Raw genomic sequence first — 72,089 nt, forward strand, 5'->3', positions numbered from 1 at the left:
ACAGTACAACAGAATTAGCAGACATGTTCCCTGCCCATAACAAGCTTAGAGTCTGGAAGGAGGAGACAGACATTTATATGGATAAATAATTTATAATATATAATTTAAAAATATATACATATGTGGTGTGGGTTTGGGGGGGGGGGGGGTGAATGACAAATGACCAATGGTCACAGATCCAAGTGCATGGATGACACGGAAGGTAGAGCGAGCCAGGGAAAAGAGGGTTTAATCGGGGAAGGCCTCTTGGAGGAGTTGAGACCTTAATGATGCTTTGAAGGTGGAGAGAGTGGCGGTCTGGTGTACATGGATGGGGAGAGAGTTCCAGGCTAGGGGGAAGATGTGGGAAAGTGGTTGGTAGCAAGATAGATGAGATCAGGGCACAGTAAGTAATCTGGCACTAGAGGAGTGGAGTTTGCAGGCTGGACCGTAGTAGGAATCAGTGAAATGAGATAGTATGGGGCAAGCAGATTGGATAACAGTGATAATAATGATGATATTTGTTAAGCACTTACTATATGTGAAGCCCAAACCCCTGTAGTTAGTGACAGAGAGGAGGCTCCTGTTGTAAAATTGCAAACCGTGACCTATGAAGCTGAAACGGTGTCAGTTTAGAAGCTTTGAGTCTTTCATCATAATTTAAAACATCGTAAGCTAAGGACTTCTTAGAGTAACCTTCAGCACTTTCATAGAGAAGAGATCAAACATCTACTTGAGTAAATCTACTTCTATTTCTATTAGCCAAAAACAGAATTAGCAAATCTAATATCAATTTTGTAAGAGGTAAAGTAAAATAAAGTTAGAATGGCCTAGACAGGAAATTAATTTGTGTTCTCAGTCCACTGAAGAATAGTATAAAAGCAGATTCTAGGAATTTAAAATTACTCCTACAAAAAAAAACCAAAACTATACATCTTCCAGATGATTTTGAGGTCCTTAGCCATTTTAGTAACTTAATTCTCACTGGCATTAATAGGAAAAGGGAGTTCATATTCAAATGAAGTCCTTTGATCAGACACTGGCAACTAGAAATGTTGCCTTGGAGAGAAGATGGAAACCAAAGGAATAACAACCAGACTGGAATTGGACATGGAAAAGGAATAAAGTATGGGCCAGGCATTCCAAAGAAGCCTTTGGTCTCTTGCAGACGCCTTCACTACTTTTGAGACCCAGACTTATTCTGGATCTTATTCAGTGCCTCGCTACTCAAGTGGCTAGAGGTAATAATGATTATTATTATGGCATTTCTTTATGCAATTCCTATGTTCAAAGCATTCATTAATTCAATCAATCATATTTATTGAGCACTTACTGTGTGCAAAGCACTGTACTAAGTGCTTACTGGGGTAGATGCAAGATTATCAGATTGGTCGCTGTCCCAGTCCCATATATTGCTCACAATGATTTTACCCCCATTTTGCAGGTGAGAAAACTGAGGCCTAGTAAAGTCAAGTGACTTTCCCAAGATCACCCAGCAGACCAGTGGCAGAGCGAGGTCTTTGACACAGGTCTCTTGGCTCCTAATCCTTTACTTTTTTTCAATAGTCAACACTACCTCCCGAAGAAAAGCCAAAGGGAGAACTAGTGCATAGCTATCAAGAGCAACTTGGAAGTCCAGAAGTGTCAAGTGACCACAAGTAATGATTATGGTATTTGTTAAAGCACTGAATACGTGCCATGTGCTGTCCTAAGCACTGGAATAGGTACATGCTAATTAGGTTTAACACAGTCCTTGTCCCACATGGACTCAGAATCTAAATAGGATGGAGTAAGATTTAATCCCCATTTTACAGATGAAAAAACTGAGGCACAGTGAAGTTGTGTCTTGTCCAAGGTCATATAGCAGGCAGGCAAATGGCAGAGCCAGGACTAGAACATGGGTCCTCTGTCTTTCAGGCCAGTGTTCTTTCCATTAGGTCATCCTGCTTCTGCTATGCACATGACTACAAACACCACATGGTAGTTGGCTGATACCAAATAGATAATCCATTCTTCCAGTTTTACTCCAGACAGACCATTTTTCAGCAGGTCTGCCCCCCTGTCTGGTACTGATATGACATCCAACGCTTCTATAGCTGCTATTTTTATTTTGAAACACCCTTCAACTAAATAGGTTCAGTGTACTTCCACCAAGAACCTTTTCATTAATATTAATAATGATAATAATGACATTTATTAAGTGCTTACTATGTGCAAAGCACTGTTCTAAGCGCTGGGGAGGTTACAAGGTGATCAGGTTGTCCCACGTGGGGCTCACAGTCTTCATCCCCATTTTACAGATGAGGGAACTGAGGCCCAGAGAAGTGACTGGCCCAAAGTCACACAGCTGACAATTGGTGGAGCTGGGGTTTGAACCCATGACTTCTGACTCCAAAGCCCATGCTCTTTCCACTGAGCCACGCTGCTTCTCTTTGTGTATCCGTATGATGAACTTACTTACTCAGTGCTTAGAATATCATCATTAACAGTGTTCCAGTGCTTAGAACGGTGCTCCAGTGCTTACAACAGTACTTTGCACATAGTAAATGCTTAACAAATGTCATTATTATTATAATTATTACATGCCCTTGCTCCTCTGGTGCAGGTTCAGTGCTCCACCTTGCTGCTAACATTCATTCTGAATCTGCCAACTCTGTTGCACTCTCCCAAGCACTTACTACAGTGCTCCGCACTTGGTAAGAGCTCAATAAATGCCACTGATGATGATGAAGCTGGTGCACTGTGTTTCCAGCGGTTCCCTGGTCAGAGTTCCTCTCAACTCACCCCAAAGTGAAATCCTGGGAGGAGGTGTGATCCACAGCCTCACCTCCATCCAGTCCGCCCAGGCAACATGGCAGATCCGTCGGGAACAGGATGGGGATTGATGTGCTCTGGAGCTCCAGTGGTAGGTGGCAGGGCTGGATTAAACTCCTCTCTCCCCCGGCGAGAGAGAGGCTATTCCATTTTGCATCCCCTCCACCTTAACACTCTGTAGGACTCCCGCTCCACGAAGAATCAGGATGGGGACATTCTTCAGCCAAATCCCACCTGACAGCCAGATCAAATCTGCCCTCTCTGTTCACCAGAGAGACCCTCTTCCCGACCACAGATCTTCCAATTCAATCAGTGGTATTTATTATTATTATTATCATTAACAATAATAATTGTGGTATTTGTTAAGCACTTACTATGTTCCAGGCACTATACTAAGCACTGGGCTGGAGCCAAGCAAATCAGGTTGGACACAGTCCCTGTCTCACGTGGGGCTCATAGTCTCAATTATTGAGTTCTTACGTGCTTACACTGTACTAAGCGCTTGAGAGAGTACAATATGGCAGACTTAGCAGATACGGTCCCTGCCCATAATGAGCTTACAGTCTTGTGGGGGAGGATGGAGAGCTTCAGCCTCTACCACGATGTGGCAGGGGGAGGGGAGTCCAATAGGGAGCAGAAGCCACAGTGAAGGTAAATGGGAATGCTCTGGCTGTCCCTGGGGGTCCTGTCTTCCTCCAGTGGTGGCCCTGAGTTGACACCATCATCATTCGTTCTTGATGAGACACTCCGTCAGCAGCAGCATCAATGCAGTTTAAAAAGCGCAGTTTGTAGTTACTCCTGATTCTCCACTTTGAAGAACTGTGTCATCTATAACTTTGAAAGTCTCACTGCACACTCTATCAAATAATGACTGACACTGCTCATTAGATCAGTATTTTGGAGGAAGAGCCTATCAGTAAGCCAAAATATCTTTCTGGAATCATGGCTAAAAGCTCATTGTTTAATCATTATCAAAGAAATTACTGACATGAATGTTCACAAGACTATGAGTAGTCTACGTAGCACTGGTAAAAAGGAACTTTCTGAACCTCTGAAATTCAAGACAAGTGAGGTTTTAAGGCTTGTTTTGTTTTTTTGTTTTTTTTTTTTTACCACAAACAAGGAATAATTTCCACTGTGTAAGGAGAAAAATCTGCCCAAAGTAAGCGCTCAATAAATACGATTGAATGAATGAATGAAAAACAGCTACACTCTTCAAAGCAGTAACAGGAATACGTGGGGTATTGGAAATGCATTCCTTTGTGACACCTAGTGGATCAAGAAGAGCTACGTCTTTGGAATCAAAATGATACTATTAACAGATTTTCAGCTTGTTTCTTGCCAAATAGCAGGCCAATTTTTCTTCTGGAACTCCAAATCCTTTGGAAAGTAACTACACTTGCCCCTTTAATTTGAATGATGAAGGAAGTTGAGCCCAGGATCATCCATAGAAAGAATTCTAGAAACCACTAACATTCTGGTCACTGTGTATATGTGCAGCTCCCTATGCGTAGGAAATGTTTCTGTTATATTGTGCTCTCAATCTTTTTGAAGGCTGAGTCAATTTGAGTTTTCAGGCAAAAGGTGAGTCTAAAAGTTTCCCAAATGTTGCTCATTTTAAAGACTCTAACAGGGTTTTCAATCCTAACAAGTGACAGACACGTTCTGCTTAAATGTCTTCTCCACTCTCAAAAATCATTGCTCAGTAATGTCATATAATAACAAAATAAGACCACACTTAGTCCCCATTTATGGTTTGACTAGTGAGCGATTGTGAAAGTTTTTTATTAATTTGGGAGCATTGTCTAATATAGATCCTTATACTCAAGAAAAAGTCAACAAAAGATGGAAAAATTAACAGCTGCGAAGAAAGAAACTATGACTATATTTGGAGAGGGAAGTATGCAAGTGGAGTAAGTTGGGATAAGATTGGGATTATATAATGTAGTTTAATGTGCCTCACCATGCCGAAATGAGGATTTCCAATCCAATTAGGTGGCTAAATGAAAGTTTATGGTTCTAACAATAAATAATGCTATTTTGAAATTGCAGAACTTCTATACAATTATTATTGCAATTCATTACTCTAAGTAATCTACATTTAAACTTAAAATATTGTCATCCTACTTACTCAAATATTTGTTCAGTATTCCATATTCTTAAATACCACTTGTCTGGTTCTCATTATTCTCAAAACAACCTGACAAGCTTGTATTGGAATTCCAAAAAGATTCCATTAGTTTTTTTACATTCTTAAATTTTGTTTTTCACTTCCGATACTTTTCCATTTCTTTCTTTCTTATTTTTAGCATTTATTCTTGCTCATTTTTTCTATTTTTATTTATTATTTTCCCAATATTCATCTATCAAATTTACTCTTTTCTTTTCCTCCCATATTCAGCTTATCTTATGCTTTGCTGCTAAAATCTGAAAACTCATTCTGAACACATCATTCCACCACAAAACCTCCAGTAGCTACCCATTTCCTTCCACATCACCAATCCACGACCACTGGCTTTAAAGCTTTCTACCAGTCCATTCTTTTTTACCTGTATCTGCTCTCCTCTCCCACCTCGCCCCAGCTCCCACTCTTTGGTCCTACCAAGCTATCATCATTATTCCTCACTCTCAACTCGGTTGCCTCTGATCCTGTCTATACTTTTCCCCCTATTTGGAACTTCCTCTTCCTTTAAATCTCCTAGGCCAAGGTCCTTCCCATATTCAAAAGCCTCCTGAAAATTCACCGCCTCTAGGAGTTTTTCCTTAACTAATTTCCACCTCCCCAGGTCAAGTCAGCCTACCAGCCATTCTTAGTACCTTCCACTTTTAGTACTTACATTTGTAGTGATTTACTTACTCCATTATTTATTCTTTTTTCCCCACTCTTGCTATTATAGTGGTATCTACATTTTCCCTGTTCCCCTATACACACACACACACACACGCACACACAGAGAGACAGACATTAGATTACAAGTCTCTTGAAGGTAAGGACCATGTCTTTTACATTTATTGCACCTTACCACATACCTAGTACAGTTCTCTGCACATATCAGTACAGTGCTCTGCACATAGTAAGCGCTCAATAAATACGACTGATGATATCACTGCTCAATAATAATAATAATGATAACATTTATTAAGTGTTTACTATGTGCAAAGCACTGTTCTAAGCGCTGGGGAGGTTACAAGGTGATGAGGTTGTCCCACGGGGGGCTCACAGTCTTAATCCCCATTTTACAGATGAGGGAACTGAGACCCGGAGAAGTGAAGTGACTTGCCCAAAGTCACACATCTGACAAGTGGCGGAGCCTGGATTTGAACCCATGACCTCTGACTTCAAAGCCCATGCTCTTTCCACTGAGCCACGCTGCTTCTCAATAAATACTACTAACTGATTCTTCCCCTAAGGATGTGCCATGCTATGATTCTAATTCTAGGGAAGTGAGGGCTCTGCAAGCTAGCAAAAGTGTTTAACAGTTGAAGGAATTACAGAAGCAATTGCAGAGGAATTACAGGGTTTTGAAAAGTATTCTGTTCATATCACATGAACAAAAGAAAATGACTCAAGATGGTGTGTTCTACTTGGCTTCTCTTTCCAGTCAATTGTGTGTTTCAAACAGAAACTCTTTACCAGTACCTTTAACGCACTGACCTTTTCTACCTAACCTAGATAATCCTTCCCAACAATCCAGTCCACATCCTTCGATCCTCTAACGCCAACCCACTTAATCAACCTTGATCTCATCTCCCTCATCACCAACTCCTTGCCTATAATAATAATAATAATAATAATAATAATGTTGGCATTTATTAAGCGCTTACTATGTGCCAAGCACTGTTCTAAGTGCTGGGGTAGATACAAGGTAATCAGGTTGTCCCACGTGGGGCTCACAGTCTTCATCCCCATTTTACAGAGGAGGGAACTGAGGCCCAGAGAAGTGAAGCGACTTGCCCAAAGTTGCACAGCTGACAAGTGGCTGAGCCAGGATTTGAACCCATGACCTCTGACTCCAAAGCCCGGGCTCTTTCCACTGAGCCACGCTGCTTCCCCAGTGACTTCCCTCTGGCCTGGAAGGCCCTCCCCCTCTAATGCCAACCTACTCAGGGTACCTCAGTCTCATCTGTTTTACTGCCAACATCTTGACAATGTCCTACCTCTGGCCTGGAATGCCTTCCCCTTCAAATACAGTTCTTCCCGCCTTCAAAATCTTATTAAAATCACAATTCCTCCAAGTAGCCTTCCCCAACTAAGCCTTCATTCCCCCATCTCATCTCCCTTCCGCATTACCCGTGCACTTGGATTTGCACCTTTTAAGCCCTTGATATCCACCCCACCCTCTCAGCCCCACAGCATTTATGTACATATCTGTAATTTATTTTAATACCTGTCATTCCTTCTTTATCATCATCATCAATCATATTTATTGAGCACTTACTGTGTGCAGAGCACTGTACTAAGCACTTGGAAAGTACAAATTGGCAACATATAGAGACAGTCTCTACTCAACAGTGGGCTCACAGTCTAAAAGGGGGAGACAAAACCAAACATACTAACAAAATAAAATAAATAGAATAGATATGTACAAGTAAAATAAATTAATAAATAAAATAGAGTTCTTTACCATAAGCTCTCTGTGGGCAGGCACCATAACTACTAACTGTGTTATATTGTATTCTTCTAAGTGCTTAGCTCAGTGTTCTGTGTCCAGTAAGCACTCAACAAATTCAATTAACTGATTGATTGAAAGCTGATTTTGGACCAGGAATGCCACCACTAATTCTGTTGTATTGTAATAATAATAATAATAATATTGATGGCATTTATTAAGCACTTACTATGTGCAAAGCCCGGTTCTAAGCACTGGGGAGGTTACAAGGTGATCAGGTTGTCCCAGGGGGGGCCTCACAGTCTTAATCCCCATTTTACAGATGAGGTAACTGAGCCACAGAGAAGTTAAGTGACTTGCCCAAAGTCACACAGCTGACAATCTCCCCCTTCTAGACTGTGAGCCCGTTGTTGGGTAGGGACTGTCTCTAGATGTTGCTGACTTGTATTTCCCAAGCGCTTTGTACAGTGCTCTGCACACAGTAAGCGCTCAGTAAATATGAATGAATGAAAGAATGAATTGCTGGAGCCGGGATTTGAACCCATTACCTCTGACTCCAAAGTCCGTGCTCTTTCCATTGAGCCATGCTGCTTCTCATTGTACCTCCCAAACATTTAGTATGGTGCTCTGCACACAACAAACACTCAGTAAATACCATTGATTGATTAATTGATATCCAACAGGCCACGACTCTCCCTATCTTCAGAGCCCTACTAAATTTATATCTCCTCCAAGAAGCCTTTTCTGAGTAACCTCTCATTTACCCACCTTGTTCACCTTCCCATCTGTGTTGCCTATACATTTGGGTCTGTGTCCTTTAAATATGTGGATATTTATCCCTCCCTTAGCCCCACAGCCCTAAATACATATATTTGAAATCCACTGCTCTCCCTTTTCTGTAATTTATTGTAATGCCTGACTCTCCTTTCTACTTAACCTCGATAATCCTCCACAACAAACCAGCCAGCACAGTTTGCTCTTCTAATGCCAACCTACTTATCCTGCCTTGTTCTCATCTCATCTCCCTTGACAGCAGAGATGCTGTCTACCAACTCTACTGTATCGTTCTCTACCAAGCACTTAGTGCTTAGTACAGTGCTCTGCACACTGTAAGCAGGCATATAATACCATGGATTGATTTATCGACTGATGGGCTGTAAAGTCATAATGGCAAACTACAGTAAAATTTTAAAATGATATCGGGGTCAAATAACTCTATGGAACTGTCCTCCGTTGCCCACAGTTTAGAAGAAAAGCATTGTCGTGTTACTGTGTTAGTCGATCATACCACCTAAAACCATTGTTAGGATTTCGGTCTGTTCCTAAACCAGTAAATCAATGAAGGATCTAAAATTTAGGACAAAGGAACATCATTCACACCAATAAAATATTTATTGCTCTCAGGTAAAATGATTAGCCATCTTGGTAGGTTTGATCACTTGTAGCACTTGGTGCAGCCTGAAAGCAAAATAGAAAGTAAATATTATTACGCACTATTATCAGAAGTTTGTGAAAGTGTCACAGACCAGAGGAAACAAAGTTATTGTTTGAATATCCTTCGATGTACTATGCACAGTATCCACCCCAGTTTAGTGAAGCACTGCTTCAGCTTGGGTAGCTCTCAACCCACAAGGTCCAGCATCATGGTAGCAACAGTCCCCGGCCTTCCAGAGAAAACGATAAGTAAAAGGCTCATTCTGCTCATTCAAATCCTATAAAACTATACCTCATTATTCATTTGATAATTCTATCTCACGTCGCACTTTTGCTGCGGAATCCAATTACTGAGCCTCTTTGCCAAGCATTAAAGCAAAATTAATAGTTATAAAAATTCTAAAAATTATGCTACCAGGAAACTATCTATCTTGAATTATAAATCACCAAAATCAATCATTTAAGAGTGAAAATGCATTGGCTACAAAATGTAATAACAATGTTTAAAGTAATTTTCTAAGTATCCTTTTAAAAATTCTCCACTTACATCAGACATCACCGACTCATCAAGTTCTTCAACCCGACTCAAGTTGGGTGCTCCGTATTTATCACTGATTTCAGCTAATGTCTTGACCAGCTCATTCTGTGAATACTAGAAGTACAAATGACTTTTCAACAACTTTCAACCAATTCTGGATTCCGTGAGAAAACAGCATAGTACTGATTTCATTTGTTCATTCTATTCTGTGAATTTTTCAGTTTGCCAAACAGTCCCGGGATTATAGTACAGAAAATGAAAACATTGTAAGCAATTGTGGAGATTAAAATAATCAAATTTAAAATAAGTAACAGCTGCTATCTCTCTATAATATCCCAACTGGGTATTATTTATCTCCACCTTCCTATTTTCACTCTAAAGTATAAAGAAAATATATCAGTTAAGCGCATCCTCTAGACGGGCAGGGAGTGTGTCTATAATATTGTTATATTTTATCTCCCAAGTGCTTAGTACAGTGTTCTGCACACAGTAAGCACTCAATAAATATGATTGATGGGGCATGACAAGGAAAATGGTCTCAGTGACAGTGATCTGAGTGGGAGCGATTAGAATTTGTTGTCTTTTCCGTTCCTGTTGCTGCCATTCTACTTTTTGTTACGCTCGCAGTGGAGGTGAGAACCCCAGGGAATCCAGCAAGAAGCAGAACCCAAGGAGAAGTTAAGAATGGAGATCTGAATTGCTGCACTCCTATGAAGGATCACCTCCCTCTTTGATCTGAAGCAGCCATACTTCAGATATCTGGCAAGGATGAATGAAAAGAGGACTGCCCGAGGTGATTTTTGGATTTGTTCATTCATTCAATCATATTTATCATCATCAATCGTATTTATTGAGCGCTTACTATGTGCAGAGCACTGTACTAAGCGCTTGGGAAGTACAAATTGGCAACATATAGAGACAGTCCCTACCCAACAGTATTGAGTGCTTACTGTGTGCAGATCACTGTACTAAGAGCTTGGGAGAGTTCAATACAATAAACAATAAACTGTGAGCCCACTGTTGGGTAGGGACCGTCTCTACATGTTGCCAACTTGTACTTCCCAAGCACTTAGTCCAGTGCTCTGCACACAGTAAGCGCTCAATAAATGCGATTGAATGAATAAACTGACACATTCCCTGCCCACAGTGAGTTTACATGGTGTAGTGGATAGAACATTGGCCTGGGAGTTAGAAGGTCATGGGTTCTAATCCTGACTCTGCCTCTTGTCTGCTGTGTGACCTTGGGCAAGTCACTTCTCTGGGCCTTAGTTACCTCATCTGGAAAAAGGGGATTGAGACTGTGAGCCCCATGTGGGGCAGGGACAGTGTCCAACCCGATTTAATTCTGTCCACCCCAGCGCTTAGTACAGTGCCTGGCACATAGTAAGTGCTTAACAAATACCATAATAATTGTTAGTATTATTATTATTATTATTAGAGGATGAAAAAAAGAGCATCGGGGCAACCTTCATAAGTGGCCGAAAGAACAGCTACAAGAAAATTTCTGAAGGCCATCTTCAAAATAAGCCCCACTGACCCTAATGCTTGGGAACCTGTGGCGCAGACAGGATTCCTGGCGTCGGATCTGCCATTTGGGCTACCCAGTCTTCTGTGGGTAAATACAGTGCCACAACAAAGTAGAAACATGCTCGGTACATGATGACTTTAAGCATTGCACAACTTGAGTCAGTCAGTCTGGCAATCGTATTAATTGAGCCCTTACTGTGTGCGGAGCGCTGTACTAACTGCTTGGGGGTGTACAATATAACAATACAACAGACACAGTCCTTGCCCACAGTGAGTTTACAAATTAGAGGTTGTAGCATCTAGAGAAAGAATATCATGATATCCTTCATGTGCATAATTTGTGATGAGCAGTATGCCTCACACCTTAACCACATTATCATTATCTTCACTATCATCATCGTCGTCGGTGGTATTTATTGAGCGTTTACTACGTGCAGAACACCATACTAAGCACTTGGGAGGGCCTTCCCTTCAAGTCTCACAAAATATGGCAGTAATGGGTTTGAAACTCGCCCGCCATTTGGATGCGTGACCCTATTGCTATCACTTCTCACCGAGGATGTTGGCATCTATATGAAGGATTGCTCTTAAGCCCTTCTTCCTAACATAGACAATGCTGCTAGGAAAGTGATGAACCTACTAAGTGCCTAACAATTATACATTTAAATGTTTTAAGCTGCCCACTGTGTTATCCCACTAGGAAAACTACATAAATACTCAAAGAAGGTAAATAAAACTCAAAAATCCTTAACCCTATAAATCCCATCATCGATTCATCCATTCAATCGTATTTATTGAGCGCTTACTGTGTGCAGAGCACTGTACTAAGTGCTTGGGAAGTACATGTTGGCAACATATAGAGACGGTCTAACCATGATCCAGAGGTTGGGGCTCAGTTCTCTGTCAAAATCAGTGACAACTGAGGTTAAGATGGAAGTGACTCCCAAACCATCTTTATAGCCAAGAGAAAGAACCCAGAAAATTTAGAGATAATTTAACCTCTCAGACTGTCACCTTAACCCAACCCTTAGAAAATTCTTCCTTCTGAGAGTAGGGAACTTGTGTTGTGCTTAGTATAGTGCTTCCTATCAGGAGGGGCTCAATAAATACCAGTGATTGATTCTGCTGAAGAGAGAGATTAGGTCTCCAGTATTTTTAACCAAGACTACTAGCCAAAGCCTATAAAAACAAAGTCTGGCTGGGGAGGAGATAAAAATACAGACACAGGAATTGGTGGAAAAGGAAAGTTTTCTTAAGTTTACCCATTCTCAATACTTAAATGTGTGTGTGTGTGTGTGTGTGTGTGTGTGTGTGTGTAATTTTACGTATATTAAATTATTTTGTAAATGCTTTCCTAACAGCTTTCCCCCATGAGCATGAAAGCATTTTGTGGACTGGGTCCATGCAACCCTTTTTGTTTTGTTCTTCCCAAGTGCTTAGTAGTAGCATAGCCTGGTGGAAAGAGTTCGGGACTGGGAGTCAGAGTACCTGGGTTCTAATCCTGCCTCTGTCACCTGTCTGCTGTGTGACCTTTGGCAAGTCACTTCACTTCTCTGTGCCTCAGTTATCTCATCTGTAAAATGGGGATTAAGATTGTCTGTGGGCACTATGTGAGATTAGAGACTGTCCATCCTGATGATCTTGTATCTATCCCAGCACGTAGTACAGTGTCTGGCACACAGTAAGCACTTAACAAATACCACAAACAGGCACCTCGTGCTAACATAAGCAATCGGTTTTTGCCTATGCTGAGTAGATCCTATTAAGATCTAAGCACTAATGCTAAATTGAAAGAAGCATGAATCACACTATGTGAGTCTGTCGAAATACTTCAGAGCTTGAAGAGAGGGAGGGAGATGTTTAAACCAAAGTATGCTTTACAACATTATTTCGAAGTGAGAGAGTGCTGTAAGAAATGTCAAACTTAAAATAACGAAACAAGGCTAGCATGAAGTAGTGTTGCCTATTGGAAAGAGCAGGAACCTGGGAGTCAGAGGACCTGATTTCTAATCCCAGCTCTGTCACTTGTCTGCTGGGTGGCCAAGGGCAAATTGCTTAATTTATCTGTGCCTCTGTTATCTGTGAAATGGGAATTAAGACTGTGAGCCCAGTGTGGGACAGGCACTATGTCCAACATGATTATCTTGTATCTAACCCATCCTTAATCCAGTGCCTGGCACACAGTAAATTCTGAACAAATGACAGGAAAAAAAAAAGATGGAAGAAAAATGTTATGAGGGGAAATTTGTGGGATTGGTCACTAAACATACTCACTATAATTACTACAACTCACCACATACCAGTACATTTGTTTCTTAGATTTCTAAAACCATATACTTTGAGATAAAATTACCTCAAACTTGGAGCAGTATTCAGTAGCACATATTAAAAATCAATGAAATACCTATTTGAAAGTATGAATAATATGTGATGCCCACTTAAATTATTATTGTTGAGTTTATAGACATCATCTCCTTTAGAAAATTCAGGATATATACTTAACCCTTACATATTCATAGTCATATATAATCCATTCTTAAACAAAAGAAATACATAGACTGGGATTTTAAAAAGTTGAATGAAGCTGGATAAAAACTGAAGTTGGTTGTTTTTTTTTAACTTGTAAACTTGAATGGACTTTAGCTGACCTCAAGCACCCCTTCTGCAGCTTTTTGTTTCTCTTTTTCTTCCTCCGCCTCAAAAAACTGTTTCTGAGCAGGCTATCATTGCATGAAACAAAATATTTAAGTCAGTTTGTGAGAAAACAGACAATTCATTCGTGTCTACATGCACAATAAAAACAGTAAAGCTTAATCTGAGCATTTAAATGTTAATTAGTTAAAACCAACATACCTTCAATTCTGAAAAAAAAATGAGAGGAAATATCCTTCATGAATGAACTCTAAATATGAAGGAGCTGTAGAAAACTATTCAGTATCCCTTATCCTACATGTCAATCAGTCAATCAATCAATGGTATTTATTGAGCACTTAGTGAGTGCAGAGAACTATATTGAGTGTAAAGCATTGTACTAAGCGCTTAATGGCTTATATAACACCTGAATGGGAAATGAAAGAGAGAGAGAGAGAAAGAAAATAAGAGAGCTTTGCTCCTGGGACCAAAGTTTCATAGTCTAGCAAACCTAGATAACTGTCATGATCAACTGGGGAACACAGCTTGGTTTTCTTGGTTTTCTATTTGGTTTCCACCATTTGGTGAGCAGCTGGGATATCTTGTACCTTCCCTAATCGATTATAAGCTCCTTGCAGGCAGAGATCATGTGTTTTACATCCAATATTCTTTCCCAAGTGTGTAAAACTGTGCTCTCCAAAACAGCACTCAGTACTGTTGATTGATTGACTGACTTGATTGATTGACTTAGTCTTCCAGAGTAATACCAAGCAGTGCTGTTGCTTCTTCAGTGACCAGAAAACCAATATGTGGACCACTACTTGCATAGACTTTCTGTTTCCAGTAGAGTAGGGGTCATCCTGCTGTCAGTAGGTAGGACTGCATTTTCAGCTATTTTTAATAATGGTGATGATTTACACTGAGCACATTACACTCTTGTACTTGTTCCTTAGAGGAGTAGCATGGCTCAGTGGAAAGAGCCCAGGCTTTGGAATCAGAGGTCACGGGTTCAAATTCTAGCTCCACCAATTGTCAGCTGTGTGACTTTGGGCAAGTCACTTCACTTCTCTGTGCCTGTTACCTCATCTGTAAAATGGGGATTAAGACTGTGAGCCCCACGTGGGACAACCTGATCACCCTGTAACCTCCCTAGTGCTTAGAACAGTGCTTTGCACATAGTAAGTGCTTAATAAATGCCATCATCATCATCATTATTATTATTATTACCAACACCACCCATTTGGGGTTAGAGTGAGGTCTGTGGCTAAGGAACAGACTATTTCCGTTTACCTTCCTCAGCAACAAGCCCTGCTGTGCCCCACCTGGTTTATACACCACTATTGAGGTACTCCCATCAGCTGAACAAGATACTGAGAGAAAAAGGGATACAGTGTAATAAATCCATGGTTTTCGTTATGTGCCATTCTTACCAAATTGCTCTCACCTTACTTACCACATTTTTGCCCTCACAACACCCCTATGAGCTAGATAGAAAGGCAAGTATTATTATCCCCATTTTGCAGATGAGGAAACTGAGGTACAGATAAATAAAGTAACTTGCCCAATGTCACACAGCAAGCTGATGGGAGATCTTTTAGATTGTAACCGCCCAAGCCCGAAGAACCGGGACTGTGTCTCATTCCCAAATGTGCTTTATTTCCTTGCCCTTAGTACAGTAGTCTGCGCCCAATAGCACTGGATAAAAGGCATTACTACTATTCAGACTTAAACCTGCATTCTTCAGATTCCCTACTGGAACTCTTCCTCTATACCCTACTAGTGAAGGGGTGGAGAAAAATTAAAAACTTAGAGCCCCCTGTACAGTAATGCCAACAAAAAGACAAACCTGGTGTGAACTTTTAAATTTAGCATATTATTATATGTTGAGAAACATTCATTTATTCATGCAATCGTATTTATTGAGTGCTTACTGTATGCAGAGCATAGTACTAAGCACTTGGAAAGCACAATTCAGCAACAAAGAGAGACTATCCCTGCTCATAATGGGCTAATGGTCTAGAACGGAGAGACAGACATCAAAACAAGCAAACAGGCATCAATAGCATCAGTAGAAATAAATACAATTATAGATATGTACACATCAAAACAAGTGAACGGGCATTAATTATAAATAAATCGAATTATAGATATGTACATATATACATAAGTGCTGCGGGGCAGGGGTAGAGCAAAGGGAGCGAGTTGGGGCAATGGGGAGGGGAGGAGGAGCTGAGGAAAAAATGGGGGGGAAGGAAAAAAGGGGAAATGCACTAAGGAAAAGAATGTGAGAATAGATATTAATAAACATAAGTGGATACATCAGTAATAAATGGACGAAACTATAAGGGTGAGAAATGACTGGGAGGTGAATAGATTAATCAGAAAATGCTGGGGGGGAGGCTTTTTAGAAGGACTTTGAAGGGGGAGGGAGAGCAGCCCATTTGAGCTACATGAACAGAGTACATTCCTACTTAGACTGTGAGCCCCATTTGGGACAGGGACTACGTTCAACCCGATCTTATATCTACCCCACACTTACTACAGTGCTAAGCGCATAGAAAGCATTTAATAAATACCATAATTATTATTATAAATACTATCACCATAAATGCAAAATGCCACTCTGTCTCATCTATTCCCTACCTGCTGCGCTGCCGCTTCTTCAGCTTTCATCTTTTCCAGTAATTCTTCTTCCAACTTAGCTAAGGCTTGTTCACGCTTCAGCTGAGCCTTTTCTATCTGCCTCTGGTATTTTATAAAAAAAAAAAAAAGAATGAGAAAAATACACTCTGAACCCCGTAATTCTTTTCATTTTCTGAAGCAGAGTGATGCTCACCATTTGTTCTTCAAGCATGTTGCTCTTATATTTGTAGATCCAGAACGCCAAATATTCTATTGGGTCACTGGGCCGATATTTTGCCACCTCTGCAAGTCCTTGAGCTAGGCATTGTCCTAGATGTTTTCGAAGATAGTTTGACTCCATTTTTTTCTCTCCTGCCTTCCTCTGCAATAAGGAAAATGAGGAACATTACTAGGAGCACTTGCTGTGGTGTAGTGCGAATGGCAAAGGACCCGTCCAACTGGGGTGCTATTACTATTAATAATAAGTGTAGTATTTGCTAAACACTTACTATATACTAAACTCTGGAGTCGATATGAGATAATCAGGTCAGACACAGTTCCAAGTCCCACAGCAGTGGAAGGAGAACAGATACTCAATGCCGAATTATACTTTCCAAGCTCTGCATACAGTAAGCACTAAATAAATGTGTGGTTCAGTGGAAACTTGTACTTCCCAAGCGCTTAGTACAGTGCTCTGCACACAGTAAGCGCTCAATAAATACGATTGATTGATTGATTGATTGGAAAGAGCACAGGCTTGGAAGTCAGAGGACGTGGGTTCTGATCCCGGTTCTACCACTTGCCTGCTGGGTGGCCAAGAGCAAGTCGCTTAACTTCCCTGTGCCTCAGTTACCTCATCTGTAAAATAGGGATAAGGACTGTGCACCCCTCGTGGGACAACCTGATTACCATGTATCTACCCCAGTGCTTAGAACAGTGTTTGGCACTTGGTGAGCATTTAAGAAATGCCGTAATTATTATTATAAATACGATTGAATGAATTTTGCAGAGGAAGAAACGGAGATACAGAGAAGTTAGGGGTGAACCCCATGGAGGACAGGGACTGTGTCCAACCTGATAATTGTGTATCTACCCCAGAGCTCAGTACAGTGCTTAGCACAGAGTAAACAATAAATATTGTTATATTGTTATTAATCATATTTAGTAAGTGCTTATTGTGCCCCAAGCACTGTACTAAGCACTTGGGAGAGTACAATATAACATCGAACCCAGTCCCTGCCTACAGTGAGCTCACATCGCAATTATGCACGCTCCTAAGCACTTAGTACAGCGCTCTGCACAGAGTAAGCATTCAATAAATACCATTGATTATTGTTATTATTACTACTGTTACAATTATTCTGTGAGCCCGTTGTTGGATAGGGACCGTCTCTATATGTTGCCGACTTGTACTTCCCAAGCTCTTAGTACAGTGCTCTGCACACAGTAAGCGCTCAATCAATACGATTGAATGAATGAATGATTAGCCGCCACCTGTCAGCTCTGTGACGTCGGGCAAGTCACTTAACTTCTTTGGTCCTCAGTTCCCTCATCTGTAAAATGGGGGTGAAGACTGTGAGCACCCTGTGGGACAACCTGATCACCTTGTAACCTCCCAAGCGTTCAGAACATTGCTTTGCACATAGTAAGCGCTTAATAAATGTCATTATATATAATGTATTTATTATGTATATATAATAATACATGCATTATACATATTACATTATGCATTATATAATATATAATGATGTCATATATTAATATGATGATTGTTATATATAATATATACATATATAGTCAAGTGACTTGCCCAGGGTCACACTGAAGGCGAGTGGCAGATCCGGGATTAGCACTCAAGCCCCCTGACTGTGGTTGCCATGATGGTAAAGGCCAGAAAATCCGGGTGGGAGGGAAAACCAGGACTCCTGGGTCTCCCCGCCTGGGGACCGAGCTGGCCGCCCAAACACACTGGGCAGAGGCCCTGACTACCAAATCCGTGCTCCATACTGGCCTCCCCCCAAGCGCTTAGGCCAGTGCTCTGCACCATAAGTGCTCAGGAAATGCCCCTGATTGATTGAACCAACCAATCAATCAATCAGTGAATCAGGGACAGAGAAGCAGCGTGGCTCAGTGGAAAGAGCCCGGGCTTTGGAGTCAGAGGTCATGGGTTCGAATCCCGACTCCGCCAATTGTCAGCTGTGTGACTTTGGGCAAGTCACTTCACTTCTCCGAGCCTCAGTTCCCTCATCGGGAAAATGGGGATTAAGACTGTGAGCCCCCAGGGGGACAACCCGATCACCTTGTAACCTCCCCAGCGCTTAGAACAGTGCTTGGCACATAGTAAGCGCTTAATAAATGCCATTATTATTAGTATTGAGCCCACTGTTGGGTAGGGACTGTCTCTATATGTTGCCAATTTGTACTTCCCAAGAGCTTAGTACAGTGCTCTGCACACGGTAAGCACTCAATAAATACGATTGATTGATTGATTGATATTATTATTATAAAGAGGGCTTTGCCTGTCTTCCCCTTCTAGACTGTGAGCCCACTGTTGGGTAGGGACCGTCTCTATATGTCGCCAACTTGTACTTCCCAAACGCTTAGTACAGTGCTCTGCACACAGTAAGCGCTCAATAAATACGATTGATTGATTGATAGTATTATTATAGAGAAGGCTTTGTCTGTCTCCCCCTTCTAGACTGTGAGCCCATTGTTGGGTAGGGACCGTCTCTGTATGTCAATCAATCAATCAATCAATCGCATTTATTGAGCGCTTACTGTGTGCAGAGCACTGTACTAAGCGCTTGGGAAGTACAAGTCGGCAACACATAGAGACAGTCCCTACCCAACAGCGGGCTCACAGTCTAGACGGGGGAGACAGAGAACAAAACGAAACATACTACCAAAATAAAATGAATAGAATAGATATGTACAAGTAAGATAAATAGAGTAATAAATAGGTACAAACATATATACAGGTGCTGTGGGGAAGGGAAGGAGGTAAGATGGGGGGGAAGGGGGAGAGGAAGGAAGGGGCGCTTAGTCCAGTGGTCTGCACACAGTAAGCGCTCAATAAATACGATTGAATGAATGAATGAATTCCGGCCCACGCCATCCCCCGGGCCTGGAATGCCCCCAATCCCTCTGCCTATCCGCCAGGCTAGCTCTCTTCCTCCCTTCAAGGCCCTGCTGAGAGCTCACCTCCTCCAGGAGGCCTTCCCAGACTGAGCCCCTTCTTTCCTCTCCCCCTCGTCCCCTTCTCCATCCCCCCGTCTTACCTCCTTCCCTTCCCCACAGCACCTGTATATATGTATATATGGTTGTACATATTTATTACTCTATTTATTTATTTATTTATTTATTTTACTTGTACATTTCTATCCTACTTATTTTATTTTGTTGGTATGTTTGGTTCTGTTCTCTGTCTCCCCCTTTTAGACTGTGAGCCCACTGTTGGGTAGGGACTGTCTCTATGTGATGCCAATTTGTACTTCCCAAGCGCTTAGTACAGTGCTCTGCACATAGTAAGCGCTCAATAAATACGATTGATTGATTGATTGATTGATTGAATGAATGAGAGGAGGGCACCTGGTTCGGGCACCGCCCACGGGGGGTGGAGGTTTGACGCGCATCCTCCCCCTCCCTCCGGTTGCTAAGCAACGGCATCAACGCACCCGGAGAGGAGGTAAGATGGGGGGGATGGGGAGAGGAAGGAAGGGGCGCTTAGTCCAGTGCTCTGCACACAGTAAGCGCTCAATGAATACGATTGAGTGAATGAATGAGAGGAGGGTACCTGGTTCGGGCACCAACCACGGGGGCGGGGACGAGGGTGGGTGCGGAGGATGGGGGTTTGACGCGCATCCTCCCCCTCCCTCCGGTTGCTAAGCAACGGCATCAACGCGCCCGGAGACTGGGACCCCTCCGCGAGGCCTAGTGCAGGTTCGGGGGCTCGGGGGCTCGGCACCAATCAATCAATCAATCAATCGTATTTATTGAGCGCTTACTGTGTGCAGAGCACTGGACTAAGCGCTTGGGAAGCACAAGTTGGCAACATATAGAGACAGACCCTTGGCACCAGCCAAGGAAGGCCTCGGGGCAGGGGACATGTGGCACCTGAAACCTCTGCCCCCCTCCTGCTGTATTTGGGGTCCCCGGGGACTCCAGCTGGAGCAATTGGCACTTTTAATCAGTCAATCAATCAATCAATCGTATTTATTGAGCGCTTACTGTGTGCAGAGCACTGGACTAAGCGCTTGGGAAGTACAATATACTTCGTATATTTACTTTCAGGGAATTCTAGAGAAGCGCCGCGGCTCGGTGGAAAGAGCCCGGTCTTGGGGGGCAGAGCTCGTGGGTTCTAATCCCAGCTCCGCCCCGTGGCTGCTGTGTGACCTTGGACAAGTCATTCTCTCAGGCTCAGTTCCCTCAGCTGTAAAATGGGGATTAAGACCGTGAGCCCCACGTGGGACAACCTGATCCCCTTGTGGCCTCCCTAGCGCTTAGAACAGTGCTTGGCACAGAGTCAGCGCTTAATAAATGCCGTCATTATTATTATTCATTCATTCAATCGTATTTATTGAGCCCTTACTGTGTGCAGAGCACTGTACTAAGCGCTTGGGAAGTACGAGTTGGCAACATATAGAGACGGTCAATCAATCAATCAATCGTATTTATTGAGCGCTTACTGTGTGCAGAGCACTGGACTAAGCGCTTGGGAAGTACAAGTTGGCAACATATAGAGACGGTCAATCAATCAATCGTATTTATTGAGCACTTACTGTGTGCAGAGCACTGTACTAAGCACTTTGGAAGTACAAGTTGGCAACATATAGAGACGGTCAATCAATCAATCAAATGTATTGAGCGCTTACTGTGTGCAGAGCACTGTACTAAGCGCTTGGGAAGTACAAGTTGGCAACATATAGAGACAGTCAATCAATCAATCGTATTTATTGAGCGCTTACTGTGTGCAGAGCACTGTACTAAGCACTTTGGAAGTACAAGTTGTCAACATATAGAGACGGTCAATCAATCAATCAAACGTATTGAGCGCTTACTGTGTGCAGAGCACTGTACTAAGCGCTTGGGAAGTACAAGTTGGCAACATATAGAGACAGTCAATCAATCAATCGTATTTATTGAGCGCTTACTGTGTGCAGAGCACTGTACTAAGCACTTTGGAAGTACAAGTTGTCAACATATAGAGACGGTCAATCAATCAATCAAACGTATTGAGCGCTTACTGTGTGCAGAGCACTGTACTAAGCGCTTGCGAAGTACAAGTTGGCAACATATAGAGACGGTCAATCAATCAATCGTATTTATTGAGCGCTTACTGTGTACAGAGCACTGTACTAAGCGCTTGCGAAGTACAAGTTGGCAACATATAGAGACGGTCAATCAATCAATCGTATTTATTGAGCGCTTACTGTGTGCCGAGCACTGTACTAAGCGCTTGGGAAGTACAAGTTGGCAACATATAGAGACGGTCAATCAATCAATCAAACGTATTGAGCGCTTACTGTGTGCAGAGCACTGTACTAAGCACTTGGGAAGTACAAGTTGGCAACATATAGAGACGGTCAGTCAATCAATCAGTCATATTTATTGAGCTCTTACTGTGTGCACAGCACTGTACTAAGCACTTGGGAAGTACAAGTTGGCAACATCTAGAGACGGTCCCTACCCAACAGTGGGCTTACAGTCTAGAAGGGGGAGAAAGAGAACAAAACGAAACATATTAACACAATAAAATATTATTACTTTTCAGGGACCGAATCACAAGCAGCGAAAGGAACCCTCTCACAATGGGGAAGCTGGGTTGGTCAAGGCCAGAAGCAGCCCCGTTTGAGGATGTCCCTTTCACCCAAAAAAGATCTGTGGGTCACAGGTGGCAGGCAGGGGTAAAGATCTGCCCCAAGGAGCAGGCCTCTACCTGCTCCTTGAGAAACAGTGTGGCTCAGAGGAAAGAGCCCGGGCTTGGGAGTCAGAGGTCACGGGTTCTAATAATAATAATAATAATAATAACAATAGTAATAATAATGACATTTATTAAGTGCTTACTATGTGCAAGGCACTGTTCTAAGCACTGGGGAGGTTACAAGGTGATCACGTTGTTCCACGGGGGGCCTCCCAGTCTTCATCCCCATTTTACAGATGAGGGAACGGAGGCCCAGAGAAGTGAAGTGACTTGCCCAAAGTCACACAGCTGGCAATTGGCAGAGCTGGGATATGAACCCATGATCTCGGACTCCAAAGCCCGGGCTCCTTCCACTGAGCCACGCTGCTTCTCTATGCGCCCAGCACTGTTCTAAACACTGGGGGAGGTACAAGTTAAGCCGGTTGGACCCAGTTCCTGCCCCACGTGGGGCTCACAGGCTTCATCCCCATTTTACAGATGAGGTAACTGAGACACAGAGAAGTGAAGTGACTTGCCCAAAGTCACACAGCTGACAAGTGGTGGAGCTGGGATTTGAACCCATGACCTCTGACTCCAAAGCCCGCACTCTTTCCACCGAGCCATGCTGCTTCTAATCCTACCTCCAGTGCTTGTCAGCTGTGTGACTTTGGGCAAGTCACTTCACTTCTCTGGGCCTCAGTTCCCTCATCTGGAAAATGGGGATGAAGACTGTGAGCTCCATGTGGGACAACCTGATTACCTTGTATTATTATAATAATAATGGCATTTGGTAAGTGCTTACTATGTGCAAAGCACTGTTCTAAAAGCACTGTTCTAAGCTCTGGGGAGGATGCAAGGTGATCAGGTTTTTCCACATGGGGCTCACAGTCTTCATCCCCATTTTACAGATGAGCTAACTGAGAAGTTGTGAGCTGCCCAAGGTCACACAGCTGACAATTGGCGGAACCGGGATTTGAACGCATGATCTCTGATTCACAAGCCCGCGCTCTTTCCATTGAGCCATGCTGCTTCTTGTATCCCAGCTAGCGCTTAGAAGAGTGCTTGGCACATAGTAAGCGCTTAAAAAATGCCATTATTATTATCATTAAGGAGCTCCCACTCCTTGAACAAGCTGTGGACTTTGCCCTGCTGATCTTGCCGGCTTTGCCCATCAGGATTCAGGAAGCTGGATGAAACGGAGAATCCTTGCTTGCGTTTATTTCAGGCCGCCGCTATTTAGCACCCTTTAGGAATGTTTGCCTTGCAGGAGTCCACTGGGCAGACCACGAAGTAAGCTTGAGAAACCGGAGGGTCCAGTGGCTAGGGAATGGGCCTGGGAGACAGAAGGACCTGGGTTCTAATCCCGACTCTGCCGCTTGTCTGCTCTGTCATCTTGGGCAAGTTACTTCGCTTGTCTGTATCTCAGTGACCTCAATCTGTAAAATGAGGATTCATACCGTGAATCCCATCTGGTATATGGACTGTGTCCAACCCGATTAACTTATATCTATCCCAATGCTTAGCCCAGTGAGGCATATAGGCGGCACTTAACATATACCATAAAAAAGAGCTTGATAGTTTGGTTATGAATGTCTCAAACGTGATTCAATGCACTTCCTACTTTTTTTTTTCTTTTGTAGTCGATAGGAATGGATTCTGAGTACCTCAAGAAATGTCTCGGGAAATGCCTGGCTCGGGGACTAGCAGAGGTGGCAGAACGGCGACCACCAGACCCGATAGAGTACCTGGCCCACTGGCTGTATCATTACAAACAAAATTTAAATGAAGACGAAAGAGTGAGTATGTGTGGGTGGAAATACTGACTTCTGTATCTCCTCCAGTACTTAGCACAGTGCTTGGCACCTAGTATGTATTGTATCACAGTTATTATTATTATTGGCCCACAGTAAGTCCTCATAGTAATACCGCAATACTTACCATACTTACCATAATACTTACCATAATAATACCATAGTTATTATTACTGTTCCGCTTTCACACTAATTGATCTTCCCCGTATTTTTTTTTACTTCTCTCAATATCAGAAGATGCTGAAGAGGACGAATTTGGAATGGGAACGCTCACAGGACCTGGAGGACTTGGAGATCGTAGAAAAGCTGAAGGCAGAGGAAATTAAATCACAGCACATGCATAGGGAGCATCAACAGGTGGGAAGGCTCTTCTGCTTACTGGATGAATCCATCCGTAGTATTTTTTGTAGTGAGAAACTCTGATCTCTTGCTCAAATTCAAGCACCGAAACTACCTGTGGAAATCAGGATTGATAGCTCCCTGCTTCTTTGGCTTTTCTAAAGGTACAAACACAGATGTTTAAACATCTGCAGTGATGTTTAACTGAAATCTAAAAGGGTAACACTATTTGTCAGCAATGAACAATGCAAGATAATTAAACTGTTAGATGGTAAGTGCTCAGAAAATACTATTGATTGATTGTGTGTAGTGCCAAATCTGTGTTGCTAAATCTCTGGTGAAAAAGAGCCAGTAATGCTTATTGAAGACTGTTAGCCAAACCTCTTGGAACATTTTGCCGTTGTTATTTGCCAGGAAAATTGGGGGGTTTCTAGAGGAGTTCATAAATGTACTCCATGTGCCTTTGGTTTTTAAAGCACATTCAAGTGGCTGAGGCCTCCACAGAAGGCCAAATGCAGCACCTTCTCTAATACTAAAAGTAAATTCTTACCAGTCTATTATAGACAAACTGAGAAGCGCAGTGACTTAGTGGCTAGAGCTCAGGCCCGGGAGTCAGAAGGACCTGGGTTCTAATCCTATCCCCGCCACTTGTCTGCTGTACGACCTTGGGCAAGTCACTTACCTTTGTGCCTCAGTTACCTCATTTGCAAAATGAGGATTAAGATTGTGATCCCCATCTGGGACAGGGACTGTGTCCAGCCCAATTTGCCTGTATCCATCCCAGCACTTAGTACAGTGCTTGGCACATAGTAAGTGCTTAACGGATACCACAATTATTAATAATCTTTTTGATTTGAAAGGGGTGAGAGTTCCAAGGAGGGTATGAGCAAGAAGTCAGGGGCAGGAGAGAGGAGACTGAGGTCCAGTGAGTAGGTAAATGTGAGAGAAATGAAAATGGCAAGTTGGAGTGTAGTGGGAAAAGAGCTTGGATGAATAGAAGGGTGAAGACTGATTGAAAGCTTTAAAACTAGCGGTGAGAAACTTCCACTTGATGTGGAGAGAAATGGACAACCATTAGTAGGTATCGAAGATCGGGGAAACAAGTGCAGAACATTTTAGAAAAGTGATCCAGGCAGCAAAATGAAATATGGACTGGAGAGGCGAGAGACTGAAAGCAGGGAGGTCGATGAGGAGGCTGATGCATAGTCAAGGTGGGAAGTGGCTGAACCAGCATGGTGGTCACTAGGATAGAGGAGGGGTGGAAAGAATCTCTGAGATTTAGAGAGAGGCTGAATTTGGAGGAGAAGAGAGGGAGGAGTCGGGCATGATACCCAGGAGTTAAGGTATCCTCACTCCTTAACTCCTCACCCTGGGCTTCAAGGCTGTCCATCACCTCGCCCCCTCCTACCTCACCTCCCTTCTCTCCTTCTCCAGCCCAGTCCGCACCCTCCGCCCCTCCACCGCTGATCTCCTCACCGTACCTCGCTCTCGCCTGTCCCGCCATCGACCCCCGGCCCACGTCATCCCCCGGGCCTGGAATGCCTTCCCTCTGCCCATCCGCCAAGCTAGCTCTCTTCCTCCCTTCAAGGCCCTGCTGAGAGCTCACCTCCTCCAGGAGGCCTTCCCAGACTGAGCCCCTTCCTTCCTCTCCCCCTCGTCCCCCTCTCCATCCCCCGCATCTTACCTCCTTCCCTTCCCCACAGCACCTGTACATATGTATATATGTTTGTACATATTTTTTACTCTATTTATTTATTTATTTTATTTGTACATATCTATTCTATTTATTTTATTTTGATAGTATGTTTGGTTCTGTTCTCTGTCTCCCCCTTTTAGACTGTGAGCCCACTGTTGGGTAGGGACTGTCTCTATATGTTGCCAATTTGTACTTCCCAAGCGCTTAGTACAGTGCTCTGCACATAGTAAGCGCTCAATAAATACGATTGATTGATTGATTGATTGATTAAGGATAGTGCCGAGGTTAAGGACTTGAGAAAATAGGAGGATAGTGGCATTGTTAACATGATGGGAGCCTTCAGTGCTGGAGAGAACTTGGAAGAGAACTCGGGGCATTGTATTTTGAACTTGCAGAGGTGTCCCGAAAGCCACAAGCCCCAGGCCTGTTCTGCGGAAGAGCTGCCCTCCTGGGATTGCAGGAGGCTTTGTTGTCCCAGCCTTGGCTGTGGGAGCACTTTGCCAGCATTTTGTGAGCAAAGCTACCCCCGGTCTGCCTGCTGGGGCCTCATCCCTCCTGCCCCACTATGGGCTATGGCAGCAGAAGATGCTGAACCCGGACTCATGTGCCGGGCAGAACTATGGAGCTGGGGACTTCAAATCCCCTCTCTCCCTGCCCCCTCTGCTTCAGCCCCACCCCCTGTTCACAATCAATCAGAGCCCGTTGTTGGGGAGGGATTGTCTCTGTTGCCAAATTGTACTTTTCAAGCGCTTAGTACAGTGCTCCGCACACAGTAAGCACTCAATAAATATGATTGAATGAATGACTATCGAATGCTTACTGTAGACAGAGCACTTGGGAGAGTACAGTACAACAGAGTTGGTGGACATATTCCCTGTCCACACTGTGTTTGCAGTCTAAAGGGAGAGACAGACAATAACATAAATAAATAATTTCGAGTATGTACACTATGCATTTCTAGACTGTGAGCCCACTGTTGGGTAGGGACCGTCTCTATGTGTTGCCAACTTGTACTTCCCAAGCGCTTAGTACAGTACTCTGGGGAAGCAGCGTGGCTCAGTGGAAAGAGCCCGGGCTTTGGAGTCAGAGGCCGTGGGTTCAAATCCCGGCTCCGCCACTTGTCAGCTGTGTGACTTTGGGCAAGTCACTTCACTTCTCTGGGCCTCAGTTCCCTCATCTGGAAAATGGGGATGAAGACTGTGAGCCCCTCGTGGGACAACCTGATTACCTCGTATCTACCCCAGCACTTAGAACAGTGCTTTGCACACAGTAAGCGCTTAACAAATACCAACGTTATTATGACTCTGCACACTGGAAGCGCTCAGTAAATACGATTGAATGAATGAATCTATCGGTAGCATCTATTGAGCACCCACTGTGTGCACAGCATTGTACGAAGCTCTTGGGAGAGTACAATACAACAGAATTAGCAGACAGGTTCCCTGTCCGCAACGAGCTTGCAGTCTAGAGGGAATTTACACAAGACATTTCTCGTGTTCTCCCCCAGAGCAGCGCAGAGGCACTAGGGGAAGGAAAGGACTGTTCTACCCGATCAAACATTCCCGCAGGCTAGACCAGAGGGTGATGGGCCTGGGTGTCAGAAGGTTATGGGTTCTAATCCCGGCTCCGCCACTTGTCTGCCGTGTGACCTTGGGCAAGTCACTCTTCTTCTCTGAGCCTCAGTTACCTCATCTGCAAAATGGGACATGAGACTGTGAGCCTCATGTGGGACAGGGACTGTGTCCAACCCACTTGGCTTGTATCAACCCCAGTGCTTAGTACAGTGCCTGGTACAGTGCCTTCCTCTCCCCCTCGTCCCCCTCTCCACCCCCCCATCTTACCTCCTTCCCTTCCCCACAGCACCTGTATATATGTATATATGTTTGTACATATTTATTACTCCATTTATTTATTTATGTATTTTACTTGTACATATCTATCCTATTTATTTTATTTTGTTAGTATGTTTGGTTTTGTTCTCTGTCTCCCCCTTTTAGACTGTGAGCCCACTGTTGGGTAGGGACTGTCTCTAGATGTTGCAAATTTGTACTTCCCAAGCGCTTAGTACAGTGCTCTGCACATGGTAAGCGCTCAATAAATACGATTGATGATGATGATGGTACATAGTAAGTGCTTAACAAATACCATCATCATTGTTTTTTTTTTTTAATTTGCCTAGGGCACCTAATGCCTCAGACCAGTCCTGTGCTCCCATCTCCCACGACACTGTTCCTCAATTCCAACTCATAGCCCCACCTCCCTTTCCCAGCCGGGGCAAGGTCGGGGTGGCGGCCGATGTGGATATGGATGCCCGTGCCGATCTATCGAGCCTCTCCTCCTGCCCTCTTCCCCTTTTCCTTCCTGGCCCAGGCTCAAATTAGGAGGCAGAGAGGGGTGGGAGTGATGCTACAGACCTAGCCGCGCTGGCACGAGCTGCCAAGCACAGCCTGATAAAAACGATGTCCTCACATGGTGCCAAGTGCCACGTGACCTCATTTAGTTCAGGCCTTCTCTGCAAAAGAATCGCCTATACCTGTTCTAAATGATCCTGAGGGCCGAGGGACATCTATGGTTTACCAGTGAGTAATTTATCTGAGAACAGGAGCTGGGGTTTTATCTTGGAAGATTTTCAAGATACTCAGCCATCACTTAGTGTAACTTGATTTTTGATTCTAGAGAACGATTTGGGAAGTCTATCCAGGGAAGACAGTAGCAGAGAAGTATGGAGCACCTGAATTGTCTACAGTTGAGGAGCTTGATGAGACTATTAAATAGTATTGTAAGTACTTAAAAAATGATGTCCTCCACCAATGCTCCAACCTAGCTCTTCTGGTCCAGGAGATCACAGAGAAACATTTTTCTAGGTCTTTGCCTAGTAGGTTTTCACCTAATTTTAGAGAGAGTAGATGACAGTATAACTCTACTGCAATCAGTCATGTTTGTGGAGCAACTGGTGTGTGCGGAGCACTATACTAGGTGCCCAACGAGTATAGTAGAGTTAGTCACTAGACATTAGACAGTGTGACCTAGTGAAAGAACTTGGGACTACCAAAACATTTGCCCTCTTCCTTCTTCCCTCCCTGATCACAATCTTCTCAAATGCTTACTTTCCAGTCTTTCCTTCCCCACTGCTTTTAAACATGTGCACACATCCCCCATCCTAAAAAAAAAACTCTCTTGGCACCACAACGCCTTCCATTTATTGCCCCATCTCCCTCCTACTGTTCCTTTCCAACACTCCTTGAGCGAGTTGTTTGCAACCACTGCCTCCCCTTCCTCTTTTCCAATTCTCTCCTTGACCCCCTACAATCTGGTTTCCTCCCCTTTCTCTCCACGGAAATGACCCTCTCTAAGGTCCCCTGTGACCTCTTTCTTGCCACACCCAATGACCTCTACTCCATCCTAATCCTCCTCAGCCTCTCAGCCGCCTTGAACACTGTGGAACATTCTCTTCTACTGGAAACATTACCCAACCTTGGCTTCACCGACACGGTCCTCTTCTTGTTCTCCTCTTTTCTCTTTGGCCTCCCTGTTTCAATTTCTTTCACAGTCTCACTTGCTAACTGTGGGAGGTCCCTCAAGGCCCACTGCTGGTTCCCCTTCTATTCTTCATCTACACCCACTCCCTTAGAGAAGTCATTCACTACCATGGCTTCAACTACCATCTCTGTGCAGATGATTCCCAAATCTACCTCTTCCAACCCCGTCCTCTCTACTTCTCACATTTCCTCCTGCCTTCAGGGCATCTCTTCTTGAATGTCCTACCAACACCTTAAATTTAACATCTCTCCACCACCAGCTCAGGTCTGTGTATCAAGAAGTCTTGCATCAGTTGTAAAGAAAGCAGATGGGTTTATCAAAATGATTGAAGAATACCCTGATGAAGAGAGAAGTTTGGAGTGCCAAGATGTTCAGTAGGAGTTGGCCCGCTACAAGATGTTTTGTGAAGACAGGAAGAAGGCTGTTGCTCATTCATTCATGCAATCATATTTAGTGAGCACTTACTGTGTGCAGGGCCCTGTACTAAGAGCTTGGAAGAGTACAATACAACAGTAAATAGACATATTCCCTGCCCACAAAGAGCTTACAGTCTAGAGGGAGGAGAGATAGACATTAATATAAATAAATAAATTACCGGTATATACATAAGTGCTGTGGGGCTGGGAGGAGGGAAGAGTGAAGGGAGCAAGTCAGGGTGATGCAGAAGGGAGTGGGAGAATCAAGTTGGACAAATTCTTCACTAAAGTTGACAAACTAGTCCCACTGTCAGCAGAGCTACCTTCTACTTTTTACAGCTTCCTGCAGAGCTTCAAAATCCTGCTACGATCCCTCATTGAATGTGGTGATTTTCTGCTTTGAATTACTTTCCCAGAGATTAAACAATAGATTAGGGCTGCTTCATCTAACAGAACATAGCATACAAAGGAATTACCGATTATTTTGCCGGAGGCTTTGGAATGAAATCCCTTAATAAGATGTAGGTCTACAGGAAAATGTACAACATGATGCATTCCCATTCCCATTGTGACAGGGTCATGTGGCATGTTTGTGTTCCGAAGTGAGAATAAATTAGTTGGAATAGAAGGCCTGAGGTATTTAAAGTATGTAGCCTGGGGAGAAGACAAATTAATCAGGAAGGCACAGACTGTGAGCCCCTGATGGGTCAGAAAGGGTATTTTTATGATTGTCGTCATCATTATTTTTGGAGATGTGATTTCCGAAAGGCTTTTAAGATGTGGTCTGGCAAATTTGAAATGGGAGGGAACTCCAGGCATGGAGAAAGGACACGAGCAACACATGGAAGGCTGGAGAGATGAGAACAAGGAATAGTGAGTAGGTTGGCTTAAAGAGTACAAAGAGTGCAGGCTCTGCTGTCGTGGAAGAAGAGTGCGGGTAAACTGGAGGGCGAGAGCTGATTGAGGGCTTTGAAGCTGATGGCTGGAGTTTCTCCTTAATGCAGGGAAGAGTGGGTAACCATTGCAGATTCTGAAGAGAAGGTCAGTCAGTAAATTAGTCGTGTTTTTTGAGCACTTACTGTATACAGAGCACTGTACTGAGCACTTGGGGGAGTACAGTATAACAATAGACACATTCCCTGCCCACAATGACCTTACAGTCTAGAGGGGGAGAAGGGAAATGGATGCAGAGTAACATTTTAGAAAAAATGATCTGGGAAGCAGAGTGAGATATGGACTGGAGAGCGGAGAGATTGAAGGGAGGGAGTCCAATGAGGAGACCGATACAGTAGTGAACCGGATTATGATAGGAGAAGCAGCATGGCGGAGTGGATAGAGCACAGGCCTGGGACTCCGAAGGTCATGTGTTCTAATCCCGGCACCGCCACTTGTCTGATGTGTGACCTTGGGCAAGTCGCTTCACTTCTCTGGGCCTCAGTTGCCTCATTTGGAAAATGGGGATTAAGACTGTGAGCCCCAAGTGGGACAACCTGACTACCTTGTATCTATCCCAGTGCTTAGAACAGTGCGTGGCATGTAGTAAGTGCTTAACAAATACCATAATTATTAATAGTAGTAGTAGTATTATAAGTGGCTAGGTCGGCAGGTTGGACTTCGGGATGGAGAGGAAAGGGTGGATCCTGAAAGTGTTGTGATGGAAAAACCAACAGGATTTTGTGACACTGAATGTGGGGTTTGTAAGAGAGGAAGGAGTCAAGGAAAATACCAAGATTATGGGCTTGAGTGTTGGGGAGGGTTGTGGTGGTATCAACTTTGACAGGAAAGATAGGCAGAGGAACATCTTTGGAAAGGAACATGAGGAGTTCATTCTATTTTGGACATTCTGAACCTGAGGTGTCAAAAGCTGCCTCTGGAACCAAGAGGAAAACTGAAATTGCAGAGGAGAGACCTATGAACTCTCCCACTTTATTTTAATTGATTATTTCAAGTATTATTTTTAATTGGTGTGATAAAACATTTTATTTTGTTTCTCTTCTCTTTTTCGAAGAAAATGACTTGGCTATTTATAGAATTTCTGCAGATACTTTTTTTTCAAGTACTTTTTTACATAGTTTTAGAGGCAGTGGATAAAGCACTAAGCTGCTCTCTGACTCTCTGTAGTAAAGACCTAATGTTTTGGAAGAGATAAACCAGAGAAATCCCTTGAATTGACATGTATCCCAGTGGGGCCAAGCTTTCATTTTTAGGGTTGGGCAAAGCGGGGCGGATCCCCTCTCAGGATCACAGCTGGCGAGTTTCCAGTACTCCACCTGCCTCGGCTTCCTAGCTTGGGCAGTGGCTAGCGAGTGGAAGGCAATCTGCTGCAAGGCAAAACTCCCCTGTGCTGGGCAGCAGCAGCAGCATGGGAGAGAGTGGAGGGTGGAGACTCAAGTTTACTGCGCGGAAGAAGACAATGGTAAACCACTTCCATATTTTTACCAAGAAAAACTCTATGGATCCACTACTAGAACAATCGCAGATGGAGGTGGGACATCCTGGGAGAGGTGTGTCCACCGTGGGTTGGAGATGATTCAACAGCATAAGACAAGACAAAAGTGGGGCGGAACATTGAGTGGCCATTTGCCAGCTGTGTGACCCTAGGCAAGCTCCTTAACTCTCTGTGCCTTGACTTCCTCATCTATAAAATGGGGATGAAATATAATTTTTCCTTCCCCATTAGACTGGGAGCCCTGTGCGAGCCAGTGACTCTGTCCAATCCGATTATCCTACATTTACCCTAATGCTTGGCACATAGTAGGGGCTGAACAAATGTCACAATTATTAACAGGGTGAAGGGAAGGAAGGGGAAGAAGATAAAGGAGTGAAAAGAAGGGAAAAGGGAAGACAGACTGGAAAAGCAGGGGGAAGGAGGGAGAAAAAGGAGAGAAAAGGAATGGAAGGGACGGAGGGGAAGGGAAGAAAACACTTGCCTTCTGCTGCCGTGCCATCTTCTCCGCTGCAACTGCCATCGTGGCAAGAACAACCGCTTTGGGACCAGCCCAGGACAGGCTAGCTGAGCCAGAGCTGCTGCTGCTCAGATGGCAATCAATCAATCAATCGTATTTATTGAGCGCTTACTGTGTGCAGAGCACTGTACTAAGCGCTTGGGAAGTACAAGGTGGCAACATATAGAGACAGTCCCTACCCAACAGTGGGCTCACAGTCTAAAAGGGGGAGACAGAGAACAAAACCAAACATACTAACAAAATAAAATAAATAGAATAGATATGTATAAGTAAAATAAATAAATAAATGAGTAATAAATATGTACAAACATATATACATATAAATGTCAAATGTAAATATAAATGTAAAATCAAATGTCAGCTGTGTGACTTTGGGCAAGTCACTCAACTTCTCTGGGCCTCAGTTACCTCATCTGCAAAACGGGGATTGACTGTGGTAGCAGAGGAGGAGTAACATGATGACTTTTGCTCACCGGCCCGTAAAGTTTCCACAACCACAGTAGCTCTGGAGTCCTGATGCCCACCCTGTCAAGAGCATCCCCAGGCTGTGCAGGGAACTGGGGAGGTGAAGCAGGCATTTGTGTCCCCCTCACTGGACTCTCGGGCAAGAGACTTCTAGACTGTGAGCCCACTGTTGGGTAGGGACTGTCTCTATATGTTGCCAACTTGTACTTCCCAAGCGCTTAGTCCAGTGCTCTGCACACAGTAAGCGCTCAATAAATACGATTGATTGATTGATTGATTGAGGCAAGAGGAGCCATGGTCCCATCCCTGGAGCCTGGTAGGGCCAAAGCCAGGTCAGGTGATGCATCTTGAAGGCAGGAGGCAGAAAGTGGAGTCGATGTCTTCACTCCACATAATAATAATAATGATAATTATGGTATTTGTTAAGCACTTACTATATGCCAAGCGCTGTCCTAAGCGCTGGATACAGAGTAATCAGATTGTCCCACCTGGGGCTCACACTTTTAATCCCCATTTTACAGATGAGGTAACGGAGACACAGAGAAGTTAAGTGACTTGCCCAAGGTCACACAGCAAACAAGTGGCAGAGTGGGGATTAGAAGCCATGTCTGACTCCCAAACCAGTGCTCTTTCCACTAAGCCATGCTGCTTCACTAAGCCGCACTGCTTCACTAAGCCACACAGTCAAAGGTATTTATTGTGCACTTACTGTGGGCACAGTACTGTACTAAATGCTTGAGAGAGCGCAATACAACAGAGTTGGTAGACACAGTCCCTACCCACGAGGCGCTTACAGTCTAGATGGGATGACAGATATTAAAATAAATTACAGATAGAGGAAATCGTAGACTATAAGGATATACACATAAATGCTATGGCGCTGGGGTGAGGAGCTGGCATCCCTGATTTAGCCTGGATCCGAGATTGTCTTTCTTCACCACTAAGTACAGAAATAGTGTGGAATATAAATAAATCATCATTAGTCAGTATGTCAAACACCATCATCTCATCATTCAGTGTGTTGAATGGGTGTATGAGCACTTGATCTTGTATAAAATTAAAAGGGCCCTGTAGAAATGTAATTCTAAAGGAGTCAGCATTCACATGAGTAGACAGAAAGACATATAAAAATGGACACGCCCACACCAACATACTACCATTAGCTATGTATAGGGATCCCCCCTGCCAGAATATTTTTCATTTAACAAATGCCACGAGTATTATTTAACATTCTTTTTCTCAGATGCTCCTTAATTTTAATGGCGGTATCTCTTAAAGTGCTCTAACACTTTGGAACCATCTGGTTTTTCAGCATATACAAAGTTTACCTTGTGTCAGCTGCCATCTTCTTTATAGACTTATCTGCTTCTCCACCTCCTCAACCTTTGAAATAATAATAACAATAATAATAATGATGATGGTATTTGTTAAGCGCTTACTATATGTGAAGCACTGTTCTAAGCACTGGGGGGATACAAGGTGACTAGGTTGTACCACGTGGGGCTCACAGTCTTAATCCCCATTTTACCGATGAGGTAACTGAGGCACAGAGAAATTAAGTGGTTTGCCCGAGGTCACACAGCTGACAAGTGGCGGAGCCGGGATTCAAACCCATGACCTCTGACTCCCAAACTCGTGCTCTTTCCACTGAGCCCTGCTGCTTCTCTAAAGCTTCTTCACCTTAACTGATTTGAAAGAGAGACTGAAAACCCATCTCAGTAGCTGTTTTATTCTCTATTTGGCATTGAATTAATGATAGATCTTTAGGGTTTTAACACGAGGTGTCATTTTACTGAGTAGGATGTGAAATGGGCATGATTTCCCTGAAATCTGCCCTGCTACTCTCCAGTCTCTCCATCCTCCGGCCCCTTCTTCAACTAGTCCATCTTCGTCAGTAGTAAGTTTCACAAGAGGAGATCTCCTGCCTACTCTCAAAATCCACCTCCTCTTCCTGTGTATCTGACTCCATCCCTTTGCACTTTGTCAAAGCACTTGCCCCCTCCCTTCCGCCCTCCCTGACCGCCATCTTCAACTGTTCGCACTCCAATGGCTTCTTCCCATGGTTCTCAAACATGCTCATGTCTCCCTATCCTAAAAAAACCCCTCCCCGACCCCTTAACTCCCTCCAGTTATTGCCCCATCTCCCTCCTACCATTCCTTTCCAAATTTCTTAAGTGAGTTGTCCACACCCGCTGTTTCAAGTTCCTCTCCCCAATTCTTTCCTCGGCCCACTCCATTCTGGCTTCTGTCCCTTTTGCACCACAGAAACGTATCTCTCAAAGGTCACCAATGATCTTCTTGCCAAATCCGATGGCCTCTACTTCATCCTAATCCTCCTTAACCTCCCAGCTGGCTTTGACACTGTCGACTACCCTCTTCTCCTGGAAACATTATCCAACCTCAGCATCACCGACACTCCTTTCCTGGTTCTCCTATCTCTCTGGTAGCTCATTCTCAGTCTTTTTTGTGGGTTCCTCCTCCGCTTTCCACCCCCTAACTGTGGGGGGGATTCCTCAAGGTTCAGTTCTGGGTCCCCTTCTTTTCTTCATCTACACCCAGTCCTTTGGAGAACTAATTTTCTCCCATGGCTTTGACTACCACCTTTATGCTCGACACCTCCAACCCTGATCTCCCTCCTTCTCTTCAGTCTCACATTTCCTCCTGCCTTCAAGACATTTCTACTGGATGTCTTACCATTACCTGAAACTTAACATGTCCAAAATAGTACTCCTTATCTTCTCACCCAAAACCTGGCCTTCCCCTGACTTTCCCATTACTATGGACGGCACCACCATCCCCCCTGTTTCAGAAATCCAAGGTTATCCTTGACTCATCTCTCTCTCATTCAACCCACATATTCAATGTATCACTAAATCTGGTCAGCTCAACCTTCACAACATTGCTAAAATCCACCTTTTCCTCTCCATCCTAATTTATTATTATCAAATGCTGTTGAGTAGTTTCCGATTCATAGCGACTCTAAGGATATATTTCCATCGGGTTTTCTTAGTAAAAATACGGCGGTGGTTTACCATTGCCTTCTTCCACGCAGTGAAAACTGAAGTCTCTGCTGTTGTCTTTGATCAACATTTTGATCGTTGACTCTTTGACTCTTTCCCATGCTGCTGCTGCCCAGCACAGGTAAATCAATTTTATCTGATATTTCAGCTTAGACCTTTCCATTACAGGTAACCCTAGAAAGAGAGTATCTCTCAGTGGTATAGCGCTAAGCTTCACTGATTTATACAAACTCTCTTACCACAGTAAGGCGTTGATTCATAGGAGAGCCATCCTAACTGCTACCGTATTAATCCAAGCATTTTTTTTGATGGCATTTATTAAGTGCCTTCTGTTCTTAGCCAGCCTTGATTACCGCATCAGCCTCCTTGCTGACCTCCCTGCCCCCTGTCTCTTCCCATTGCAGTGCATACTTCACTTTGCTGCCCAGATTATTTTTCTACAAAAATGTTCAGGCCATGTTTCCCCACTCCTCAAGAACTTCCACTGGTTGCCCATCCACCTCTGTATCGAACTGAAACTCCTTACCATCGGCTTTAAAACTCAGTCACCTTGCCCCCTCCTACCTCATCTTGCTGCTCTCCTATTACAACCCAACCCGCACACTTCACTCCTCTAATGCCTGTACCTCGATCTCACTGTTCCTTGATCTCATCTATCTTGACACCAAGCTCTTGCCCATGTCCTTCCTCTGGCCTGTACCCAACAGACAATTACTCCCCCCTCCTCAACTCCCCAAAGCCTTATTTTCCAAGAGGCCTTTCCCGACTAAGTCCTCATTTCCTCTTCTTCCACTCCCTTCTGCATTGCCTGTGCAGTTGGATTTTCTTCCTCTATTCACCCCTCCGTCAGCCCCACAGCAATTACGTACATATCTATAATTTATTTCTATTAATGTCTGGCTCCCCACATAGACTATTTCCTCACTGTGGACAGGGAACATGTCTAACAACTCTGTTATTTCCTTATATTGTACTGTCCTAAGATGTTAGTACAATGCTCTGCATACAGTAAGCACTCAATAATTATGACTGATTGAGCGATTGAAGGCTAACACTCTGAAATAAAATCTTTTCAGATTCACACAAAAAATTAGAATTCAGAATAGTTTATTATTGGTATATATTTAAATGCTGCTGGATCGTGTAATTATGTTGTGTTTTATAATCACTGTTTTTAGAATATATTTTCATTTGGTCAACTTTAAGGATCTTGGTAACACAGGAATCTGCTGTGTGACCTTGGACAAGTCATTTCACTTCTCTGGGCCTCAGTTACCTCAACTGTAAAATGGGGATTGAGACTGTGAGCCCCACGTGGGACAAAGACTGTGTCCAATCTGATTTACTTGTAGCCACTCCAGTGCTTAGTACAGTGCCTGGCACATAAGAATAATATGATAATGCCATAATTATTATAATTATTATTAGTTATTATTGTTTCCAGTACTTCATTTTCTGCTCTTTTGCTTAGTACTCTATTTTCCTGAAACCAAGAGCACTAACTGGAGTTGTGGGGGGTGGGGTGGAGGGGATGTCCCTGCATTTAAATACATGACTTGTGTGAATTATAACTTGCCATTTTCCACTGAAATTAATTCTACAGGGAACCAATAGAGAGTGCTGTAAACTCCACATTTTATACTCACAATGCAAGGGTTGATTTTTTTTCATGAAGATGTGTAATATCCTCTACAAAATTATCTTCCATTTTTCATGCTCAGAAAGGAAACAAAGAAGGCCTCCAGCAAGTTTATTCCGAAGAAAAAGCAGCAACATCAAGTCTAGGCGCTTTCACCAGCCAGGGGAAGCAGGAGGAATCTGGACCACTGATTGAGGAGGATGATAAGCCCGGATCTTCACAAGACAAAGAAGAGGTGCTGTCAGGCTCCCTTGGCCAGGGAAATGGTGTTGAAGCCCCTCAAGAAGCGGGGTTTCAGGCCCTGCGTGAGATCCCTCCAGGTTTCCCTGCTGTGGAGACAAGTAATCCAGCTGGGATAAGTCACGATGAGGTTCCCCAGGTAGTTCTTACTCCAGGAACAAGTTCTCCAACTAGAGTTCCTCATGAAGAAGGTTCCCAAGGAGTCTCTTCAGGAGGCACAAATTTCCTGGATGCAGTGAACCAGGGCCAAACTTCTCAGTCAACTCCTTCAGGAGTGACCCAAGGAAGACTTCCTCAGGAAGCTTCTCTCAAAGAAAGTGATCCTTGAAGGAAAGTAGTCAGGATGTACTTTCCCAAAACACTCGCTCTTCTGAATTAAATATTCTTTCTTTGCTTTCTGGTGATGAAGTCCTACAAGGAAGTCATCCTGTCAAGACCCCTCCCCTGCCTTTGGTCAGTAGTGACAATGTTTCTCTGAGGCAGACAGGTTCCTTAGAAAGGCTAAGCAACGATTATGTCTAACAGGAAACAGCTCCTGAAGTCCCAGACCGGGAAGCCTACCTTTCACTTAAGGACAGGGCTGAGGTCCTAGATCAAACAAGCACTTATTCTTTCATTCAGTCGTATTTATTGAACTCTTTGCAGAGCACTGTACTGAGCTCTGGGGAGAGTACAATATAACAATAAACAGACGCATTTCCTGCCCACAGCGATGGTTCAGAAGGCATTGCTCTGACCAAAAAAGGCAGAAGAGTGAAACACTGTTGTGACAACTCTATCTGATAAAACAATTTATGAGTTTAATGGACCATGGAAGTAGCATACTCCAAATGGTTAACATGGTCCCACCCGAAAGCAACTTGCCTCAGGCTGCGGGCTGAGCAGCTCCTCTTAACCAAAGTATCTAAAGTGGCTCCAGGATAGTCCCTAGGTCTACACAGCTGAGGCTCCAGGGAAGATCGAGCAGTTGTAAAATTCCCACCTATTGTGTCAGGTTAAGAATTTCTTGGACTCTGACCCCTGCACAAAAGTGATGCTGCTGCAGGCCCCTTAAACCTGGTCTGGCATGGTATTTAGCTGCCCTGGAATATATCATCATTAAGGGTTACATACACATACGTCAGTGCTTTGCACATAGTAAGCGCTTAATAAATGCTATCATATACATATATGGGTTTTTGCGCAGGCACACGTGCGTGTTTTTGTGTGCGTGAGACAGTTCAGTAGATATTGCTGTCACACAGATTTACTCTTCACTCCCAGCACTGCAAGGCAGTGCCGGTAAAGCGATGTCAAGTTCATAACGGTGAAACGGATTCGCTTCCACAGCTGGGATCTGCCTTTCACCTTCAGAAGCGGTGCCGCTTTCACAACCCCGATGTCCGAAATCAGGGTTCTGGCTAGGAGTATGCCAAAAATCTGTAATAATGACATGGCTAATGAGAATCCAGGGGATGACGAAGGTGGCACTGGAGCCCCAGGGGAAAATCCGAGTTCCGGACATTCAGTCCCCCAGCTGAGGAAGACTTGAGAGATATAAAATAATCGAAATTGATAAGGTAAATAATCAGTTACTAAACTTACTAAAATCCCCCTCCCTCTTTGTTAGTAATTCTTGCGAGAGAGGTGGTCAAAAAGAATCATATTCTTCCTGATTGCATGTTGAATTAATCCCTACCACCTCGTCATGTAGTCTTAACAGCCCCCCTTATCCCTTCTAAATCTATTAATCTATGTATTGTACTTTTTTATTCACAATGCCTAGTAGAAAAAGCACAGGCCTGGAAGTCGGAGGTTCTAGTCCTCGGTCTACCACTTGCCTGCTACGTGACCTTGGGGAAGTCACATAACTTCTCTGTGCTTCAATTTCCTCATCTATAAAATAGGAATTCAATACCTAGTCACCCTCCTTTTTAGGCTGTGAACACCACGTGGGACTGGGACTGTGTGTGAGTTTGTTAACTTCTATCTACCCCCAGCACTTAGCACATAGTAAGGGTGTAATAAATACCACAATTATTACTAATCATGTGCTACACATAACTGGATATTTTAATCCAGAATCTAGGAGAGTGGAGCACTAAGTCCCAGTGTGTAAAAACCATGCCATTTTCCATTGTGCCATTTTCATTGCCAACAAAACTGGTACAAGAGAAACAAAAGACACAGTTCCTGCCCTCAGGGAGCTATAAATCTACCAATCTGTATGTATTTTCCCCAAATCAATCAATATTATTTATTGAGCACTTACCATGTGCAGAGCACCATACTAAAAGCTTGGGAGAATACAATATACCAGAATTGGTAGACACATTCTCTGCCCACAAGGAGCTGATGATATTTTAAAATTTTTTAAATGGAAAGTGTACTCTATTTTTTATCTAGTAAGTTCCACAGGAAATGCCCAGGAAGGAATGGTCCTGACGTAGGATATGATTAATACCCGCATTTTCATTCACAATTGAACAGAATCGGTTACTGAGTTCATTTACCGTTCCCTCAAGTAATCTACCCTTTATAAGGATAATTTGGGAAAAGCACATTTTACCTCTCTTGGTTGTGAAATGAATCTGAGTAATAAATCTACCTGTGACAAATTTTGCTATTTTGATTTTTTGAATTACGATCCACTTTAATATCATTGAACTTTATACAAGTCGCTTGGCATTTTCTGGTCAGTTTAGTTCACTTTTAATGTAGTGAAATCAAATATATGATGTAAAAAGACATTACACAGGGCAGATAGTCCACTATTCATTTATCTGAATGTTTCTATGAACGAAGGTTTTTTGTTATACTTACTCTGACTTGAATGGAAAGCAGGGGACGTTTAGGGATTCGGGGAATACCATGTTTTATGAGCTCTGTAGTCAGAAAAACATTTTGGAATATTGAAACAAATAAAAGTACCATTTGTACTAGCGGTCATGGTATTTAGCAAGTACTTTTGTGCTAAGCATTGTGCAAAGACCTGGAATAAATATAAATATGCTGCAAGTTGTTTTGTATTTCTCTAGTGCTTAGTGCATTGTACCCAGTGGGTGCTCAATAGATATTATTTTTACTCCTCCTCCTTCTACTCCTTGACACAACCACCCTGGGGATTAATCAATCGGTGGTATTTATTAGCCCTGTACTAAACATCTGGGAGAGTAGAATGTAATCAATCAATCAATCGTATTTATTGAGCGCTTACTGTGTGCAGAGTAATGTAATGCAGAATGTAATAATAATAATGGCATTTATTAAGCGCTTACTATGTGCAAGGCACTGTTCTAAGCGCTGGAGTAATGGGGTTGATAGAATCCCTGCCCACAAGGAGCTACAATCTAGAGGGGAATGTTAATATAAATAAATTACAGATATGCAGATATTTGATATGGGGCTGAGGGTGGGGTGAATCTCAACTGCTTAAAGGCTACAGCCATTCATTCATATAATCATATTTACTGAGCACTTACCGTGTGCAGAGCACTGTAGTAGGTGCTTGGTATTAAGTGTGTATTAAGTGTATTAAGGTATTAAGTGTGTATTAAGTGTATTAAGGTATTAAGTGTGTATTAAGTGTATTAAGGTATTAAGTGTATTAAGTGTACTTGGGAGAGTACAGTGTAATAACTGTGAGCCTGTTGTGGGCAGGGATTGTCTCTGTTGCTGAATTGTACTTCCCAAGCGCTTAGTTCAGTGCTCTGCACACAGCACTCAATAAATACAATTGAACGATTGAATAAATAAACGGACCCATTCCCTGCCCACAGTGAGCTTACCAGTCTAGAGGGCAAGACGGACATTAATATAAATTAGAGAAGCAGCATGGCTCAGTAGAAACAGCATGAGTTTGGGAGTCAGAGGTTGTGGGTTCTAGTCCCAGCTCTGCCACTTGTCTGCTGTGTGACCTTGGGCAAGTCACTTAACTTCTCTGTGCCTCAGTTTCCTCAACTGTAAAGTGGGGATTAAGACTGTGAGCCCCAGGTGGGACTACCTGAATACCTCGTATCTCCCCCAGTGCTTAGAACGGTGCTTGGCACATAGTAAGTGCTTAACAAATACCATCATTATTATTATTATTAAGGACCTACTATGTGCCAAGCACTATATTTGTTAACAAATACCATTATTATTATTATTATTAAGCACTTACTATGTGCCAAGCACTATATTTGTTAAGCACTTACTCTGTGCCAAGCACTGTTCTAAGCCCTGGCAAAGTGACTTGCCCAAGTCTCACAGCAGACATGTGGTGGTGTTGGGATTATTACTCTATTTTATTAATGATGTGCACATAGCTATAATTCTATTTATTCTGATGGTATTGACACCTGTCTACTTCATCATCATCATCATCAATCATATTTATTGAGCGCTTACTATGTGCAGAGCACTGTACTAAGCGCTTGGGAAGTACAAATTGGCAACATATACAGTCCCTACCCAACAGTGGGCTCACAGTCTAAAAGGGGGAGACAGACAACAAAACAAAACATATTAACAAAATAAAATAAATAGAATAGATATGTACAAATAAAATGAATAAATAAATAAATAGAGTAATAAATATGTACAAACATATATACATATAACATATAAACGTATATACATATACTTGTTTTGTTTCGTGGTCAGTCTCCTCCTTTTAGACTGTGAGCCCGTTGTTGGGTAGGGACCGTCTCTATTTGTCGCCGATTTGTGCTTCCCAAGCGCTTAGTACAGTGCAGCGCTTGCACAGTGAATGAATGAATGAACCCAGCTCCTTCTGCCTCCCAAGCCTGTGTTCTCTCCCCTAAACAACACTGCTTCTCTCATCATCTTCATCAGTCGTATTTATTGAGCGCTCACTGTGTGCAGAGCACTGTACTAGGCGCTTGGGAAGTACAAGTTGGCAACATGTAGAGACGGTCCCTACCCAACAGCGGGCCCACAGTCTAAAAGGGGACTGTGTTCTCTGTTCCCCAGAGGCAGGTCTGTAAATCAGTGAGTGGGAAAAAGCGCATTAAGTGAAAGAGTCAGTTGAGTCACTAGCAGGCGGCCCCTACCCCCTTATAGCATCCAATACACTGCCAAGCAGAGCCCCATTCTGACCTGAGGGCAACCCTGCCCGACAAAAAGAGCCCTTTCCTCCAGATGCCGTCCCTCGTGGGCGCTTAAGACCCGCTTGGGTGGGTCCTACAACCCCCGCTAGAAGCAGCGTGGCTCAGTGGAAAGAGAACGCCCTTTGGAGTCAGAGGCCACGGGTTCAAATCCCGGCTCCGTCACTTGTCAGCTGTGAGACTTTGGGCAAGTCACTTAACTTCCCTATGCCTCAGTTTCCTCTTTTAGACTGTGAGCCCACTGTTGGGTAGGGACTGTCTCTATATGTTTCCAACTTGTACTTCCCAAGCCCTCACCCCCCACGTCCTGTCATTCATTCTTTCATTCAGTCGTCTTTATTGAGCACTTACTGTGTGCACAGCACTGGACTGAGCAATTGGGGAGGACAAGGCCCTGCTGAGAGCTCACCTCCTCCGGGAGGCCTTCCCACACTCAGCCCCCTCCTTCCTCCCCCTCCCCATCCCCCCCCCCACCTTCCCTCCTTCCCCTCTCCATGCACCTGTATAGATGTAGAGATGTCTGTACCTATTTATTACTCTATACTTGTACATATTTATTCTCTTAATTTTATTTTGTCAACATGCGTTATTTTGTCGTCCGTCTCCCCCTTCTAGACTGTGAGCCCACTGTTGGGTAGGGACTGTCTCTATAGGTTGCCAACTTGTACTTCCCAAGAGCTTAGTACAGTGCTCTGCACACAGTAAGCGCTCAATAAATACGATCGATTGATTGATTGATTTCCTCATCTGTAAAATGGGGATTAAGAATGTAAGCCCCCTCCCGTGGGACAACCCGATCACCTTGTAACCTCCCCGGCGCTTAGAACAGTGCTTTGCACATAGTAAGCGCCTAATGAACGCCACTATTATTATTATTATTTAGAAATGCTGCTGACCGTAAACTGCCAAACATGTCTCATTTCTGGAATCGATATTTGTCCTGTAAATACGCCAAACTCCCCCCGACAAAGGTGATTGTATTGCTTCAACGTTGTAGCTGTTGCTTACGGGAAGCAGTATGGCTTAGTGGTTGGACTCCTCCACTTGTCTGCTGGGTGGCCTCGGGCAAGTCGATTCACTTCTCTGGACTTCAGTTACCACATCTGTAAAATGGGGATTAAGACCGTGAGCCTTGTGTAGAACCAGGATTGTATGCAACCCAATTTGCTTATATCCACCCCAGCGCTTAGTGCAGTGAGTGCTGCACACAGTAAGCGCTGAACAAAGATCGCATTAATAATAAAGGGAGTCCTCTAGCCACTGCAGGTCTTGACTGATTCCTCTGGACCCCATGTTTCTTTATCACAAGCAACCCTCTACCCACACCGGAATCTGGGACAGAGGGCTCAGGGTCCTTTCCTTTGGGAGCTCTTTGATAAGGCTGGCCTTGGCTTTGTGGCTTCCAGACAATTCAGTCCCCATTTCATGATTAATTCTTGCAGCCTAAACCAACCTGTCAAACTCCTGTTTGGTGTCTCTGAATGTAGGCATTGGGAATTTTCACTCTTAGCTGCAGCCTCTGGCCTAAGCCTTCCTGAATTTCCCATGTGCTTAGTACAATGCGCTGCATTGTATCTCCCCCAGTGCTTAGAACAGTGCTTGGCACATGGTAAGTGCTTAACAAATACCATCATCATTATTATTATTAAGCACTTACTATGTGCCAAGCACCATATTTGTTAAGCACTTACTATGTGCCAAGCACTGTTCTAAGCACTGGCAAAGTGACTTGCCCAAGTCTCACAGCAGACATGTGGTGGTGTTGGGATTCTTACTCTATTTTAAATATTTAATTAGAGCATTAAGAGAAGCAGTGTGGCTTAGTGGAGAGAGCATGCGCTTGGGAGTCAGAGGTTCATTCATTCAATTGTATTTATTGAGCGCTTACTGTGTGCAGAGCACTGCACTAAGTGCTTATGGGTTCTAATCCCGACTCCGCCCCTTGTCAGCTGTGTGACCTTGGGCAAGTCACTTAACTTCTCTGTGCCTCAGTTACCTCATCTGTAAAATGGGGATCAAGACTGTGAGCCCCAAGTGGGACAACCTGATTACCTCGTATCTATCCCAGAGCTTAGAACACTGCTTTTCATTCGTTCATTCAATCGTATTTATTGAGCACTTACTGTGTGCAAAACACTGTACTAAGCGCTTGGTAGGTACAAGTTGGCAACCTCTAGAGACGGTCCCTACCCAACAACGGGCTCACAGTCTAGAAGGGGGGGACGGACAACAAAACAAAACATGTGGACAGGTGTCATCAGAATAAATAGAAATAAAGCTAGATGCACATCATTAGCAAAATAAATAGAATAGTAAATATGTACACGTAAAATAAATAGAGTAATAGATCTGTACAAACACATGTACAGGTGCTGCGGGGAGGGGAAGGAGGTAGGGCAGGGGGGATGGGGAGGAGGAGAGGGAAAAGGGGGCTCAGTCTGGGAAGGCGTCCTGGAGGAGGTGAGCTCTCAGTAGGGCTTTGAAGGGAGGAAGAGAGCTAGCTTGGTGGATGTGCAGAGGGAGGGCATTCCAAGCCAGGGGAAGGACGTGGGCAGGGGGTCGATGGCTGGACAGGCGAAAACGAGGCACAGTGAGGAGGTTAGCAGCAGAGGGTGTGGGCTGGGCTGTAGAAGGAGAAAAGGGAGGTGAGGTAGGAGGGGGCAAGGTGATGGACAGCCTTGAAGCCGAGAGTGAGGAGGTTTTGCTTGATGCGTAGGTTGACTGGCAGCCACTGGAGATTTTTGAGGAGGGGAGTAACATGCCCAGAGCATTTCTGGACAAAGACAATCCGGGCAGCAGCGTGAAGTATGGATTGAAGTGGGGAGAGACAGGAGGATGGACGATCAGAGAGGAGGCTGATGCAGTAATCCAGTCAGGATAGGATGAGAGATTGAACCAGCAGGGTAGCGGTTTGGATGGAGAGGAAAGGGTGGATCTTGGCGATGTTGTGGAGGTGAGACAGGCGGGTTTTGGTGACGGATTGGATGTGAGGGGTGAACAAGAGAGTGGAGTCGAGGATGACACCCAGGTTACAAGCTTGTGAGGTGGGAAGGATAATAGTGCCGTCTACAGTGACGGGAAAGTCAAGGAGAGGGCTGGGTTTGGGAGGGAAGATAAGGAGTTCAGTCTTGGACATATAGAGTTTTAGATGGCGGGCAGACATCCAGATGGAGATGTCCTGAAGGCAGGAGGAGAACCAAGCCTGAAGGGAGGGAGAGAGAGCAGGGGCAGAGATGTAGGTCTGGGTGTAATCAGCGAAGAGATGATAGTTGAAGCCGTGGGAGCGAATGAGTTCACCAAGGGAGTGAGTGTAGATAGAGAACAGAAGGGGACCAAGAACTGACCCTGGAGGAACCCCCACAGTAAGGGGATGGGAGGGGGAGGAGGAGCCCGTGAAAGAGACTGAGAATGAACGGCCGGAGAGATGAGGAGAACCAGGAGAGGACGGAGTCTGTGAAGCCAAGGTTGGATAGTGTGTTGAGGAGTAGAGGGTGATCCACAGTGTCGAAGGCAGCTGAGAGGTCGAGGAGGATTAGGATAGAGTAGGAGCCATTGGATTTGGCAAGAAGGAGGTCATTGGTGACCTTTGAGAGGGAAGTTTCCTTGGAGTGTAGGGGATGGAAGCCAGATCGGAGGGGGTCAAGGAGAGAGTTGGCGTTGAGGAATTTGAGGCAGTGGGTGTAGACGACTCAGTCAAGGAGTTTGGAAAGGAAGGGTAGGAGGGAGATAGGGCAATAACTAGAAGGAGAGGTGGGGTCAAGAGAGGGTTTTTTAGGATGGGGGAGACGTGGGCATGTTTGAAGGCAGAGGGGAAGGAACCAGTGGAGAGTGAGCGGTTGAAGATGGAAGTTAAGGAAGGGAGGAGGGAAGGGGCGAGAGATTTCATAAGATGAGAGGGAATGGGGTCAGAAGCACAGGTGGTTGGAGTAGCACTTGAGAGGAGGGAGATCTGATCTGAAGATACTGCTGGGAAGGATGGGAGAGTAGCAGAGAGGGTTGAGAGCGGGGGGGTTGGAGAAGGGGGAGGAGTGACTTCCCAGACTGAGCCCCTTCCTTCCTCTCCCCCTCGTCCCCCTCACCATCCCCCCATCTTACCTCCTTCCCTTCCCCACAGCACCTGTATATATGTAGATATGTTTGTACATATTTATTACTCTACTTATTTATTTATTTATTTTACTTGCACATATGTATTCTATTTATTTTATTTTGTTAGTATGTTTGGTTTTGTCCTCTGTCTCCCCGTTCTAGACTGTGAGCCCGCTGTTGGGTAGGGACCGTCTCTCTATGTTGCCGACTTGTACTTCCCAAGCGCTTAGTACAGTGCTCTACGCACTGTAAGCGCTCAATAAATACGATTGAATGAATGAATGAATTTATTACTCTATTTTACTTGTACATATTTACTATTCTATTTATTTTATTTTGTTAATACGTTTTGTTTTGTCGTCCGTCTCCCCCTTCTAGACCGTGAGCCCGCTGTTGGGTCGGGACCGTCCGGGGCTCTGCACACAGTAAGCGCTCAATAAAGATGAATGAATGAATGAATGAATGAATGAATGAATGAATGAATGAATGAATGAATGAAAGTCCCCAGGCCCCCCTCCCTGAGGCTCCGCCCCCTCTCCCGCTCTGAGGCCCCGCCTCCTCTTCGGCCCCGCCTCCTCTTCGGCCCCGCCCCCTCAGTCCACAGGCCCCGCCCCCTCTCCCGGGCCCCGCCCGTCCTCCCGATCCAAGCCCCGCCCCTCCTCCGGCCCCGCCCCCTTCTAAGCCCCGCCCCTCCGACCACAGGCCCCGCCCCCCTCTCGGGCCCCGCCCGTCCTCCCGATCCAAGCCCCGCCCCTCCCCGGCCCCACCCCATTCTAAGCCCCGCCCCCTCCGTCCACAGGCCCCGCCTCCTGCCCCTCCCGTCCTCCCGATCCCAGGCCCCGTCCCTCCCCTAGGCCCCGCCCCCTTCTAAGCCCCGCCCCCTCTCCATCCCCAGGTCCCTCCCCGTCTCCTAGGCCCCGCCCCCTCGACGAGGCCCCGCCCCCTCCCCCGATCCCGGCCCCCCCCAGGCCCCGCCCCTCCTCTCCCCCCTCCCCCGCTTCTGCGGTCTCCCTTTACCCTTCGGCCCCGCCCCCCTGTCCCCCGCTCCCAGGCCCCGCCCCCTCCCCTGATCCATTGCCCCGCCCCCTCCCCCGGCTCTCTCCGCGGTCCCCCCCCCCCCAGGCCCCGAGGCCCCGCCCCCTCCTCTCCCCGCAGGCCCCCCTCCCGACCCGAGGCCCCGCCCCCTCCCGAGGCCCCGCCCCTCCTCCCGCTCGCTCGGCGGACCCCCCTCCCCGGGACTGTCGGCCCCGCCCCCTCCCTCCCTGCGGGCCCCGCCCCTTCGCCGAGGCCCGCCCATCTCCGAGGCCCCGCCCCTTCGCCGAGGCCCCGCCCCTCGCCCGATCCGGGGGTCCCGCCCTTCGCCGCATCCGAGGCTCCGCCCCCTCGACGAGGCCCCGCCCCCTCAACGAGAGGCCCCGCCCCTTCACCGAGGCACCGCGCGCTCCCGGCGGGGTCCGCGCGGTGCAGGAGGAGGTGAGTCGCCCCCCGAGCCCTCACCCCCCCCCCCCCCCCACGTCCTGTCATTCATTCATTCATTCATTCATTCATTCGTCTTTATTGAGCGCTTACTGTGTGCACAGCACTGCACTGAGCGCTTGGGGGAGGACAAGTAGTCCAAGGCCCTGCTGAGAGCTCACCTCCTCCAGGAGGCCTTCCCTCCTCCCCCTCTCCATCGCCCCCCCGCCTTCCCTCCTTCCCTTCCCCGCAGCACCTGGATATATGTAGATATATGTTTGTACATGTTTATTACCCTATTTATTCATTTATTTTACTTGTACCTATCTATTCTATCTATTTTATTTTGTCAGTATGTTTGATTTTGTTCTCTGTCTCCCCCTTCTAGACTGTGAGCCCACTGTTGGGTAGGGGCCGTCTCTACATGTCGCCGACTTGGACTTCCCGAGCGCTCAGTCCAGTGCTCTGCACACAGTAAGCGCTCAGTAAATACGACTGAATGAACGGGTGAATCTCTAATTCTAGAGAAGCAGCGTGGCTCGGTGGAAAGAGCACGGGCTTTTGGAGTCAGAGGTCGTGGGGTCGAATCCCACGTGGTCCGCACAGTCTCAATCCCCATTTCGCAGACGAGGGAACTGAGGCACGGAGAAGTCCTCCCCCTGGCCTGAAATGCCCTCCCTCCGCCAAGCTCGCTCTCTTCCTCCCTTCAAGGCCCTACTGAGACCTCACCTCCTCCGAGAGGCCTTCCCACATTGAGCCCCCTCCTTCCTCTCCCCCCATCCCCCCGCCTTACCTCCTTCCCCTCCCCACAGCGCCTGTATATATGTACATATGTTTGTACCTATTTATTACTCCAACTTGTACGTATTTATTCTATTTATTTTATTTTGTTAATACGTTTTGTTTTATTGTCTGTCTCCCCCTTCTAGACCGTGAGCCCACTGTTGGGTAGGGACCGTTTCTAGATGTTGCCAACTGGCACCTCCCAAGTGCTCAGTACGGTGCTCTGCACACAGTAAGCGCTCAATAAATGCGGTTGAATGAATCAATCGATCAGTGCCATCGAACGAATGAATGAATTAATAGCTATGTGTATATAGCTCTAGTTCAGCGCTTAGAACAGTGCTTTGCACATAGTAAGCGCTTAATAAATGTCATTATTATTATTACACTCACAAACACACACAAACACACACATGCACACAGAGACACACACATGCACACACAGACACACACAGACACACACATGCACACACATGCACACACAGACACACACACATGCACACACAGACACACACGCATACTTTCCTCTTTCCTTTATAATAATAATGGTAGTTATTAAGCACCTACTATGTGCATAGCACTGTTCCCTTCCTCCCTCCCCTCGCCAGCCAAGGTGGAAATTTATTTTATTTTGCTAGTATGTTTGGTTTTGTTCTCTGTCTCCCCCTTTTAGATTGTGAGCCCACTGTTGGGTAGGGACTGTCTCCATATGTTGCCAACTTGTACTTCCCAAGCGCTTAGTACAGTGCTGGGCTCACAGTAAGCGCTCAATAAATACGATTGATGATGATGATGATGAAATGGTCGCAGGCACCGCTGTCCGGTATCTGAACTGAACTGTGAACCGTAAATTGGTGGAAAATTCGCTTCTGCACTGCAGCGTGGGAAAGCTCCCTGCAGGGACCAAAGTGGGAAACTGTCGCATATCTGCACACTTCCCACGGGGATGGCTCTTGCTACTGGGAAATAAAAACGCGGCCCCGGAACCTAGGAGGAAACGGTCGTGCTCCAGCGCTTAGAACAGTGCTTGGCACATCGTAAGCGCTTAACAAATACCATCATTATCGTTACTATTAATGCAACTTGAAAAAATGAAGGGGAGGGAAAAGTGAAGGCTGCCAATTGAACCTGATTTTTTTTTTATTTATTCATGGCATTTGTTAAGCATTGCGTGCCGGGCGCTATACTGAGCGATATAATATTGATTCGATCGTACTGAACGCGTACTGTGTGCAGAGCACTGTACTGATCGTTTGGAAAGTACAATTGCTTTTAGACTGTGAGCCCACTGTTGGGTAGGGACCGTCTCTATACGTTGCCAACTTGGACTTCCCAAGCGCTTAGTCCAGTGCTCTGCACACAGTAAGCGCTCAATAAATACGATTGATGGATTCAGCAACAAGGAGAGACAATCCCTGCCGACAACGGGCTCGCAGTCTGGAACAGGGGGAGAAAGACATCCAAACAAGTAAACAGGCATCAATAGCATCAATATAAATAAATAGAATTAGAGATATATACGCATCACGGACAGGCTAATCAGGTTGGACAGAGGCCTTGTCGTTCATTCAGTCGTATTGAGCGCTTACTGTGTGCAGAGCACTGTACTAAGCGCTTGGGAAGTCCAAGTCGGCAACATAGAGAGACGGTCCCTACCCAACAACGGGCTCACAGCCTAGAAGGGGGAGACGGACGACAAAACAAAACATGGAGACAGGTGTCAAAACCGTTAGGTACAAGTACGAGTCCGACTTGTACTTCCCAAGCGCTTAGTACAGTGCTCTGCACACAGTAAGCGCTCAATAAATACAATTGATTGATTGAGGTTAGCGGCGGCAGAGGAGTGGAGGGTGCGGGCTGGACTGGAGAAGGGAGGTGAGGTAGGAGGGGGCGAGGGGATGGAGAGCTTTGAAGCCTTGAGCCTTGTGTGCTCTGCTCAATAAATACGATTGATTGATTGATTGATTGAGAGTGCGATGTTTTTGCTTGATTTGCTTGAGTCCCGCATGGGCCTCATCATCATCATCAATCGTATTTATTGAGCGCTTACTATGTGCAGAGCACTGTACTAAGCGCTTGGGAAGTACAAATTGGCAACATATAGAGACAGTCCCTACCCAACAGTGGGCTCACAGTCTAAAAGAGGCCTCACATGCTGCATCCCCCACTTTACGGATGAGGTAACTGAGGCACGGAGAAATTAAGTGACCCGCCCAGGGTCACGCGGAAGACAAATGACGGAGGCAGGATTAGAATCCCTTTAAGACTGTAAACTCATCGTGGGCAGGGAATGTGTCTGTTGTTGCACCCTCCCGAGAGCTTTGTACAGTGCTCCGCACACAGTAAGCGCTCAGTAAATACAAATGAGTGAATGAATGAACGGATCTCCTCAATTCTGCCTGGGTGGGATTTTTTGACCCGGTTTATTTTCCCCCTCGAATTTCCGAGACCTGAGCTTGGTTGACCTACTGGATGATATGCGGGGAAGAAGACAAAGGAGGAAGCTAGTTTTGGATTGGGTCGCTCCCCGGGGCTGTCAGTCGGTCGTACTTATTGAGCGCTGTGATGGCCGAGTGGGGAAAGCGTCGGACTCGAAATCCAGTGGGGTTTCCCCGCGCAGGTTCGAATCCTGCTTCCAGCAAATTCCCCCTTCTAGCCTGTGAGCCCGCTGTTGGGTAGGGACTGTCTCTATATGTTGCCAACTTGTCCTTCCCAAGCGCTTAGTACAGTGCTCTGCACACAGTAAGCGCTCAGTAAATACGATTGATTGATTGAGTAGGGACCGTCTCTATATGTTGCCAACTTGTCCTTCCCAAGCACTTAGTACAGTGCTCTGCACACAGTAAGCGCTCAATAAATACGATTGATTGATTGAGTAGGGACCGTCTCTATATGTTGCCAACTTGTACTTCCCAAGCGCTTAGTACAGTGCTCTGCACACAGTAAATGCTCAATAAATACGATTGAATGAATGAATGAATGCTTAATGTGTGCAGAGCACCGTACTAAGCGCTTGGGAGAGTACAATATAACACAAACATTCCCTGCCCACAACAAGCTTACAGTCTAGAGGGGAAACAGATATTGATATAAATAAATAAAGTTTCAGATATAATAATGACAGCATTTATTAAGCACTTACTATGTGCAAAGCACTGTTCTAAGCGCTGGGGAGGTTAACAAGGTGATCAGGTTGTCCCACGGGGGGCTCACAGTCTTCATCCCCATTCATTCATTCATTCATTCAATCGTATTTATTGAGCGCTTTCTGTGTGCAGAGCACTGTAGACTGTGAGCCCACTCTTCTAGACTGTGAGCCCACTGTTGGGTAGGGACCGTCTCTATATGTTGCCAACTTGGACTTCCCAAGCACTTAGTACAGTGCTCTGCACACAGTAAGCGCTCAATAAATACAATTGAATGAATGAATTGAACCCAGGACTTCTGGTTGCCAGGCCGGTGCTTACTGCACTAAACCATGCTATGCTGCTTGCAGAGAGTAGAGTAAATCCCACTCGACTTTGGGTTAATTTAACTTTTAATAAGGTTTCTGAAATAAAGGTTCGCTGCTTTTGCAATGTTAGATAAGTGCTCAATAAATACGATTGATTGATTGTACTAAGCACTTGGGAAGTCCAAGTTGGCAACATCATCATCAATCGTATTTATTGAGCGTTTACTATGTGCAGAGCACTGTACTAAGCGCTTGGGAAGTACAAATTGGCAACATCTAGAGACGGTCCCTACCCAACAGCGGGCTCACAGTCTAGAAGGGGGAGACAGACAACAAAACAAAACATATTAACAAAATAAAATAAAGAGAATAAATATGTACAAATAAAATAAGTAGAGTAATAAGTGCATAGAAACATATATACATATATACAGGTGCTGTGGGGAGGGGAAGGAGGTAAGGCGGGGGGAATGGAGAGAGGAAGGAGGGGGCTCAGTCTGGGAAGGCCTCCTCATTTTACAGATGAGGTAACTGAGGCCCAGATAAGGGAAGTGAGTTGTCCAAAGTCACACAGCTGACAATCAATCAATCAATCAATCGTATTTATTGAGCGCTTACTCTGTGCAGAGCACTGGACTAAGCGCTTGGGAAGCACAAATTGGCAACATATAGAGACAGTCCCTACCCAACAGTGGGCTCACAGTCTAAAAGGGGGAGACAGAGAACAAAACAAAACATATTAACAAAATAAAATAAATAGAATAGATATGTACAAGTAAAGTGGTGGAGCCGGGATTTGAACCCATGACCTCTGACTCCAAAGCCCGGGCTCTTTCCACTGAGCCACGCTGTTACGTACCTAAGTGCTGTGGGGCTGGGAGGGGGGGATGGATAAAGGGAGCAAGTCAGGGCGATGCAGAAGGGAGTGGGAGAAGAGGAAAGTGGGGGGGCTTAGTCTGGAAAGGCCTCTTGGAGGAGATTTGCCTTCAGTAAGGCTTTGAAGTTCAAGGAGAGTCATGGTCTCTCAGATATGAAGAGAGAGGATGTTCCTGGCCAGAGGCAAGATGTGGGCGAGACTCATTCATTCATTCAGGACTGAGCCCCTTCCTTCCTCTCCCCCTCATCCCCCTCTGCATCCCCCCCATCTTACCTCCTTCCCTTCCCCACAGCACCTGTATATGTGTAGATATGTTTGTACACATTGATTACTCTATTTATTTATTTATTTTACTTGTGCACATCTAGTCTATTTTATTTTGTTAGTGCGTTTGGTTTAGTTCTCCGTCTCCCCCTTTTAGACTGTAAGCCCACTGGTGGGTAGGGACTGTCTCTATATGTTGCCAATTTGTACTTCCCAAGCGCTTAGTACGGTGCTCTGCACAGAGTAAGCGCTCAATAAATACGATTGATGATGATTGATTGAGCACTTACTGTGTGCAGAGCACTGTACTAAGCGCTTGGAAAGTACAATTCAGCAACAGATAGAGACAGTCCCTCCCTAACAACGGGCTCACGGTCTAGAAGGGGGAGGCAGACACAAGACAAAACAACTATTTCAACCTCTGACTCTGTCCTGGTTCCTTCCCTTTGCTTAAAATATGCTGAACATCCCCCAGAATCCTGAAAATAAAATCCCTTGATCCTACCGTACCTCGTACTGATAATTATTATCATTATTGGTACTATGCGATAGTTGGAGGGTCCATATCCTGGACTGGGGCCATACTGCCAAGTGACATTGTCCCTTCCCTGCACCCCATAACAAGCGCTTAGTACAGTGCTCTGCACACAGTAAGCGCTCAATAAATACGATTGATGATGATGATGATTGATTGAGCGCTTACTGTGTGCAGAGCACTGTACTAAGCGCTTGGAAAGTACAATTCAGCAACAGATAGAGACAGTCCCTCCCTAACAACGGGCTCACGGTCTAGAAGGGGGAGACAGACACAAGGCAAAACAACTATTTCAACCTCTGACTCTATCCTGGTTCCTTCCCTTTGCTTAAAGTATGCTGAACACCCCCAGAATCCTGAAAAAAAAAATCCCTTGATCCTACCGTACCTTGTAATGATAATTATTATCATTATTGGTACTATGCGATAGTTGGAGGGTCCATATCCTGGACTGGGGCCATGCTGCCAAGTGACATCGTCCCTTCCCTGCACCCCATAACAAGCGCTTAGTACAGTGCTCTGCACATAGTAAGCGCTCAATAAATACGATTGATGATGATGATGATTGATTGAGCGCTTACTGTGTGCAGAGCACTGTACTAAGCGCTTCTAAAGTACAATTCAGCAACAGATAGAGACAGTCCCTCCCTAACAACGGGCTCACGGTCTAGAAGGGGGAGACAGACACAAGGCAAAACAACTATTTCAACCTCTGACTCTGTCCTGGTTCCTTCGCTTTGCTTAAAGTACGCTGAACATCCCCCAGAATCCTGAAAATAAAATCCCTTGATCCTACCGTACCTCGTACTGATAATTATTATCATTATTGGTACTATGCGGTAGTTGGAGGGTCCATATCCTGGACTGGGGCCATACTGCCAAGTGACATCGTCCCTTCCCTGCACCCCACAACAAGCGCTTAGTACAGTGCTCTGCACATAGTAAGCACTCAATAAATACGATTGATGATGATGATGATGATTGATTGAGCGCTTACTGTGTGCAGAGCACTGTACTAAGTGCTTGGAAAGTACAATTCAGCAACAGATAGAGACAGTCCCTCCCTAACAACGGGCTCACGGTCTAGAACGGGGAGACAGACACAAGACAAAACAACTATTTCAACCTCTGACTCTGTCCTGGTTCCTTCGCTTTGCTTAAAGTACGCTGAACATCCCCCAGAATCCTGAAAATAAAATCCCTTGATCCTACCGTACCTCGTACTGATAATTATTATCATTATTGGTACTATGCGATAGTTGGAGGGTCCATATCCTGGACTGGGGCCATGCTGCCAAGTGACATCGTCCCTTCCCTGCACCCCATAACAAGCGCTTAGTACAGTGCTCTGCGCACAGTAAGCGCTCAATAAATACGATTGATGATGATGATGATTGAGTGAGCGCTTACTGTGTGCAGAGCACTGTACTAAGCACTTGGAAAGTACAATTCAGCAACAGATAGAGACAGTCCCTCCCTAACAACGGGCTCACGGTCTAGAAGGGGGAGACAGACACAAGGCAAAACAACTATTTCAACCTCTGACTCTATCCTGGTTCCTTCCCTTTGCTTAAAGTACGCTGAACATCCCCCAGAATCCTGAAAATAAAATCCCTTGATCCTACCGTACCTCGTACTGATAATTATTATCATTATTGGTACTATGCGATAGTTGGAGGGTCCATATCCTGGACTGGGGCCATGCTGCCAAGTGACATCGTCCCTTCCCTGCACCCCATAACAAGCGCTTAGTACAGTGCTCTGCACATAGTAAGCGCTCAATAAATACGATTGATGATGATGATGATGATTGATTGAGCGCTTACTGTGTGCAGAGCACTGTACTAAGCGCTTCTAAAGTACAATTCAGCAACAGATAGAGACAGTCCCTCCCTAACAACGGGCTCACGGTCTAGAAGGGGGAGACAGACACAAGGCAAAACAACTATTTCAACCTCTGACTCTGTCCTGGTTCCTTCCCTTTGCTTAAAGTATGCTGAACATCCCCCAGAATCCTGAAAAAAAAAATCCCTTGATCCTACCGTACCTCGTACTGATAATTATTATCATTATTGGTACTATGTGATAGTTGGAGGGTCCATATCCTGGACTGGGGCCATATTGCCAAGTGACATCGTCCCTTCCCTGCACCCCACAACAAGCGCTTAGGACAGTGCTCTGCACACAGTAAGCGCTCAGTAAATACGATTGATTGATTGATCCTCTGCTGGAAAGAGCTCTGAAAACTCAGCAGCCCCTAACACGGGATTCTCCCTCTCCTCTCCCGTCCCCCCACCCATCCCATCACGTTTTCTCTCTCTCCCCTTCTCACAGATGGAGCTACAGTGAGGATGTAGCCATATGTTACATATGATAACATAGGATATATGTTGCCAATTTGTACTTCCCAAGCGCTTAGTACAGTGCTCTGCACATAGTAAGCGCTCAATAAATACGATTGATGATGATGATGATGTAGGTATTAGAGGAGCAAACCGTACGTGTGGGCCGGGTTGTAGCAGTAGTGAGGTGGAGGAGGAGGGAGCAAGGTGAGTGCCTTGAAGCCAATGTCACCTTGGTATCATCTTGGATTTGTTTCTGTCTTTTATCTATCCCACGCAGTCTGGGTGCTGCTATTTATATTTCCAGCCGGCCCAAAGGGCATTATGAGCAGTCATCATCATCATCAATCGTATTTATTGAGCGCTTACTGTGTGCAGAGCACACAGTAAGTCATGCTACAGTCATGCTAAGTGCACGTGTGCAGGAGGGGCACAGTCTTCCCCCTCTCCTTGTGTCCGGCCTCATCTTGCCAGGGAGCCAGCTGTTGCCCTGGGCCAAGTCTGGGCTTCATTCCAGATTTATTCCAGTCCACGGATTCCAGTGGACCCGAGGTCTATACCATCTTGCCTGGAATTGGATCCGGATGCATTTGGAAATAGTTTGAACCACTTACAGGGAGGGCCAGGACAGTGTGTCGGCGGACCCTGAGATGCCTTGTGGTTTCCCTCCCATTCTTTTAATCAATCAATCATATTTATTGAGCGCTTACTATGTGCAGAGCACTGTACTAAGCGCTTGGGAAGTACAAATTGGCAACATATAGAGACAGTCCCTACCCAACATTGGGCTCACAGTCTAAAATACCACTACTGTTCCATCTCTAACCACACTGACTCTGACCCACCGCAACTCGAGCATAAATTTACAACCTGCCTCTTTGTAACCTACGACCCCCACCCCAACGCACTGTGGAAGGCTATTCTCACCTAATCAGTTTAGTAATGGTATTTATTAAGGGTTTAAAGTGCTTGGGAGAGTACAAGAATCAGAGGACTTGGGGTCCTAATCCCGGCTCTGCCACTTGTCCGCTGTGTGGCCTTGGGCAAGCCACCTGATGCCTCTGTGCCTCAGTTACCTCATCTGTAAAGTGGGGATTAAGGCTGTGAGCCCCAAGTGGGACAACCTAACTCAGCGCTTAGAATGGGGTTTGGCCCATAGGAACACATACCATAATTATTATTGTTATCGCAGTATAGCCAGTAGACAGAATCGGTGCTCTCAAGAAGCTTACAGGCTAGTGAGGGAGTCAGACATTAAATAAATTAAATTAAATTAAATTAAGCATTAAATAAATTACAGGGAGGGGAAAGGAATAAAGCGTAAAGATATGTAAATAAATATGAGGATGGGGCGAAGGATAATGTGATTACCCAAGTGCTTAGGTATGCGTCTTGCTAAAGTCAGGGCAGGGGATATAGGGAGAATAATAATAATAATAATAATTATGGTATTTGATAAGTGCTTACTATGTACCAAGCACTGTGGTATTTATTGAGTGCTTACTATGTGCAGAGCACTGTACTAAACGCTTGGGAAAGTACAACAGAATTAGCAGAGATATTCCCTGCCCACAACGAGCTTATAGTCTCATTCATTCATTCATTCATTCAATCGTATTTATTGAGCGCTTACTGTGTGCAGAGCACTGTACTAAGCGCTTGGGAAGTACAAATTGGCAACATATAGAGACGGTCCCTACCCAGCAGCAGGTGTCTGGAGGGGGAGATGGAAGATTTCCTGGAAGAGATGTGATTTCAGAAAGGTCTTAAAGGTAGGGAGAGCAGAGGTCTGCTGGAGAGGTCCCCTCGTCCCCCTCTCCATCCCCCCCATCTTACCTCCTTCCCTTCCCCACAGCACCTGTATATATGCATATATGTTTGTACATATTTATTACTCTATTTATTTATTTATTTTACTTGTACATATCTATTCTATTTATTTTATTTTGTTAGTATGTTTGGTTTTGTTCTCTGTCTCCCCCTTCTAGACTGTGAGCCCACTGTTGGGTAGGGACTGTCTCTGTATCTTGCCAACTTGTACTTTCCAAGCGCTTAGGACAGTGCTCTGCACACAGTAAGCGCTCAATAAATACGATTGATTGATTGATTGATTGATTGTGAAGGGGGAGGGAGGAAGGGGTCAGTGGCAGGAGAGATGAGAATGAAGCACAGTAAGTTGGTTTGAAAAGATAGGAGCTGGGTTGTAGTGGGAGAGGAGCAAGGATAACAAGCTGTGAGAGAACTGACTCAGTGTCCTAAAGCCAAAGGTCATGAGTTTCTCCTTGATAATTATTATTATTCATAAAAATAATAATAATAATAATAATCAATCGTATTTATTGAGTGCTTACTGCGTGCAGAGCACTGTACTAAGCGCTTGGGAAATACAAATTGGCAACATATAGAGACAGTCCCTACCCAACAGTGGGCTCACAGTCTAAAAGAGGGAGACAAAACCAAACGTACTAACAAAATAAAATAAATAGAATAGATATGTACAAGTAAAATAAATAGAGTAATAAATATGTACAAACATATATACAATGGTATTTGTTAAACGTTTAACTGCATGTCAAGCACTTTTCTAACTCTGCGGTAGGTACAAGTTAATCAGGTCTGGCACAGGCCTTTTCCCACATGGAGCTTGCAGTCTAAGTAAGAAAGAAGACAGGTATTGAATCCCCACTTTACACATGAGGAAATGGAGGCGCAGAGAAGTGGAGTGATTTGCAGTCTAAGTAAGAAAGAAGACAGGTATTGAATCCCCACTTTACACATGAGGAAATGGAGGCGCAGAGAAGTGGAGTGACTTGCAGTGTAAGTAAGAAAGAGGACAGGTATTGAATCCCCACTTTACACATGAGGAAATGGAGGCGCAGAGAAGTGGAGTGACTTGCAGTCTAAGTAAGAAAGAAGACAGGTATTGAATCCCCACTTTACACATGAGGAAATGGAGGTGCAGAGAAGTGGAGTGACTTGCAGTGTAAGTAAGAAAGAGGACAGGTATTGAATCCCCACTTTACACATGAGGAAATGGAGGTGCAGAGAAGTGGAGTGACTTGCAGTCTAAGTAAGAAAGAAGACAGGTATTGAATCCCCACTTTACACGTGAGGAAATGGAGGCGCAGAGAAGTGGAGTGACTTGCAGTCTAAGTAAGAAAGAAGACAGGTATTGAATCCCCACTTTACACATGAGGAAATGGAGGTGCAGAGAAGTGGAGTGACTTGCAGTGTAAGTAAGAAAGAGGACAGGTATTGAATACCCACTTTACACATGAGGAAATGGAGGTGCAGAGAAGTGGAGTGACTTGCAGTGTAAGTAAGAAAGAGGACAGGTATTGAATCCCCACTTTACACATGAGGAAATGGAGGTGCAGAGAAGTGGAGTGACTTGCAGTCTAAGTAAGAAAGAAGACAGGTATTGAATCCCCACTTTACACATGAGGAAATGGAGGCACAGAGAAGTGGAGTGACTTGCAGTCTAAGTTAGAAAGAGGACAGGTATTGAATCCCCACTTTACACATGAGGAAATGGAGGTGCAGAGAAGTGGAGTGACTTGCAGTCTAAGAAAGAAAGAAGACAGGTATTGAATCCCCACTTTACACATGAGGAAATGGAGGTGCAGAGAAGTGGAGTGACTTGCAGTCTAAGTAAGAAAGAGGACATGTATTGAATCCCCACTTTACACATGAGGAAATGGAGGCACAGAGAAGTGGAGTGACTTGCTCAAGGTCACTCAGCAGACAGTCAATCAATCGTATTTATTGAGCACTTACTGCGTGCAGAGCACTGCACACAAGCAGCAGAGTCAGAATTAGAATCCAAGTCCTCTGATTCCCAGGCTCTTTCCACTCGACCACGCTGTTCCTTGATGTAGAGAAGAATGAGCAATCCTTGGGGGCAGTTTGAGGAATGGGGAGATCCTCTAAACTGGAAGCCAGCTCACTGAGGGCATTCATCCCGTTCAGTTGTATTTAGTGAGTGCTTACTGGGTGCAGAGCACTGTACTAAGCTCTTGGGAGACTGCGATACAACAATATACAGACACATTCCCTGCCCATAATGAATTTATAGTTGGGGGGGGGACAGAAATTAGTATAACAAGTAAATTAAAGAGATGTACGTAAGTGGTGTGGGGCTGGGAGGAGGGAAGAACCAAGGGAGCAAGTCAGGGCCATGCAGAAGGGAGTGGGAGAAGATGAAAGGGGGGGCTGAGTGAGGAAGGCCTCTCAGAGGAGATCATCATCGTCATCATCATCATCAATCGTATTTATTGAGCGCTTACTATGTGCAGAGCACTGTACTAAGCGCTTGGGAAGTACAAATTGGCAACATATAGAGACGGTCCCTACCCGACAGTGGGCTCACAGTCTAAAAGGGGGAGACAGAGAACAAAACCAAACATACTAACAAAATAAAATAAATAGAATAGATACGTACAAATAAAATAAATAAATAGAGTAAAAAAATATGTACAAACATATATACATATATACAGGACATCAGGGTGATGTGCCTTCAAGCTCTCTTCCTCCCTTCAAAGCCCTACTGAGAGCTCACCTCCTCCAGGAGGCCTTCCCAGACTGAGCCCCCTTTTTCCTCCCCTCCTCCTCAACCCCCCCGCTCTGCCCTACCTCCTTCCCCTCCCCACAGCACTTTATCTATTTGTACAGATTTATTACTCTATTTTACTTGTACATATTTACAACTCCATTTATTTTGTTAATGATGTGCATATAGCTGTAGTTCTGTTTATTCTGATGGTTTTGACACCTGTCTGCAAGTTTTGTTGTCCGTCTCCCACTACTAGACTGTGAGCCCGTTGTTGGGTAGGGACCGTCTCTAGGTGCTGCCGACCTGTAATTCCCAAGCGCTTAGTACAGTGCTGTGCACACAGTAAGCTCTCAATAAATACGATTGACTAGGGCTTTGAAGGGGAGGAGAATAATAGAGGAGCAGCGTGGCTCAGTGGAAAAGAGCCCGGGCTTTGGAGTCAGAGGTCATGGGTTCAAAGCCCGGCTCCGCCAATTGTCAGCTGTGTGACTTTGGGCAAGTCACTTAACTTCTCTGTGCCTCAGTTACCTCATCTGTAAAATGGGGCTTAAGACTGTGAGCCCCCCGTGGGACAACCTGATCACCTTGTAATCTCCCCAGCGCTTAGAACAGTGCTTTGCACATAGTAAGCGCTTAATAAATGCCATCATTATTATTAATAGAAGAGAGAAGGCGTTTCCGGCCAGAGGCAGGACGTGGGTGAGCGGTTGGCAGGTCAACTTGTACTTCCCAAGCGCTTAGTACAGTGCTCTGCACACAGTAAGCGCTCAATAAATACGATTGATTGATTGATTGATTGAGATAGCCAAATTCAAGGCACAGTGAAAGGGTGGATTTTAGCCATGTCTACCAACTCTGTTGTTATATTGTCCCCAAGCGCTTATTACAGCGCTCTGCATACAGTAAGCGCTCAATAAATACCATTGATCGACGTGCAGAAAATGATGTTTTAGACAAATGACCCGGGCAACAGAGTCAGGGAGGCTGCTGCAGTAGTTGAGTCAGGTTACGACCAGCGTTTGGACTTCGGAGAGAGAGGAAGAAGCAGATTCGGGAGATGCTGTGATGGAAGAACCGACAGGGTTCGGTGACAGGCCAACCTCGGGAGTTGGAAGAGAGGGAGTTGTCAAGATTCGGGCAAAGATTAGTGCTGAGCCTGGCTCTGCCGCTTGTCTGTTGTGTGAACTTGGGAAAGCCTTATAATAATAATTAAATACTATTATGGTATTTGTAAAGCACTTACTGTGCGCCAGGCACTGTACTGAGTGCCGGAGTTAATGCCAGCAAATCAGGGTGGACACAGTCCCTGTCCCACGCGGGACTCACCCCATTTTACCGATGAGGTAACTGAGGCACAGAGAAATGAAGTTATTTGCCCAAGGTCACACAGCAGAAGAGTGGCGGAGCAGGGATGAGAACCCATGACCTTCCAACTCCCAGGCCCGTGCTCTAACCACTACTCCGTGCTGCCTGTCTGCTGTGTGACCTTGGGGAGGCCTTATAATCCTCTGCGTAATTCTCAGTTAGAGAAGCAGCGTGGCTCAGTGGAAAGAGCCCGGGCTTTGGAGTCAGAGGTCATGGGTTCGAATCGCGACTCCACCACATGTCTGCTGTGTGACCTCGGGCAAGTCACTTAACTTCTCTGTGCCTCAGTTCCCCCATCTGTAAAATGGGGATTAAGACTGTGAGCCCCACGTGGGACAACTTGATCACCTTGTATCCCCCCAGCGCTTCGAACAGTGCTCTGCACATAGTAAGCGCTTAATAAATGCCATCATTATTCCCCCGGGCCCGGAATGCCCTCCCTCTGCCCATCCGCCAAGTGAGCTCTCTTCCTCCCTTCAAGGCCCTGCTGAGAGCTCACCTCCTCCAGGAGGCCTTCCCACACTGAGCCCCTTCCTTCCTCTCCCCCTCGTCCCCCTCTCCATCCCCCCCATCTTACCTCCTTCCCTTCCCCACAGCACCTGTATATATGTATATATGTTTGTACATATTTATTACTCTATTTATTTATTTTACTTGTACATATCTATTCTATTTATTTTATTTTATTAGTATGTTTGGTTTTGTTCTCTGTCTCCCCCTTTTAGACTGTGAGCCCACTGTTGGGTAGGGACTGTCTCTATATGTTGCCAATTTGTACTTCCCAAGCACTTAGTCCAGTGCTCTGCACATAGTGAGCGCTCAATAAATACGATTGATGATGATGATGCCTAGAAAGTTCCCTAGGACTGGGTCCCTGTTATAGCAATCTCTTGCCAACCGAGCTATTTAGAGTTTAAAGTTTCCATCCGGTAGTTGCTTTTTCAATGGCATACCCAGGGTTCAGAAATTTCAGAGGGAAAACAAAGATCCTTGCCGTCAAAATTACCGCTGAGCTTCCGTTGTAAGAGCAGCAGATGGAGTGACCTCAGCAAGTTTGAGGACTCCTCGGGTCTTTGATAAATAGGAAGCCTTGCCTAAAGAGGGAAACACATTTTTTTAAAGGTTTAAGGAGGAGAGGGAGGGCCGCTTTGAATCGTGTCCGCACTATGCCCCCCTCGACTTTGGATCGCCAGGCTGGGCTGCCCCCCTTAATGCCAAAGCGAAGGGCAGGTGCACTTTCTAAGGGAGCTACTTCATCATCATCATCATCAGTCATATTTATTGAGCGCTTACTGTGTGCAGAGCACTGTACTAAGCGCTTGGGAAGTACAAGTTGGCAACGTATAGAGACGGTCCCTACCCAACAGTGGGCTCACAGTCTAAAAGACGGTACACCTGCCTTCGGCTTGTGGGTGACAAGTCAGAAAGCCCAAGTTCACATGCTAGGATTTGGGAGCAAGAGTCAACTGTGATAGCAAGAAGCACCTCCCAGAGAGATATCTGCCTCGGTGGGACCTTTAACCCCAGGGCCTTTTTGCCCTCCCGGTGATCTCATTACCACTAATCAATCAATCAATCGTATTGAGCACTTACTGTGTGCAGAGCACTGTACTAAGCACTTGGGAAGTACAAGTTGGCAACATATAGAGACAGTCCCTACCCAACAGCGGGCTCACAGTCTAAAAAGGGGAGACAGAGAACAAAACCAAACATACTAACAGAATAAAATAAATAGAATAGATATGTACAAGTAAAATAAATAGAGTAATAAATATGTACAAACATATATACTAATCTTCACGACAGGGCTGCTTATTATGCAAAGAAGGTTAAAGTACAAATTCAGGCCCGTGCTTTGTCCACTAAGTCGTGCCACTACTTGAATTGATTTGTACTTTAGCCTTTCTTGCACAACAAGTGGCCTTGTCATGACTATTGGTAAACTATGAGGTCGTGGGTTCTAATCCCACCTCCGCTATGTGTCTGCTGGGTGCTTGGGCAAATCATTTCATTTCTCTGGGCCTCAGTTCCCTGTAATTGGGACACCGTACTTCCAGGCTCACATCTGGTCTCTTCCGGACTTGGGTAGTGTAAGTCTGAAAAAAAAAAAAAACGGATTTTCCACTAATCATTCATGGATTTCACTGATTGCCTCAAAGCGTGTGGTAAGGGGCTAGCAGATACGTGGCCACATAAATGGACTTAAGATCCTGTAAAGAATTATTTTAAGAGGCGGAAAGTGGACCGGTTTAATTTTCCGAACCCAGAAGATTCCTGGGATTGATGGCTCGGCAAATTATTGCAGAAAATATAATTGCCAAAGCGACCATTGAGCAAGTGTCCAGCTCTCAGAAACAGGCAGTTTGGAACCCTGAAGTGGAAAATGCACAGCGCGAATTAAACTTGGTTGTGAATCAATAGGCTGACCCATACAATAATAATAATAATAATGGCATTTATTAAGCGCTTACTATGTGCAAAGCACTGTTCTAAGCACTGGGGAGGTTACAAAGTGATCGGGTTGTCCCGTGGGGGGCTCACAGTCTTAATCCCCATTTTACGGATGAGGTAACAGGCACAGAGAAGTGAAGCGACTTGCCCAAAGTCACACAGCTGACAATTGGCAGAGCCAGGATTTGAACCCATGACCTGCGACTCCAAAGCCCGGGCTCTTTCCACTGAGCCACGCTGCTTAGTAGATCTGCTTCTGCCTTTGTATCTTCCCCCCCAACCTTGTGCTGGTCAGCAAAGGATAATAATAATAATAATGTTGGCGTTTGTTAAGCGCTTACTATGTGCAAAGCACTGTTCTAAGCGCTGGGGGGGATACAAAGTGATCAGGTTGTCCCATGTGGGGTTCACAGTCTTAATCCCCATTTTACAGATGAGGTAACTGAGGCTCAGAGAAGTTAAGTGACTTGCCCAAGGTCACACAGCAGACATGTGGCGGAGTCGGATCTCTCTACTTGTATCCTGTATCTACTTTTTAGACTGTGAGCCCACTGTTGGGTAGGGACTGTCTCTATATGTTTCCAACTTGTACTTCCCAGGCGCTTAGTCCAGTGCTCTGCACACAGTAAGCGCTCAATAAATACGATTGATTGATTGATTGTATCCCTGCTGTTGGAAAATCCGGTTTTTTTCCAGACTTACACTACCCAAGTCCGGAAGAGACCAGATGTGAGCCTGGAAGTAAGGTGTCCCAATTACGGGTAACTGAGGCCCAGAGAAATGAAATGATTTGCCCAAGCACCCAGCAGACACATAGCGGAGGTGGGATTAGAACCCATGACCTCATAGTTTACTAATAGTCATGACGAGGCCACTTGTTACGCAAGAAAGGCTAAAGTACAAATCAATTCAAGTAGTGGCATGACTTAGTGGACAAAGCACGGGCCTGAATTTGTACTTTAACCTTCTTTGCATAATAAGCAGCCCTGTCATGAAGATTAGTATATATGTATATATGTTTGTACATATTTATTACTCTATTTATTTTACTTGTACATATCTATTCTATTTATTTTATTCTGTTAGTATGTTTGGTTTTGTTCTCCGTCTCCCCCTTTTAGACTGTGAGCCCGCTGTTGGGTAGGGACTGTCTCTATATGTTGCCAACTTGGACTTCCCAAGCGTTTAGTACAGTGCTCTGCACACAGGAAGCGCTCAATAAATACGATTGATTGATTAGTAAACTATGCCCTGTGCTCGTTTCCTTTCAATGATGCAATGTGATATGCTTCGTAATTTCTAGGGGAGGGTTCCCGCTAATGTTTCAGTTGTTGCAGTGCTATATCTAGTCTTACAGTAAGCCCGCTGTTGGCAGGGAACGTGCCTACCAACTCTGTATTGTACTCTCCCAAACACTTAGTACAGTGCTCCGCACACGGAAAGGGCTCAATAAATATCATGGAATTATTGTTTATTTGCATTTCAGCCGTAAACTAAAGAAGGTTCTTAGTGTTTTTTGAGTTCAGTATTAACTGAACTCCCCATCCCCCCGGCCCTACCTCCTTCCCCTCCCCACAGCACCTGTCTATATGTTTGTACAGATTTATTGCTCTATTTATTTTACTTGCACATATTTATTATTCTATTTATTTTATTTTGTTAATGTGTTTTGTTTTGTCGTCTGTCTCCCCCGTCTAGACTGTGAGCCCGCTGTTGGGTAGGGACCGTCTCAATATGTGGCCAGCTTGTACTTCCCAAGCGCTTAGTACAGTGCTCTGCCACAGTAAGCGCTCAATAATTTTGATTGAATGAATGAATCAATCAGTGGTCTATTTATTGAGCGCTTACCTGACTGTGTACAAGACTTTGCACTGGATGCCCAGTATGTGGAAGGCTGATTCATGGCCTAGTGGAGAGAGCGTGGGCCTCAGAGCCAGGGGACCTGGGTTCTAATCCCGGCTCTGCCACCTGCTGACTGTGTGACCTTGGGCAAGTCACGTCACTGCTGTGTTGCCTCAGTTCCCTCATCTGCAAAATGGGGATTCAATACCTGTTCTCCCTCCTACTTTAGCCTGGGAGCCCCATGTGGGACCTGATGACCTTGTATCTACCCCAGCGCTTAGTGGGCTACTTGGCACATAGTAAGTGCTTAGCAAATACCACAGTTGTTGTTATTGTTATCATCATCAATCATATTTATTGAGCGCTTACTATGTGCAGAGCACTGTACTAAGCGCTTGGGAAGTACAAATTGGCAACATATAGAGGCAGTCCCTGCCCAACACTGGGCTCACAGTCTAAAACAATCATATTGTTATGATTATTGTTAGTATTGGGCACATATGAGGAGCAGCGTGGCTCAGTGGAAAGAGCCCGGGCTTTGGAGTCAGAGGTCCTGGGTTCGAGTCCCGACTCCTCCACATGTCTGCTGTGTGACCTTGGGCAAGTCACTTCACTTCTCTGAGCCTCAGTTACCTCATCTGTAAAATGGGGATGAAGACTGTGAGCCTCACGTGGGACAACTTGATCACCTTGTAACCCCCCCAGCGCTTAGAACAGTGCTCTGCACATAGTAAGCACTTAAAAAATGCCATTATTATTATTATATGAGCAGAGTACTGTACTGGGCACTTGGGGAACTTACAGAAGAAAGAAAAGTTCACTTTCAAAGAGACCCAAAGGAGACAAAAAACTAATATACCTTAGGTAAGAGTAAGAGAATAGCTACAAAAATTGATCCAAGAAAATAACCAATATATCAATATATAAATTCCTGAATGCTGGGATTCTAGACTGTAGTCCCTGGACTATAAGCTCCTTTTGGGCAGGGAACGTCTCTACCAATTCTGTTATACTCTCCCAAATGCTTAGTACAGTGCTCTAAATACCTTTTAGACTGTGAGCCCACTGTTGGGTAGGGACTGTCTCCATATGTTGCCAACTTGTACTTCCCGAGCGCTTAGTACAGTGCTCTGCACACAGTCAGCGCTCAATAAATACGATGGATTGATTGATCGATTGATGGATTGATTGATCACATGGCCAGGAAGATGAGGAATTCATCAGGATAGAGAACAGGCCTGGGAGTCGTCAGGAGGACCTGGGTTCTAATCCCGTATCCACAACTTGTTGGCTGTGCGACCATGGACAAGTCACTTAACTTCTCTGTGCCTCAGTTACCTCATCTGTAAAATGGGGATTAAAATTGTGAGCTGCAGGTGGGACAGGGACTGCGTCCAACCCGATTTGCCTGGATCCACCCCAGTGCTTAGTACAGTGCCCGACCCATAGTAAGAGCTTAACAGATACCACGCTGCTTGAGAAGCGTGGCTCAGTGGAAAAGAGCCCAGGCTTTGGAGTCAGAGGTCATGGGTTCAAATCCTGGCTCCGCCACTTGTCAGCTGTGTGACTTTGGGCAAGTCACTTCGCTTCTCTGGGCCTCAGCTACCTCATCTGCAAAATGGGGATGAAGACTGTGAGCCCCCGCGTGGGACAACCTGATCACCTTGTAACCTCCCCAGCGCTTAGAACAGTGCTTTGCACATAGTAAGCGCTTAATAAATGCCATCATTATTATTATTATTACCGCTGTTGTTATTACCCTTAAACACCAATTCTCAGCTGGTTGACAAGGTCTGTCCTCCTTATTCACTTTTACTCTGGAGAAAGGCGAAACTGAAATGTGAGCATCTTTTCTTCCCCCCCCCCGAAAGCGTGTGCTCGTAGGTCGTGTTCGGCTCTGTCTTTTTATTTCCTCCTGGCTCCAAATCCCGAGCTCTGTGCGGACAGCCGCCAGAATGGGAATCAGGGCAAAGGCAGGGAAAGACGCCCACGCATTCTCCGAGATTCCTGCAGATGCACAGAGAGCAGACAGGGTGATGGTGGACAAAGGGAGTCAGGCCTAGAGACCGGGATGACGGGAGAGGAGGTGAGAGCGGTCCAGAGGGGAAGGGATCCGGTGGGAGGCCGGTGGGGAGGCTCGGGCGGCTATTTTGGGGTAGGGTGGTTTGGGGGTTAAACGGATACAGGCAGGAAAACCTCTGTTTCTCCACTTTCGTGGGCGGCCTCCAAACTGGCTAGCAGTGCTAAAGTGGAGACCTCGGAGACTCTTGCCACTCTTAGCTACTAGCCTGGCCCCGCTTCCCGAGGCTGATGATGGAGTCTCCAGTTGGGAACTGGAGGGAGGAAGCAGATACAGGCAGGAAAACCTCTGTTTCTCCGCTTTCGTGGGCGGCCTCCAAACTGGCTAGCAGTGCTAAAGTGGAGACCTCGGAGACTCTTGCCGCTCTCAGCTACTAGCCTGGCCCCGCTTCCCGAGGCTGATGATGGAGTCTCCAGTTGGGAACTGGAGGGAGGAAGCAGCTACAGGCAGGAAAACCTCTGTTTCTCCGCTTTCGTGGGCGGCCTCCAAACTGGCTAGCAGTGCTAAGGTGGAGACCTCGGAGACTCTTGCCACTCTTAGCTACTAGCCTGGCCCCGCTTCCCGAGGCCGATGATGGAGTCTCCAGTTGGGAACTGGAGGGAGGAAGCAGATACAGGCAGGAAAACCTCTGTTTCTCCGCTTTCGTGGGCGGCCTCCAAACTGGCTAGCGGTGCTAAAGTGGAGACCTCGGAGACTCTTGCCGCTCTCAGCTACTAGCCTGGCCCCGCTTCCCGAGGCTGATGATGGAGTCTCCAGTTGGGAACTGGAGGGAGGAAGCAGCTACAGGCAGGAAAACCTCTGTTTCTCCGCTTTCGTGGGCGGCCTCCAAACTGGCTAGCAGTGCTAAGGTGGAGACCTCGGAGACTCTTGCCACTCTTAGCTACTAGCCTGGCCCCGCTTCCCGAGGCCGATGATGGAGTCTCCAGTTGGGAACTGGAGGGAGGAAGCAGATACAGGCAGGAAAACCTCTGTTTCTCCGCTTTCGTGGGCGGCCTCCAAACTGGCTAGCGGTGCTAAAGTGGAGACCTCGGAGACTCTTGCCACTCTTAGCTACTAGCCTGGCCCCGCTTCCCGAGGCTGATGATGGAGTCTCCAGTTGGGAACTGGAGGGAGGGAAGGAAGGCTGAGGCTCGGGCGCAGTGATGTGGGTTGAGGCTCTTTTCCTACTGGCCCTCCACTGGGCTTCCATTTCCTTAGGGCTTCTCGCAGAGCCGAAGTAACGTTCTTGTTTGTGTGCCGACAGCTCCCGAGACCCCCACCCGGCTGTACCTGCAGAGATAGATCGCCCACCCCAGCCGTTCCCACAGAGACCTCCTCCCCACTGTACCTGCAGTGATCTCCCATTCCAGTCGGATCTGCAGAGCTCTCCCCCAAGCTGTACATGTAGAGATTCATTCATTCATTCATTCATTCATTCATTCATTCATTCAATCCTTCAGTCGTATTTATTGAGCACTTACTGTGTACAGAGCACTGGACTAAGTGCTTGGGAAAGTACACTACAGCAATAGAGAGAGACAATCCCCGCCCAGCAGAAGCAGCGTGGCACAGTGGCTAGAGCGCAGGTAGGGATTCATTCATTCATTCAATCCTTCAGTCGTATTTATTGAGCGCTTACTGTGTGCAGAGCACTGTACTAAGTGCTTGGGAAAGTACACTACAGCAATAGAGAGAGACAATCCCCACCCAGCAGAAGCAGCGTGGCACAATGGCTAGAGCGCAGGTAGGGATTCATTCATTCATTCAATCCCTCAGTCGTATTGATTGAGCGCTTACTGTGTGCAGAGCACTGTACTAAGCGCTTGGGAAAGTACACTACAGCAATAGAGACAATCCCCGCCCAGCAGAAGCAGCGTGGCACAATGGCTAGGGCATAGATAGAGATTCATTCATTCATTCAATCCTTCAGTCATATTTATTGAGCACTCACTGTGTGCAGAGCACTGTACTAAGTGCTTGGGAAAGTACACTACAGCAATAGAGAGAGACAATCCCCGCCCAGCAGAAGCAGCGTGGCACAATGGCTCGAGCGCAGGTAGGGATTCATTCATTCATTCAATCCTTCAGTCGTATTTATTGAAGAAGAAGAAGAATGATGGCATTTATTAAGCACTTACTATGTGCAAAGCACTGTTCTAAGCGCTGGGGAGTTTGCAAGGTGATCAGGTTGTCCCACGGGGGGCTCACAGTCTTCATCCCCATTTTACAGATGAGGGAACTGAGGCCCAGAGAAGTGAAGTGACTTGCCCAAAGTCACCCAGCTGACAAGTGGCGGAGCCGGGATTTGAACCCATGGCCTCTGGCTCCAAAGCCCGGGCTCTTTCCACTGAGCCATAATCCCCGCCCAGCAGAAGCAGCGTGGCACAGTGGCTAGAGCACAGGTAGGGATTCATTCATTCATTCAATCCTTCAGTCGTATTTATTGAGCGCTTACTATGTGCAGAGCACTGTACTAAGCGCTTGGGAAAGTACACTACAGCAATAGAGAGAGACAATCCCCGCCCAGCAGAAGCAGCGTGGCACAGTCCTGGGAGTCGGAAGTCATGGGTTCTAATCCCGGCTCTGCCACTTGTTTGTTGTGACCTTGGGCAAGTCACTTCACTTCTCTGGGCCTCATTTACCCTATCTGTAAAATGGAGATCAAGACTGGGAGCCCCACAGGAGACAGGGGACTGTGTCCAATGCAATTTGCTTGTGTTCTCCCCAGCACTTAGTACAGTGCCC

General features: G+C 45.4%; 2 protein-coding genes and 1 non-coding gene across 4 annotated transcripts; 2 read left to right on the plus strand and 1 right to left on the minus strand.

Annotated features, from left to right (window-relative positions):
- Positions 1-8,776: 8,776 nt before the first annotated feature.
- Positions 8,777-20,014, minus strand: DYDC1 (DPY30 domain containing 1). Of its 2 annotated transcripts, none has more exons than XM_038744198.1 (6): positions 19,949-20,014; positions 16,370-16,537; positions 16,177-16,278; positions 13,551-13,622; positions 9,385-9,489; positions 8,777-8,861 (listed from the first exon to the last, which is right to left on the minus strand). In XM_038744198.1, the coding sequence occupies exons 2-6, from the start codon at positions 16,514-16,516 to the stop codon at positions 8,817-8,819; spliced, it is 471 nt and encodes a 156-aa protein (XP_038600126.1). In that variant the 5' UTR covers positions 16,517-16,537; positions 19,949-20,014; the 3' UTR covers positions 8,777-8,816. The 2 variants fall into 2 exon arrangements, with proteins under 2 accessions (XP_038600126.1, XP_038600127.1); XM_038744199.1 differs by lacking the exon at positions 19,949-20,014 and adding an exon at positions 19,744-19,815.
- Positions 18,036-38,801, plus strand: LOC119925300 (DPY30 domain-containing protein 1-like). Its single transcript, XM_038743405.1, has 6 exons — positions 18,036-18,058; positions 20,042-20,094; positions 23,280-23,344; positions 23,695-23,850; positions 24,100-24,222; positions 38,029-38,801. The coding sequence occupies exons 1-6, from the start codon at positions 18,036-18,038 to the stop codon at positions 38,512-38,514; spliced, it is 906 nt and encodes a 301-aa protein (XP_038599333.1). The 3' UTR covers positions 38,515-38,801.
- A 13,358-nt stretch (positions 38,802-52,159) lies between these two features.
- Positions 52,160-52,241, plus strand: TRNAS-CGA. Its single transcript has one exon. It is a non-coding gene; the product is annotated as a tRNA-Ser (tRNA).
- Positions 52,242-72,089: the final 19,848 nt, after the last annotated feature.

The sequence above is a fragment of the Tachyglossus aculeatus genome, chromosome 3 (genome assembly GCF_015852505.1).
Source record: "Tachyglossus aculeatus isolate mTacAcu1 chromosome 3, mTacAcu1.pri, whole genome shotgun sequence".
In the NCBI taxonomy this organism is placed as follows: domain Eukaryota; kingdom Metazoa; phylum Chordata; class Mammalia; order Monotremata; family Tachyglossidae; genus Tachyglossus; species Tachyglossus aculeatus.

Excerpts from the sequence above, each read along its gene's own strand:
- DYDC1 (XM_038744198.1), bottom strand. The coding sequence starts at position 16,516 with ATGGAGTCAAACTATCTTCGAAAACATCTAGGACAATGCCTAGCTCAA. Across the intron at positions 16,279-16,369 it reads ACATGCTTGAAGAACAAATG|AGGCAGATAGAAAAGGCTCA; the intron begins GTGAGCATCACT and ends ATAAAATACCAG. Across the intron at positions 13,623-16,176 it reads AAGAAGCGGCAGCGCAGCAG|CCTGCTCAGAAACAGTTTTT; the intron begins GTAGGGAATAGA and ends ATGCAATGATAG.
- LOC119925300 (XM_038743405.1), top strand. The coding sequence starts at position 18,036 with ATGGTAAAGGCCAGAAAATCCGG. Across the intron at positions 23,851-24,099 it reads ATTTAAATGAAGACGAAAGA|AAGATGCTGAAGAGGACGAA; the intron begins GTGAGTATGTGT and ends TCTCAATATCAG. Across the intron at positions 24,223-38,028 it reads TGCATAGGGAGCATCAACAG|AAAGGAAACAAAGAAGGCCT; the intron begins GTGGGAAGGCTC and ends TTTCATGCTCAG.